The 72,089-nt window shown below is 33.0% G+C and overlaps 5 protein-coding genes and 1 long non-coding RNA gene across 14 annotated transcripts; 3 read left to right on the top strand and 3 right to left on the bottom strand.

Annotated features, from left to right (window-relative positions):
• Positions 1-7,170: 7,170 nt before the first annotated feature.
• LOC129310134 (pectinesterase inhibitor 3-like) lies at positions 7,171-7,992 on the top strand. Its single transcript, XM_054951999.1, has one exon. It carries the CDS (start codon positions 7,237-7,239, stop codon positions 7,825-7,827), a length of 591 nt encoding a protein of 196 aa, XP_054807974.1. The 5' UTR covers positions 7,171-7,236; the 3' UTR covers positions 7,828-7,992.
• A 6,484-nt stretch (positions 7,993-14,476) lies between these two features.
• Positions 14,477-21,973, bottom strand: LOC129308547 (3-oxoacyl-[acyl-carrier-protein] synthase II, chloroplastic). Of its 2 annotated transcripts, none has more exons than XM_054949715.1 (14): positions 21,269-21,973; positions 20,052-20,239; positions 19,768-19,971; positions 19,436-19,546; positions 19,242-19,337; positions 19,026-19,071; positions 18,849-18,928; positions 18,133-18,201; positions 17,732-17,816; positions 15,908-16,062; positions 15,678-15,758; positions 15,530-15,589; positions 15,269-15,426; positions 14,477-14,932 (listed from the first exon to the last, which is right to left on the bottom strand). In XM_054949715.1, the coding sequence occupies exons 1-13, from the start codon at positions 21,657-21,659 to the stop codon at positions 15,310-15,312; spliced, it is 1,683 nt and encodes a 560-aa protein (XP_054805690.1). In that variant the 5' UTR covers positions 21,660-21,973; the 3' UTR covers positions 14,477-14,932; positions 15,269-15,309. The 2 variants fall into 2 exon arrangements, with proteins under 2 accessions (XP_054805690.1, XP_054805689.1); XM_054949714.1 differs by having other exon boundaries at positions 20,052-20,251; positions 21,269-21,972.
• Positions 21,974-45,787: 23,814 nt separating this feature from the next.
• On the bottom strand, positions 45,788-48,241 carry LOC129309685 (uncharacterized). 5 transcript variants are annotated; one of them, XR_008592951.1, is made up of 2 exons: positions 48,111-48,241; positions 45,788-47,850 (listed from the first exon to the last, which is right to left on the bottom strand). It is a non-coding gene; the product is annotated as an uncharacterized LOC129309685 (long non-coding RNA). The 5 variants fall into 5 exon arrangements; XR_008592949.1 differs by having other exon boundaries at positions 48,099-48,200; XR_008592948.1 differs by having other exon boundaries at positions 45,788-47,880; positions 48,099-48,197.
• Positions 48,242-48,431: 190 nt separating this feature from the next.
• LOC129308658 (C-type lectin receptor-like tyrosine-protein kinase At1g52310) lies at positions 48,432-53,933 on the top strand. Of its 2 annotated transcripts, none has more exons than XM_054949940.1 (5): positions 48,432-48,832; positions 48,937-48,994; positions 49,676-49,990; positions 50,328-50,898; positions 52,998-53,933. In XM_054949940.1, exons 1-5 carry the CDS (start codon positions 48,752-48,754, stop codon positions 53,524-53,526), a joined length of 1,554 nt encoding a protein of 517 aa, XP_054805915.1. In that variant the 5' UTR covers positions 48,432-48,751; the 3' UTR covers positions 53,527-53,933. The 2 variants fall into 2 exon arrangements, with proteins under 2 accessions (XP_054805915.1, XP_054805914.1); XM_054949939.1 differs by having other exon boundaries at positions 48,433-48,832; positions 49,676-50,089.
• A 165-nt stretch (positions 53,934-54,098) lies between these two features.
• LOC129308659 (uncharacterized) lies at positions 54,099-56,988 on the bottom strand. Of its 3 annotated transcripts, none has more exons than XM_054949941.1 (8): positions 56,889-56,988; positions 56,330-56,661; positions 56,050-56,143; positions 55,817-55,935; positions 55,611-55,694; positions 55,113-55,205; positions 54,871-54,928; positions 54,099-54,392 (listed from the first exon to the last, which is right to left on the bottom strand). In XM_054949941.1, the coding sequence occupies exons 2-7, from the start codon at positions 56,633-56,635 to the stop codon at positions 54,872-54,874; spliced, it is 753 nt and encodes a 250-aa protein (XP_054805916.1). In that variant the 5' UTR covers positions 56,636-56,661; positions 56,889-56,988; the 3' UTR covers positions 54,099-54,392; position 54,871. The 3 variants fall into 3 exon arrangements, with proteins under 3 accessions (XP_054805916.1, XP_054805917.1, XP_054805918.1); XM_054949942.1 differs by having other exon boundaries at positions 56,330-56,716; positions 56,889-56,973; XM_054949943.1 differs by lacking the exon at positions 54,099-54,392 and adding an exon at positions 54,414-54,774.
• Positions 56,989-58,817: 1,829 nt separating this feature from the next.
• Positions 58,818-70,732, top strand: LOC129309915 (DEAD-box ATP-dependent RNA helicase 17). Its single transcript, XM_054951675.1, has 10 exons — positions 58,818-59,024; positions 59,251-59,323; positions 59,434-59,543; positions 60,046-60,189; positions 60,583-60,691; positions 60,818-61,182; positions 61,266-61,339; positions 61,691-61,992; positions 68,953-69,199; positions 70,003-70,732. The coding sequence occupies exons 1-10, from the start codon at positions 58,904-58,906 to the stop codon at positions 70,246-70,248; spliced, it is 1,791 nt and encodes a 596-aa protein (XP_054807650.1). The 5' UTR covers positions 58,818-58,903; the 3' UTR covers positions 70,249-70,732.
• Positions 70,733-72,089: the final 1,357 nt, after the last annotated feature.

Below are 72,089 nucleotides of genomic sequence, written 5' to 3'. Positions count from 1 at the left end.
AACTTGATATGTTGATGATTTGCTGGACCCACGTGAGCTCTAGTGTCTCTCCCTTTCTTTTTTCTCATTCTCTTAATTTTCACCATTAATTTTATTTTATTAAATAAATTTATTTTAATTATAAATTTGATGAATGGTGAGGATTACATATATGGGAGCCATTAGGATCAAGTGACCCAAAAGCCATATCGGTCTTCATGCTAGAGCACCACAATATTTTAAGGAATACTCCTCCTATTTTCTTTATAAATCAAACTGTAACTTATAAATAAAATATAATAAATTTTTTAAAACGTGTCTTATAAATGAGATAATTCACTTTGATTCAATATTCATATTTCTCTTGAATATTCTTTAACTTAAGAGATGTTGATTTGAATGCATATTATTGGAGGGATCAACATGATGGGGCTAAAATCTAGGGAGTATTTGAAATAAGTATTAGGAATATGACTTAATTATCAATGAATTAAAAACAATGTAAAATTTCAATTCAATTCAGGAGAATTGAAATGAAAATAATTTTAACAGTGAAAAGATCAAAATAGCTTTCACTTATTATGTAAAATAATTAGTTGTTAATTTTTTTACTTCACTTATTTATTTACCAAGATGAGTTGTAAATTACATGAATTGATATATCAATTATTATACAAGATTTGACATTAATTGTTCAATCACAATTAGCAACATTAATTGTTAAATTACTTATTTTACTTGTTAATTTACTAACATTAGTCATAAATTACTAACAGATATTGTGATTTACAACTAATGTTAATAAATTAATAAGTAAAATTATCAAGTTAACAATTGATATTGCTACTTGTCTGATAAACTGATATAATTTATAACTCATATAAGTAAATTAATAAGTAAAATAAAAAAATAAACATTAATAATTTTACATAATAAATGAAGAGTATTTTAATTTTTTACTATTAAAATTATTTTCACTTTCACTCAAAAAACTAAACTAAAATTTTAATTTTCTACAGACTCACTAATAATTAAATTATATCCCCTCAAATCTATTACTGCGCTTGTAAGAAGAGATTGACGCGCAATTCCACAAGTTGCAACAGTGTACATAATTGTTGCTTGTCACCATGTGTATGTACTACTTTTTTTCATTTTAAATTATAAAATATGTTTTAAAATTTTTTTTTAAAATACAAGACAAGTAGATTAAAATTTTATTAAATATATTAATTTTAATATTATTTTTTTATAATTAATTTTCATCCCTCCTCTTTTCAATATATTAAATTATGAGTATTTTTAAAAATTTATAGTTTTATTTTTAAAAAAATAAAATTATTAAATATATTTAATAAAAATTATTAATATATAAAATTTTATCTTTAAGTTTTTATAATTTAAAATCAAAGAGTAATTACTAATATAGTGGTAGAATCTGGAGGCTGTTCTGCCTTCAAGGCTGTGTTTTCAATCTATGGTTCACAAATCACAAGTGGTCCCAAAGCATGAACAAGACAAACATGAAATCTCAGCATCACATCCACTAATTAATTATTAATATAATTATCTATTATTCTAAATCTCGCTGGTTATATTAACTCAAAAAAATAGTATAAAAATTTGGGTTAACTTTTCTAATTATATCAGTAAATCATTAAACTAATATTTTAATCAGTTTGATAAAATATTTTATTTATAATTAATTTTTTAAAATATTTTATTATTGTTAATTGTAATTTGTAATTTGTTAGTCGTTACATCAAAAAATTATTCCATACTGGCGAGATCACACAAGCTAACCATCTAAGATGCATCCATAAAGCTGACTGATTATGGACTAACATAGTTTGGTATACACTGTCCCACGGCACTATATATTAAGAGGTCATGGGAATTATAAATATTTTTTATATAAATAGAAATAATATTTTATTCCAATTCTATTTATAAGATCTTAAACATTGCTTCTTAATTCAACACGTTTTACAAAAGTTAATGAAACATTTGTTACATGTTTTAAAAAATATGTATATCCTTGCCCCTGTGACTCTCCATTGAAACTATGTTTTTCCATCTCCTCTCTGTTTTCCCCCCGGAGAACGATACTAATCAAAGGATAATATCGAATGTTGAAAAAAGATTTGACATTTATCTAATTTCAACGAATTTCCATAATCTCACGAAAATAATTAATGAGGGCTCATAGAAGTCAGAACGGGTTGGATAGAATATTCAAGAAGAAATTACTATTCCTATGATGCCAAATTATATAATACTTTTAGAGAAGATTTATTGTCCTAAAATATAAGACGTTTTAAAAAAATCAAGATTTTATTAATTAAGCTTATTTTAATATTATTCTTTCTCTCTTAATTTAATGCTAATTAAGTGTAGTTTTGAAGTTATTAAATGAAGAATATTTTTTAAAGTTTATATTTTTATTTTAAAAAGTAAGATTGTTAAGGCGAAGGGAATATTATAAAAGATCATGTTAGCTGCCGTTCAAACTTGTCAAATATTTCTGGGGTTTGGCAATGGCGAGCCAGGCGAGCACAAGAAGGTAGCTGTCTTAGGCAATTTTTATACTTTCAAGTCTCAACGCACACACTTTCAGCAAATGCAGCTGGTATATGTTAGTTAATAGATTAATAGATATACATATACGCGGAACCATAGAATATGCCTTGGTTGGAGACAGTGATGTAATGTATATAAATGATTCTAAATACTTAATAATAGATTAAAATATATTTATAACCTTCTAAATTTATATAAGATTTTAATTTAATTTTTTAAATTTATGAAGTGTCTTTTTAATTTTTTTTAATCTTAATGTCGTTGGTTTCAAATGATCTTTTCTTATATCAGTCATCATTATTTTTAAAAAAAAAACTAAATTTAATATATCAATATTTGATAATATTTTGTTAATATTTAAAAGTTCAATGTAAATTTTTTTTATGATAAAACCAACAATATTAGGTTAAAGGACTGAAATTATGCTTTATAAAATTAATTAACTAAACTGAGACTTTTTTATAATACTAAATTTCGCCTAAATAATATTAGTTGTAATGCCCCCATAAAATTACATGTACACGCTCATTGTCCTTACATACTAAAATTTCTGGTCCCTCCTTGGTTGGTGAGACGCGTCCTTGTGGCAATGGCTGATGAGGTGTGAATGTGGACATTTAAAATTAAAACTAAAATGACTTTTTTTGGATGCCCACAAAAAAAATGTTGAGTATATGTAAGCATGGCTCATTATATATTATCCTCCCGGGCACATGGAAGGGATCAGTAAACATATTATATTGTATCTGCAAGTAAAAATAACCCAGTCTCTCTTAATATAAAAATATTAGAGTGGGAAGGGTAACCCCGTCTGGCCATCTGTTTCAAGCATGGAATGCAGACAAGTTGCAACGGGTTTTGAATTACAATTACAAAAAGTTTAGGTTATCCAAGTTTAAAATAGATTTGAAATTTTGAATTGAGATGTACGTGGTATATGTCTTTCTACAATTTTTGCACATTTAGTTTGTTCTCTTCTCTCTTATTTCAAGGTGGTCACCTTCAATTCCTAACAAATCTGATGGATAAAAATATTGTTTATTCAGTGAGATAAGAATGATAAGAAAATGGAAGAAAGCCAACAGGCACATCATCTATTTGTTTGGCGTCCTCCCTCTCCATCAAATGGAGCAGCGGGCTAATTTCACGTGTTCTATTTTCCCCCTCTTGGAAGGCTGAGCTTACACCCACCTCCACTTCTAGTTTCTGAAGGGAGTTTGTCAAATTGCTCACTGATAAGCACTGTTTTTGCAAACCATCTTACCTCATCTAGTTTCGGCCGGAAGTGTAGTTTTCATTTTTTTGGGGGGGATCGGGCCTGGTATTGGGTTTCTGCTGGGCTAGGAAACGGAGTTAATTGGATGGCTGGGAAAAATGGGAGGGCTTAAAGTAGCAGGAAAAAGAGCCCAGTAACAGAAAAAGCCCAAAGGCAAAGTGATTGGAGCCTTGGAGGTCGTTGGAGGAGAACAAGCCCCAAAATAAAAGAAGAAGAAGAAGGATGCATTGGATGGACGATGGGAGACAGGGAAGATAAGGAATTCCGGAGATTAAGGGATGGCTCTACCAGATGAAACCTTCCCATCCACAGGAACTGAACCAATCCATTATCATCATTTATTACCTCTACTCTGATTCCTCGACCCCACCCCAACCCACCTTCCTTGTTTACTCGTAATACTTTTTTTTTTTTTCTGTTTTGTTTTGCGTTTTTGTTTTTGCCGATGGGTACAGAGCCTTCGGGCATTCACGTGGCCACTGGGCCCCCAACTTATTGCCCCCGTTAGGATTAGCTTTCTTGCTTTTTCTACTGTACAACACGGTGCATGCCAGATGCTATGTCCTCTAAATATAGTAATTCATTCATGACAGGCTCCCTTTGACCATGCTCACTTTTACCTCTCGTTCTCACTTACTTACTAGCATCATTCCTCTGTCAATCTTCATGTCGCCCAGTCCCGTCCAGCACCATCCATTCATGACCATGCCTTTAGGGAGAATTTCAGTTACGACCCTAAAAACCAATACGTCTCCATGAAAGGCGCAAAGAAACATGAAATTCCTCGGCAGGGCCAAATATATTTCATGTAAATTAACTTAAGCACCATTTGGATAATTATCGTTTTACATTTTAAAAATAACTTTTTATTTTTGGAATGTAAAATATTGTTTGAAATAATTTTATGAAAGTAAATGTACTTTTTAAAATGATTTTTCAACCCAGCTGAAATATGAAATTTTGAAAGTTGCACTGAGTAGCTTTTAAAACGGAAACGTGGATATGAAGCATTAAAAACTGATACCTAATTTTACATTTGATTATAATACCTTCAAATATTTTTTTCATTTTTGTCGTGCAACCGCCTCTGTCTTCATTAATTCATTTCCATCTTCACTTGAGCTCCTAATTTTTTATCAGACTTGGGTTTTTTCAAAGGTTTGACTTTTTCACCTACACATCCAAAATATTAATCTTTGACGGAAGGTTTGAAAAAAAACACTGGGGAACAAATCAAAATGAAAAGGTTTCATAGATTGAAAATCAATAAATAAATAAATAAAATGCATAAATAGTAAATAATAAATAGTAAAATAAATAAAATACATAAATAGTAAATAATTACATAATTTATTCCAATATTAATTTTTATAATTTTTATCCTTGCATATTTTAACATTTTTAATATATTACATTGTACAATAAAAATTATTAATTATCATAAATTAATATCTTTTTTAGTCATTTTATATTCAAAAGTACATTTTAAAAGCCCAAATTTTTATTAATCCAAACAACTTTTAGTTTGCCAAACTTACTTTTAATAAAATATATTTAAACACGAATTTCATTATAACAACTGACTTTTTTTAAATTGACTTTTATTAAATAAATTTTCATCAAATTAACTTTTAATAAATTAAAAACTAAATACATACTTATTCACAGAAATTATGTGAATGTCCTTGTTTGTTTGTTCCTTTCTTTCTTTTTTTCAAACAAAAAGTGTCACTATCACCTACCACATCCAATCCTATCCAAGGAATTAAGAGAGGATTTGAGGTTTAGACCTCTTGATATTTCAAAAAAGGGATTTGCCACTAAACTATCAAAGTTGTTTAATAATGCAATACAAAATATTATGTGTTATAGCTTCTATTTTCAAGCCTTTATATAAGTTAGTATTAATCATGAATGTATTATTGTTTATATCTAAATAATTACTTGTAGATGTGTAAAGATGACTTGTTCTTGCATAAAAAAGTTATCTCTTCTTTTTTTTTTAAAATAACTTGCTTCTTCAACATTAATAGATTATTAATATTATGTTAAATAAAAAATATATTATAAGTTTATATTTTAAACATTTTCCTAGCTCTGATGGGTGATGTTGACACTTTTTTAAATTTAAAAAGAAGAAGAAGAAGAAGAAATAGAGACACTTGCGTTACTTCAGCAGATAATTTAATTACATGAAAGGCTTTTGAAGTTTGAATCTGGAATTTCAGAATCCTTTAAGTCTTTCATGTATATATTTTACTTCTAAGGCTCCAACTGAAATTCTATTCTACCATGCATGCTTTTATTTCCATCCCATACTTCAACTCTAAACTTTAATAACCTGCCTTCGGAAGCAAGGCCCCACTGCAAACAGTCTCATCCCTACTTCAACATCATTCCTCTTGTTTCTATCCATAATTTACTTACTCATTCATAGTCTCGCGCGTTTTGGTGCTCTCAACTCTCAAGTACAGATATTGCATTTCAAGATTCACTGTTTAATTTAAATAGACTGATTAAGAACTTGACTGTGTGTTGATTTATAACCACAGAATTCTTAAAATATAAATGCTATCAAATATAATTGAAACATGAGAAGGATTAGAACGCCAACAACTTTTGCAGAGTGAGGAACAAGTACCATCATAGCCGGGACAGAATCGTGCGCATTCTATCACGTGCCTTGTCCGTCACACAGTGCCTTCCAACGAAACATGCACGGCTGGATCCAACATTGTCGTAATCCCCAGTTTAAAAATAAAGTCCATTCCCATAACATTTTCTTAAACACTTAGTTGATAAGCTCACCTGCTTACTCATCACTGATTACTAGGCCTCCCAAAACAATATAACTTAGATATTATTTTTAATCATTTTGCTTCAAGAGTAGATTCATCATGAATTTTCGCATGGCCTTATTTTTCATATCTCCCTTGCATAGAAATTCCGTAACCTTATATTTCAACAAAAAACAAAGAAAGAAAATTCATAACTTATAAATCAATGTTCACCGTGAAACTTCTCAATTAATGCGGGACTCATAACACACATCCACTCCAATCGGTCCATAATGATGGTCTAAGATTGAAAAATAGAATAATGTAGTGGAACGTGAAGTCGTTAATTAACTTAGACTCATATTGACAAGAGAGGGATGAGAAACATCAGGCTTGAGGGATCAATTACAGTGGCACGTCCTCCCTTTTTTTTGGGTCGGGTTTGGGAGAAAGACGACAAGGTTGAAAGTGGTGAAATGAATGAATGAAAAGGAGTGGGCTACGTGGACACGAAAGGCACACTCCTTCCGAATTGAATGCTAACACCTGCGAACTGTCCCATTACCCCCTAACCTAACAATCTCCTTAACCCCTCACTCCACTCTCCCACACTCCACTTCCACTATGCATTTCCCTCTTTCCCTCCCCCTCCTCCTCCTCCTCCTCTCCGCAGCCGCAGCCACATCCCCTCCGCCGCCCTCCTCCGATCTCCTCCGCTCCTCATGCGTCCACGCCAGGTACCCACATCTCTGCCTCCGCACTCTCTCAGCATACGCCCACCCCGCCATCACCCCCAAGGGCCTCGCCCAGGCCGCCCTCTCCGTCAGCCTCGATCACGCTCGCCATCTCTCCCGCTTCCTTCACTCCCACACCTCCTCCCTGTCCAAGCGTTCCCGCCGCCGCCAATCCGCTCTCCGTGACTGCGCCGAGCAGATGTCTGACTCCGTCGACCAGCTCAGCAGGAGCCTCCACGAGCTCAAGCACCTCCGCGAGTCCACATTTCGCCTGCAGATGAGCAACGCCCAGACCTGGGTGAGCGCCGCCATGACCGACGACGACACCTGCCTCGACGGGTTGGGACCCGTCCACGACCGCGTCGTCGGCAAGATAAAGCGCAAGATCAACCGAGTGTCCAGGGTCACCAGCAACGCCCTCTATATGATCAACCGCCTCTGTGACGGCCGTCGAATGGATAAGTCCGAACCCTCCGTTTAACTCTTCCTGAGTGATGATGCCATTTTTTTACCTCTTGCTTATCTGATGATATCATCCTATATATATATATATAATATAATTTAATCGTTGCTGCTGCTGCTAGTTATGATATGGAAATAATGTACAATTGCTATGTTCTATTTATGTCTCAATCACGTATAGATAGCTACTCTCGAATCTCGATCGATCTACATGCGTCCGCTGATAATCTGCATCTTTCAACGTGAAATTATTGTTAAGTGAGAAATATGCATATAATCTATCTGCTTGTAATAAGTGATTTTGTTCATAAATCCAGTTTAATTTGGATGTATACGTATAAAAATAAATAAATGGAGGCTGGTTAGTACGTGTAAAAGGCGTTCATAATTGAAAGCTCCCTTTAACTACTTTGCACAGATGCTGGAGAAAAGTGCACGGGGATTTAAATTCAATAACTGTAATATAGGTACTGAATATCTGTATTTAAATTATTAAAATATAAATTAATAATTTAAATAAATTTACTCATTTATTAATCTTAAATAAAATATAAATTTATAATTATTAATTTAAATTTTAATAATTAAAATGATACAAACATTCAATATATATATATATATATATTAAATATCATCACCAAATTTAAATCCACTTGGTTGAAAAGTGAAAGCTGCGTACAGGCAGTGAATTATTAAGTTGTGGCCCATGGGAGAGACTAGTGACATCATGGTCTCAAAAAAACTTGGATCTGTGGCCACGCTTGAATCAATAGATCAATCATACACTTCTAGTTCATGCATAGGATCCACCACACTTACGTTATTGGACATCACGTACATTTTATATCTTCGTTCAACTTGTCTACCTTATTTAGTCATATTTATTTCAACTAACATGTGTTCGGCCCCAACAAACATTAGTTCTAAACTTGTAAAGGTAGCATAAATATAACCGCTTAAATACGAGATATTGAATCGCAGACAATTAATTATATAAAAAAATGTGTGTTCGTCTTGCTGTTTGTATTTTTTTTTTTTACTTCATATTTTAATTTTGTTTTATGTTTCTTTAGCAACAAAAATAAAATATGATATATTGTTTGGTCGCCTCACTCGTATAACCGACATTGGAAAGCACTGAAAGAGACGGAGAGAGTCTGTGTGTTTCGACTATGCATACCGGGAAAAGAAAGTGGTCCTGATCACTATATGCTACAAGACTACAAGTATTAGGGAAAAAAAATCAAATTAAAGTTAACATACGTAGTTATCATATTTTGTTTTCTTCGAGTGTCATATTCATAATTTAATGTCGATCGACCGCGACATATTCATTAGACCAATAATTATACCCGAACAACAAACACATAAATGGATGCACGATACCTTAGTAGTAGAAAAGAGAATAGAAATCATAATAAAATGCATTAATGAAAACAAGATAATACACCTACATGAGATTAGAATGATGCAAATGAGCAAATGACAATATTTAGCATTTACAGCACAATTTCAGCTGAAATGCGATCATCGTTGTATAGGTTAGAGTCCTTTATTTGGCCCAATGACTATTGGTCATGCGTGGTTTGCCTTTGTCCAATCCATTTACTTGGTGCCAAATTGCCAATCTTCCTGTGACTCCGAATTTCATGCTACCAAAAACGAGTGAGCTGAGGATGAGGAAAAGCCCAGCTTAGTCTCCAACGCTTAATTGGGCTGGGCCAAACCATTAGGGCCAACAAAAAATTCGTTGGTCTGTGTTATGATCACGTGATTTTTTTTTTTTTGTCATTCTACTCCCAAGAATTTATCCATTTGCATTTTGTGGACTATTCATTTTACTTCGATGGTTTTTTTCCCCCAATTAGAACTTATCATATGGCTGAGTTGATGAGTTGTATAACCGAATAAATACTCCAGTATAAAACTTGTGCAAAACTTTATTCTGCTTACAAATCAAGTATTTTATAATTTAGTTCCTAAAGTTATATGTTATTGGTAAATATATAAACATTACCGTGTTGTTGATGAGAATTTAATCTGTGTAGGAGTAAAGTGAAAAATATTCTATGAATGCACGATGAAATTCAAAATTAAGAGTGTTCAATTTGTACTTGTCCTGATTGATCCAATTTCATTCTGATCATATTGGGATAGACCTCATCTTGACCTCAAAATAATCGAGATAAAATTTTATGGGATGGGATGAGAAAGAGGTTCAAAATGGGAGAAGACACGAGATTGCTCTCGGGATGTCCTGTCTTGTCCCGAATGTTATATATATATAATTTTTTATTTTAAAAATATATATTAAATATATTAATTATATTAAATATAATTTATACTTATATTAATTATAATTTCAATACTTGCTGTTCTTATTTAAAACTAAAAGTTTTTTATATTGATAATTTTAATGATATAAAGTAAACAATACATGTTAATATCTTTCTTTACAATATATTAATTATATTAATATAATTTATTCTTATATTTACCTATTTAATAACTTTTATTTATATCGTATTTCTTACTTTATTTTAGAAAGAGTCACTAGCTTAACATATTTTAACTAAAGAAAAAGAATTATAACTTAATGTTGTGTTAGGCTTGTATGTTATTATTATTCTTATAGTCTAAAAATCACTTGTAATTACTATTATAATGGGTTGTGTCTCATGTATACTTGATTTTAAGTTGTACATTTATAATTGTGATTGATATAATTCAATAATTGTTTGATTTATATACTCATGTTGTTTTGTTTTAAACTTAATAAATTATGTGATTCAAGATTTTAATTAATGAATGTTATTATTTAAATTTTTCTCCCACATTATCAGCTTTATTGAGACAGCGAGATGTCTCGATTCCTAATAAAATGGAACGACTTTCAAAATGAGAAGGGACACAAGATAAAAATTTAGTCTCCATAATTTTTTGGGACTGAACAGGAGTGTTCTAATTTTATCTCATACTGTGATCGCCCCTATTCAGAATATAATTCTAGGAGGAGTCTAAGTTCAAAAAAAAAAAAAAACCACAACACACACACCAAATATGGTTTTCGCCAAGTATGGTATAAAGAGCAATGCCGAATGACTGATGATTGTATTATTTATGTTTGAATGCTAACTTGAACACAACGCTGGTCTTAGTTTTATGATAATCCTTTTTTTTTTTTAATGAAGATACATGACTATCATTAATCAAAACATATTTACATGGGAACTATAAAAAACAAGAAAGCCTATGTTAAAATATTTTCAAAATGAAGATATGTTTTTTTAAAAAATCATGTTCTTATAAATTAAGGAGTTTTGTCATTATAAATTAAAAAAAATTATAAATGATTATATATAGAGTTATAGCTATATATGTTATATTTCTTTAAATTTTGAAGACACATTTGGAAGGTTATAAAGCCAAAATGTGTCACTTGATGAAAAAAAAATATATTTCAAGAAAACTTTATACATTAAAATGATGTTTCTTTTCATAAAAATTATTATAAGTAACCCTTGGTTAATATTAATTATTAAACAATGTATGTTTAATAACCAACATATGGATGCTCATAAATTAACATAAAATTGTTCATAAACAATACAAGAGTTATAAAGCAACATTGGTTATAACTTTTAATGAGGATTTTATTACGTATCACTTCACAGCATTATTTCAACTTCTATAAATACCTCTCATCATCACTCATTTGGAAGATATTCAATATTAATATCCATCTATTAAAATTTATTGCCTTTATTCTTTAAGTGTATTGGAGATAAATTTAAATTATCATTTCATAAAAATCATTGTTGTTTTGGCTTGAGTCTTAGTAGTCAGACCATATTCAAGAGTCTTCATTATATGATTATATTTTGAAGGAAATTTACCATCAACCCAACTTACCTTCAAAAATTGGAATAGGTGGGAGTGAATTAAGCATAAGAAAAAGTGCTATCCACACTTTTAAGATGATTTTCACAACTTTCTTCTTCATCTCTACTTTTATTGATCTTCAAAGGGCTATCCCAAAATTTTTTTCTTCATCTCTGCTTTTATTGATCTTCATAAGGCCATCCCCGCTAACAGCATGTCTACCTTGTAATTTTATGGTGTTATTATTTTTCCATCAATGTTATTTGAATTGTGGGTAAATTATAAGAAAAATTTATTTACTGTTGCATTGCACAATTTAGGTAGGCATTGTTAAAATGTGATAGATTTCATTAAAGTTGTGGAAATGTTGGCAATATCAACTTCGTTTAGTGATGAAGGATAGAGTTAGTAATTCAGGCAAGTCAAGTTTAATTTAGGCTAGCTTAAATAAGCTTAAATTTGTTAAAAGTCTAAATAATCAAATACAGCTTGAACTAATCCAAATACTCAAATTATTAATTTTTTTAAAATAAATTTATGTATTATTACTTTAAAATTAATTATTTTTATTTTGTATGAAATATAAATTATATTTTTTGGGACACTTAAATGATGTAAAATATTCAAACTCTTTTTTAAAAATTGTGGGTATTAAAATTTAAAAATAAATATTAAAATATTATTATAAGATATTTTATAGATTAAACATAATAAAAAATGACAATATAAATATTTATTATTTTTTAAAAATATCTATAATAATGCACTCAAATATATGATATTTTAAATATAAAATAATCTAAAACTTAAAGAATTAATTAATGTTTAATACATTTTATATTTTTTTAAAAAAATATTTTTTTTATTCAAAGATTCGTGTCAACTTGAACCCAATTCAGTTTGGGCCAAATTTTTTCATGCATATCTGGGCCAAACTGAATATCAATTGAACTTAGCAACAATTACTAACTGTAATGGAGGGTTTCGTTCTAGCATGAGATTAGGTGGGTATAGGCAGGTTATTATGGTGGATAAACTATATCCTCACAGTCCTATCTAAAACCTCACAAAACTCAATCTCCTTTTTTGACTTTGATTATTAAAAATTCAATCTTCGTTTTAAAAGATTCTACAACCAAATTTATACTTACCTGTTTTATTTCCAAATCCAGAATTGACTTCTAATCAAGGACATGTATTTTAACCAAATCCACCTAAAATTATGATTTTTTGTTTAAAATTTCTAGCTATTTACTGGTATCATAAATTCATAATCATAATTTTAATAATCTTTAACAGGAAACAAAACATGCTTGCTCACTCTTTTTTGACTAAATAGTGCATTCATAAAATAAAGACGGTTACATCAAGATCAAGTCTCCAATCCTAACATTTTCATCATCCACTACTTCTTGAAAAAAAAAAATGGGAGTTGATTAAAAATACAAAAATTAACACCCAAAAGAACGGGACAATTTAACTAAATAATCAGCATACAAATTAAAATATCTATCAAAGTGATGGGTAACAAGACTCCAATTTCTATAGTATAAAAGTCTCACGTGGCCGATTAAATCCTTAAAAGGATGAGAGTCATCATGGTTAGTTGATTTATAGCCTCAGTGCATCACAAAAAATATCCATCCTACAAAAGCCTTTAAGCCCGATAGAGATTTAGGCCATGTATAACAGCAAGTAATTATGCAATTACAGTTGGGACGTTGATCACCTTAGAGTTGAATCCAATAATCCAATTACCCTCTCTATCCCAAATAGATCCACTGCAACCACTATTCCCACCAGGTAAGATCGACCCATCAATTTCGAGTTTAACAAAATCAATCCTAGATGTATTATTATTCCTCGACTGTTTGCTCTCGTAGGACAAGGAGGGGGATGATCTTAGGAGACTAGTATCTCAGCAAGCTCTAAAGAAACTGGAGAGAGCAGTTTTATGAACATGAATAGGTTTCTTATCAAAACACTTCACCTACATATCAACCCAGATATCCCAAAATAGATAGCCAAAGAGAGTTGCCCAAGTCACCTTGCTGGTGAAATTTTGGCCCCCTTCACGAGTAAAGATTCCACTTCACCCAATCCGCACCTGCCAGGTTAGTGAAGGTACTCCAGCATTCCTCTCTAACAAGAGGTTTGGTGTGATGTAGAAGCTAGCGTGGATCTATTCTCCAAATTGCAAAATCTTGTACTTTTCGATTCCATATCTTGATACTTGTCACACCTCGGAATAGAAGTCGGCAACGTAATATGTGTGTATACTGTATAGGTGGGAATGCCTAATGTGGATTGTGACATGCCACGTGTTTTTTTTTTTTTTGCCCTTTTGACATGACACTCAATTTCTTGATGCCCATACAAATTCCACATGCGCACATGGCCAACCGGCCGCCGCCACCTAGTTAGCATGAAAGATTTAGATTTTTAATCTCTGAAGTGAAGAAAATAAAAGGAAAAAAATTAATAGAAATGAAAAAAATAATAAATCTTGTATGTAATCTTTCCTCGTATTATAATTATTCTCTTCACATTCAAAAAAACAAAAATTATATACTACTTCACATGTTCCAAAGTACAAAACATCACTTATTAAACAGCAGTTAATACAATTTTTTTTTTTCAATGTTGCCCTCTTTTCACAATCTCCTATCCGAACATGCCTTTGACGAACCAAAGTCATCCCCAATCAGCTCTAAGAAAAATTGAAATTCTTTTTTCTTTCTTTTTGGATACAAGAAAATTGAAATTCTGAATAATAGCACCCACTGTGAAAGATTGAAAACACGAGGGATTTTTTTCGCCTTTCATTATTAGATTTTTTTTTTTGGGGTTATGGCTAAAAAGTACAGCCAAGATAATATCCTCATAAAATTGGAAATCACCTTAGTGAAATGTGTAACCTAATTTAGGAGGCATCTCAAAAAAAAAAAAAATTACGAATTGGCTGTGTTCATATCTAGTTGTACAAGGTGAATAAAACATAAGTTCATACCCCCACCAAATGAGGTTGTTTAAGAGTTACATCAAAGTGGGTCATCTCCTACACTAGCCATTCATGGTGGATAGGGTTCCAGTTGTGGATAGACTCTACTCCATCTCACCCAACAAGTCTTTGGACGTTCAGATTCTACTACCTAGGCACCGTCCCCTCAAATAATGCAATCCACACGACATACATTTCACCTGACCAAGGAGCAGACTAGGAACGTCCGGCTACTCAACATCTGCAACACAAAAGCATTGCCAAAAATGAACGAAATTAATGTAACTTTCTCAGTTGAAATTCTGAGGCTAAAATGCTCAGAACCCATGCCTTGATTTTGGCATATTACTACCCATTATTTAATTAGATGAATTTTCCATCCACCAGATTGCTTTATAGGCATAGTTATAACCTTTTGGATTGAATGTACGAAAAAACCAAGATCCAGAAGTTAATAATCCTTCCATCAATGCAATAGCTGATATCAGTCGGTGCACTTACGAATTCACCATGGTATTCTACTAGCCCTCAGGGCGTGTAAAAATTTTATTAACAAGAGAACAAGAAATTGTCATACCTTTTTCCTAATTACAGGACGGGAGGCCATGATAAGTGTTTTCACTTATAGGGGGCAAATATGATCGAAGAGTTGTGGCCTCCAAAACCAAATGAATTGGACAAGGCAGCCTTGACATCCAATCTCTCTTTCTTTGGGCCCACAAGAACTCTCGGGTCCTGATTTGTTTCCAAATAATCAAATTAGATAATTTTGTCTCCTATAAGCAATAATAGAACATATGCTCTCAGACAAAACGAGAATGATGCACAAGCAACATACCACTCCTGCATCTGGGTCATCAAGGTTAATATTTGGATGAACCCACCCACTTCGTATGGCCTACATAAGCAATAAAACGAAGTTCTAAACTTTTCAGATGTAACAAATATTTATTACAAATTTAATTAAGATGTATTTCATTGGGAACCTGTACTGTTGCCACAGCTTCCACACCTCCAGCTGCCCCTAGTAAGTGACCGATCATAGATTTTGTAGAATTCACCTTGAGCTGTACAAAGGGATCTTCGTTAGCATTTATAAAATATGGCAATTGGGAGCATTAATTAAAACAACCGAAAAAGAAAGAGAGAGGATAAAGTCAACTTGAATTTAGTAAGCAATAGAACAAGAGTCATAGCAACATGAAAGAAAACTCACCTCAGGATTTTGGCCAAAACAATGAACAAGAGCCTGGTACTCCTTAAGATCTCCAGCTGGCGTGGATGTGGCATGTGCGTTTATGTAGTTCACATCCTCCTTAGATACTCCAGACTGAGCTAATGCCTTTTCAATGCAGAGTATAACGCCAACTCCTGTTTGAGATAGAAAAATAGGACATGAAAGCTTAGGTCAGAGATAATCTGCAGGTTTAGGTGGTTACAGCATGCTGTCATATACTTCATTATCAGCCATCAACACTCACCATTAATTATTAATAATGCAATAAATAATCAAAGGCTATAGCAATATGACAAAAATTTTCATTAATAAGGGACGTGCCAGATTATAGAAGATTAATTCTACTTTTCTGTGATTGTTACCCTGATATGCAATCATTGACCATTTATGCCATAAGATGATTAGATGACATGGATTATGGAAGCTATTCATACTTTTATCTCAAGATGTGTCAGTTGAATTTTATGCATGACGGTCAATGTGCATCATAAAAACAGTATATGAAGAGACAAAGTAACAATAAGATAAAACAACACCCCAAAAAAAAAAATGAAGGCACAACAGGCAAAACTGTAATTTATATATCATCTGAAAATTAAGCTTAGATCCACTACAGTGGTGCTGTGATGCTGTAAGTGAGGGAATGACACTAAGAAATAGGGCTGCAAGGGAATCTAAATCTACATACACACATTCTAATTTTTTTTCCTCTCTCTCTCTCTTTCACAACGCTATATGCTGTAAACTATTTAATGCAGAGGATTTGAACTCTTGAAACTTGCACTGCTAGCTCCAAAAAAAATTTTGGGGAAAAAGGCAATGGTGCTGGCGTGAGTTTTCTTGCAATAAGTCAAGGTCCATAGATGAGGTGATAACCAAATTGTTAAATAAAGACCCATCATTGAAAGTCATGATGTTCACTTCGGCCAGAAGAATAGTATGGAATTCAAGACCAAAAAAAAAAAAAATGCCAGAATCAACAATAATGAACAAATACGAAGAATCATGAACTTGTGTCTGATATTCAATCAACATAGATAAGTCACTAATCCAGAATCCTTTGGCAAAACTTGAATAAATTTAAAGTTCCTTCCAGACTAGGGTTGGGAGAGAATGAGTTTTTCTCTTTTTCTTTTTACCAAGATTAAATCAAATAAGAGAAACTACGTTTTGAGTGTTTTAATTCGGCAAAATTCTTCAAGTGATCTAATGGCAGGTGCCATTTTCAATCAGCCATCTCATCAACTTCAATCACATACTTCAAAGACTAATTTTCTAATACATGTAAAATAATAGTAGCAGTAGAAGAAGAAGAAGAAGAAATGAAATCTTGGGTTGGAAAGCCTCCCCAACTTTGATAGGATGGGCCAAGAAAAACAAATATAAGCCCGGATAAAAAAAATGCCCAAAAATATGAGCTTGTTAAAAATAAAAACATAAAAAATGGTCAAGCTCAGGCTTTTTTTGGCCTAGTCTGAACAATTCTTTTTATCATTTCATTCTGATGCTTTAAAATTATGTCAGGATTTTTTAAAAATTTTCCTTCCACTTTATGCTTTCTCCACTAAGGAAATAGAGAATCAATTATTAATATAATTTGAAGAAAGAAGGCAATTTTCAGTGTTGGTATCAATATTATAATTAAATCTTGTGGCCATTGTAAGTTTTAATAGAAAGGGTTCCCTACAGGTCTAGAACTTTTGACAATACCCTTTTATCACGTCCTAACCAGCCAGAGGACCTTTTAAGCCCTGGTAATAGGAATAAAGATAATCTCATAAGGCAGTAGTAGCAATGTTTTACCATCGGGACGAGGCTCAGTCACATGATAAGCGTCACATGTGAAGCTTCCACCAAGAAACTCTGCATATATGTTTGCACCTCTTTTCTGCAATATCAGAAGTTGGATGACAACATACAATTGCTTGATTCATTTACGAAAATGATCTTATTCTTTGGTATTGTAACGTTATGAATTTGAAAATAATATACTGACGGAATGAGAAACAACAGGCATAGGCAATGGCAATGAGAAGTAACACAAAAGATAACCAGGGTCCTATAATGTGTTTTAGTACTCTTGTAACAGATTAATCAGAGAAAATCAATAGATTACGAAAATAAATGTTGGAGTAAGATACTTCATTATGATGCGTAACTCCTTAAGATGAGTTGAATCCTCAATTGCAGTCAAATAAAGGTACCTTGGCATGCTCCAGTTCTTCTAAAAGCAAAACACCTGCACCTTCCCCCATGACAAATCCATCACGATTCTGAAATGACAAAGGTAATCAGGTGGTTAGAATGTAAAACAAGTGCTGGACAAGGTTAAACCATCAAGGAAAGGAAGAGGATGATAGGGAAACTAAAATTTCTACAATTTTTTGAATCATTTTCAATAGTAAAACATGCATAAGTCTATTAAAATGTCAAAATTGTTCCGACCTGAAGCGTATTGTCACTGATACTGTAAACTTGGCTCATTTTTTAAGATAGAGAAAAATTTCTCATCACTCTTGTTCTGTTAAATTCATTCACAGTTTCTTTTTTACACTTTCCCTTCACTCCTAAAAGTGGGTATTATGAATGCCCAGCATTTCAGACTTAATCACATTTTTCACATCTTGGTGGTTTCTTTTGCATCCTATTCGCATCTGAATGACAACTTTTGGTGTTTTCTGACGGATTAATATTCGAGGTGGGGAAAGTCAGGATAAGCAGTCAAAGTTGAGTTGTAAGCCTTCCTGTCAGTAGAATGACTTATGAAAGTAAGATCCATTAACTATTACAGAATATGAAGATATATTCAATCATCCATGGGAGTTTCTATTTATAGTTCTCTGTAATTTAATGAAAGCTCAGAAATGAGAGTGGAGAAAATAAACAAGAAATAAATAGATCGTGGATTTCTTTGTATTACAGTATCCCAAGGCCGTGAAGCCTTGGCAGGATCACTATTCCTCTGTGAAAGTGCTCTGCATGCCACAAAGCCTCCCAAACCTGAACCGGCCAATTATTGTTGGATAATTATCAGAGTTATGCCAATATAATTTCCTACAAGCAAAAGGAATGAGCCACAAGAAAGAAACTTAAATACCAATAGGTATAATAGCAGCATCAGAACCACCACAAAGCATCACGTCCTGCAGATAAATTACATGATTAAGCAAAATTTTTTAATGAAAATATGATGCCCTCCACTAAAATAACCATATCATTAGGGTATTAAATACTCCTTATGTCAGAAAGAAACAGAAAAGTTGGGGGAAACCAGAAATAGCACAATCCATTGAACAAGAAGCAAAAGACTCACAGCTTCCCCTCTAATAATATGGTTTGCTGCATTCAATATGCAAAAGTTGCTTGTGGCACAAGCTGTAGAGATTGAATAATTGGGGCCCATCCATCCCTGGAATCATTAAACGAGTTATGACAAAAACTTGACAAAAACCAAGACACCCATTTATGGTGTCTAGATAATGCGCACCAAATTTAATTTAACCAGACCAGATCCATCGCAAGCATGGCGGAACCCATATTTGTAGTAGCAAAAGGTACACAAAAAGGATTCATCTTCTTATACGAGACTCGTAAAGCCTCAATAGCATCATTAAAGACCTGTTCCAAAAAGAATAAATCAATGCAAAGAACTAGCACAGTACGCATGGCTCCATCTTGGATTGCATTTAACAACAATAGCAAGTGAAAAGATCAGCAGATATTCCGTCTTCCTACACATGATATGATGCACCTTAAAAGAAAATCAAGAGCTTGATATGACAGCACTTTTTAATCTCTTTCAATTGTACAGTCTCAAATTGAATAAATGTTAAGATTACCTTCATGCCACCCATAGCTGAGCCAATCAAAACTCCACATTTTTCTTTATTTAACTCATCCATTACATCGTCAGTAATCCCACCATCAACCAGGGCCTTTTTTCCAGCTGTTAGTAAATAAAGCATAAATTTATCCATCCTCTTTGAAAGTTTAGGTGCTACCCAGCCTTCACTTGAGAAAGACTTTATCTCACCAGCAATCCTCTGAAGATAGTAAGCAATGAGGGAAAAAAAAGCAACAGCAGGCAACAACTCAAAATACAATTAAAAGAAATATAATATACCGTTGGATATTCAGCACAGTCAAAAGTCTCAATGTCACTTATGCCACTAACACCATCAAGTAAATTATTATAAAAGGTTTCAGGATCATGCCCAAGTGGCGTAACCACACCCATTCCAGTCACGACTACTCGTCTTTGCTTCATAGAACGTTTTTTCATTGTTGTAATCTCTTGGGCAGGTTGCACAGCTACAGCCATTGCTTTCCCCACAAATTTAAATTGCAAATCATATGTTAGCAAATATAAGATGAAATATGAATGATTAGCAACTAAACCAAGTTAAACAATCAACTTCCTTCTGTATCGCACAGCCTGACAAGTATTCTTTTCTATGGATGGGAAATTAAAGCAAAGGTGTAAATAAATGTTGAGCAGAGTACACAACCTTCCAAGTAAGATAACCTTAGTTTTAAGTAAAGAACTTCTACCCACTGATCTTGAATGGTAAAAATAAAGATCACCGTCCCGGGAATGACAATACAATAGAAACATCAACACATATGCAAGAGGTATAAGCACAGACAATGAAGAAGTCGCAATATTGAAGAACTAAGGGCAAAACCACTTTTCTGCCTTACAGGTTTGGCACTTTGGGTATGTTTTTATACGTCATGCGTCCTCCATATGCAATAATTATCCTCCCTTCACGAGTGTATTAACATACCGCCCAAATGGCAGGCGCAAGTAGTACTTCTAATAAAATTATAAAAAAGAAATGGACGACTAAGTGGAGCTATATTCCAACTCTAGAACAATACGAGCAGAAATATTATTTCCAAGAAAACAGCACACAAAATCTTTTTCCTATGCAACGTAACTTGCTCTAAAATTATGGACATCCTTCATGGTAACAAATTTTTATTTCTCCATTACCATGGATTTAATGCCTGGCTGTAACACTGCATGTAAACCGCTGTGAAGTCTAAATCGTTTTAGCACGCTCAGTAAAGCGAACTTGTGGCCCCTATAAACAATATAAATTCATCTAAAATGTGACCATAACAAATAAGAAGAAGATGCAAGCTAAAAAAAAATAGTCCAGCAGGATGCATCATATACAGAGGTGTGCCGATATCCATAGCCAAGAAGGGAGAAAGAAAAAGAATCAATGAAGGGTACAAAGTACAGTATGAGTAATCACCAGCAGGAGCTTAGGATTTAGTTTTTTTTATTCTTGGTCTTCAAGTTCTAATAAATTGTAAAATAAACAAAATTACCGGATTGGGCCGCTCGATTCACACGCCTCTGCCTGCGATTGACATAACAAGTCTTCGATCCGAACAGTAAGGAGAACCCATTGTCACCAAAGAACCCCAAAGAAGAAAGACTTTTGGAGCTGTTGTACTCATCGCAGGGTTCAAAGGCGAGACACGAGCTCATTAGACCTTGAATGCTGGATCCATAAAAAGACGAAATTGCGCCCCTGTTGAATTCGGACCTTCCACTGGCATATTTAGACACGAGTTTCCTCCGACGAGCGCAGCTGCTCATTTTCCTCGAACACTGGAGCGGATATGGGCTTCTGGAACGGTCACTCTCGCAGTCGAGCGACATGCAAGCAGCCACCAGCCAAGTGCAAAGAGGAGAAGCCATAGAAGACACAGCCATGGAAGAGCAAGAGGCTAAAATCAAAAACCCCAAGGGCAGAAAGCTAGTATGGGATACTAATCTAAGCAGGGAGAGAGAAGAAGACGAGGTTGAGAGAGTAAGTCAAAAAAGAAATGAACATAGGTAAAGGTGAAGGGGTTGATAGGGAAGAAAGTGAGATGCTGCAATGAAGGTGATGAGAGTAAGGAAGGGTCTGAAATGAAATCAGAGGCCGCATTCGATGTTTCTTAATATATTGAAGGCTTCTCAGATGCAGGTCTTGTGCAGTCTGAGCCTGAGTCCTCCCCTAGAACAGACGCTCTCTCGCTTCGTGTGGTTCAGCACTTAAGGACGAGACGACAGCGGAATAAAATAAAATGTGCGTCAGTAAAATAATTATAAAAATTGATAACCAGAATAAACAAAATTACAGAAGCAGAAATTATCAAAATAAACGAGTTCTATTACGAAATATAATTACGAGTACAAGGTTTTTAATGTTAGAATGTAAGACATTGTGAGTCCTCCAGCCTACCACTTGTTATAACCAGTACAAGGTTAGCATTTTAAGTTTTTAATGTTGGCCATCAATAATATAATTACGAAATATAAAATGGGTGATGTTTTATTTAAGTGATGATGAGGGTTGAAAAGGGATGGAGATTCTGGGGGGGAAAAACAAAGAAAGTTTTAAAATTTTATATATTTTTTATTTAAGTCACTGCATGAACTTTGATTTGATCCAATGCTAAAACTTATATCAATATTAATAATGTAGAAATGTTCTTATAATTTTAACTATTTAAAATTTTAGTCTCTATATTTTATAAAATAAAATTATGAAAATCAAAGTTATTTCTTAAATATTACTCTTAAATTATAATACAGTTCTGAAATAATTCTTAAATACAAAAGATAAGATAATTTAAAAAAATAATGTTTATTAATTATATCTTTTCAATATTATTCTTCATGTGGAGAAAGAATTAAAATAATAATAATAAAATAATGTTTTAGTACATTCTCTCCGTTTAAAAATATAAGACATTTTTAATCGAATTTCATCCCTCAATAAAATAATTACCTACTTTTCAACTAACCTTATTTTTTTATATTTATCCCTATTAAATACTTTATAATAAATATAAATTATTATTAAAATGGGCACTTAAAAAAAAAACAGTGATTACACCTCAAAAGACTAAAAATGCCTTACATTTTTTAACGGTAAAAATAATGACTTAGCGTATGCAAGAGAATTTTTAGAACTTTATAATTTTATTATGAACAAGTAAATTCATAAAGTGTCATTATTGTGTTTTATTAGTTTGCACAATTTTATCTCAAATTATCTTATAATTTAAAATAGAGAAAGTAATAATTAATATTTTAAATAGTTACAATTATAGAACTTACTTATAAATAATCAAAATTTAGGAAATAAAATTTAAATTACAAGATCTAAATTGTAGAGAATAAAAATATAAGGACTTTTTATTTGCCATGTTAAAAGAAATTTTTTTTTTGGTATAATATAAGAACTTGGTTTTAATTATTGTTACTGTAATTCGTATAACGCCAGGCCTTGGCACTTAGGCCTTACTGGATGAAGAGTGGAGACCAAATCTTTCTTTTATTTTATTTTCTTTTTTTAAGTGGAAAAGAATTTCATATATTAAAGGGAAAAAAAGGTAAAAATATTTTGAAACTTTTTTTTTAAAGCACTTGATATTTAAACTTTTTTTAAGTGCGATATCACCCCGAAAGTTTTAAAAATAATGCAATGTTATTCTGCTATTATGGTTAACTATTAATTGACTTGACTTATCGCATGGGAGCTATATGGCATTTCAAAAAAAAAAAAAAAAGCAAGTACAAGTAGCCTTTGTCTTCTTCAATCGTCCAAGCTCTTCATCTTCTTCAATTGTCCAGAATCAAACCTAAGAATGATGGTTTTCTCTCCACTTCAAATCAATCATCCAGAAGGTTGTCAATCATTTATTCATCTTCTTCAAACCCCTTCAATCTACCAAGAACTAAACCTAGGGGATTGCCTCTCCTTCTTCAAATCTATCAAGCCTCATATCCCTTTCATGGTGGCCAATAGTGCTCTTCTCTCCACCTTCAACACCCCTTCAATGTTCCCCTTGCTGGTTGAGGTTTCCATTAGATTTGGTTGGCACTCTTCAATCCTCACCTTTGCCCCTCCACTTCTCTCCTAACCTCAATCCTATTCGCCTTCCTCTTTTGACTTATTCTTCTTCCTCCTCCTCCTTCTCTTTCAAACCTATATCCCGTTCGCAAACCCTTATCCTCTTCTTCTTCAACCTCTTTTTCCTACCCTAATGACAATGGTTGACTCTCCTTTCACTTTTACTCTCCAAGCCTATCAAGATCTTATTTGCAAAGATGGTAAGGAAGGAACCAAGAATGTTGTGCAAAGCATGGCGATGAAAGGCAAAGCAATCATGTCAATGAAGATGACGATTGAAGGTTGCGTGTCACTCGACACCTTTGATTCTAGGTTGTGATGGAGAAATGTCCGTGAGCATGATTTGGGTGAGGATTGATTGAGTTTAATTAGCTTCAAATTAGAGAAATGTAAAGGATGCCGATAGATTTTGAGTGAATTTAATTTTAGGTGAGAATCTATTAATGATTTGAAGATTGTATTTGCTTACACAGGTCACAAAATTAGTGGGAAAGAACTCGTGTTTGAGTTAGCCATGCTCTAACTTTGCTTTCTTGCTTGTTTGATTCGGGCTCTTCTTCTTTTTTTTTTCTTGTGAAAGAATTTAGATTTAGGTTCACAATTTACATGCTTGCTTGTTAGATTTGAGTTCACAATTCTGCCTACTAGCTTTTCTTTTTGAAGCAATTTCTTTCCACCTAGTTGGCTAGTTTTGAAGTGAGTTCCTTCAATCTGGCTTGTAAATTTTGTTGTTGTCTTAGACACAATGGATCTATTTTTTTATTTTTAAAAATGCCACTTTGGCAATCAAAGTTAAACTAATGGTCAACTACTAGTTAACATTGATGGTAAGACATTGCATTTAAAAAAAAAAGTTTAGGATGATATTCTTAGAGAAAAAGTTTTAAGATAATTTTGTCCTTTTATCCTAGATTAAACTATGCAATATGCAGAGGGAGAGCAAAAAGCAATTAGATCAGCGGAGACCAAATCTTTATTGTTGGGTATAATGTTGAGCGTTTGGTCTTTCTTGGATTTACATTTTTGCCGCTTTTTGAATCAATTGATATCTGCTCGAATAGGATCTTCAATAAATCTACTTAAAAATGCATATAATTAATTTAAAATTAAACATGCATATAAAAAATAAGATGTAAATTTTGCATATACTTGTCTTCGTCGTTTTATAAATGTATAAGCGATGATTTGATGTTCAGTGAGTTAACATAACTTAGTTTTTCTTTTTATTTCATAAGTAACACATTTTTATTCATATTAAATTCAATAAATAAAAAACTTTACATCTACATCAAACAAATAAATTCTGCGTATATCCCCCATATTAAATATTTTAACTGTCTAGATCAAGCTATGTCTCTTTCGCTGGTTCAATGACCAATGACCAAATGATGCTGACGCGGCGGTGGTTTAGAAAAACAAAAACAGAATATTATATCAAATGCACACGCTACTAGCGCACAACCTCCCAACGCTATTGTTTCAAACTTGTCCTTAAAGCTTGGAAATTCATATACTATCAAATGAAATATACTGTATCAGATACGTATAAATATAACTTGCTTTAACCCTTGTTAATATTAGAGAGAGAAAATACTTAATTGAAGTGAAATTATATTTCAAAAATAATAACACATAAATTTTTACTGAACAAGTACAGTTTTATTGAACAGTATAAATGAGGTAATACTCCTGTAGCTCATGCAAGAATTCCTACTACTTACATTTTACTACACCCTTGTTATTTGAATTAGCCCCATGTAAGAATTCTTTATTAATTTTTGTGTGCTTTTAAACTAACACGTGCATATATATAATAATTCTTCCAGTTTTATTTTAATTTTATTTTTTTACTAGATTATATATTTTAGTGAAGATATTCTAGCAGAGCTTACTCTTTATTATGCTTATAAAAAAATAATTAGAAAAGTGAAATCAAAAAAGCAAAAGTTAATATTGAGACAACGCTAGAGCTTGCACCATGAATAAATCATTTTTTCCACATAAAAAAGAGTAAAAATTTAAAAAATTTCCCATCCCTTTCTCTCCCGTGACCACTGACCAGGCCAATATACATTATAGACAAATGAAACCCTATGTTGCCTGCCCGTCGCTGCTAATGCATCTATGCGCTTCCTTTCTTTTTTTTCCTCTCGAAAGTCTCTTGATTTTTATTTTATACAAGCCAACTACATTAATTAATGATTATTTACTTCGTAATAAGCAAGTGCATGAATATCTTGATCCGATCCTTCGCGTATCATGTTTCGTTATGCACGTGTGCCTCGATAGTGTCTTCGAAAATATAAGCCTAATTTATTAAAAACGACCAAAAAAAATAGCAAATATTATTTTTGCGAGTTCCGCAGTGTGAATCGTTTGAAGAGAAAATAAATTTGTTTTGCGCGTCCACAACATAATGTGAATCTTAAAAGGGAAAAAGGACATTGTTTGATTTATTATGTGTCGGGGTTCTCCTTCAACTTGGAATGTTGTTTCGCGAAGGGAGGGTGGAGGAAATGAAGGAGGAAGTCTCAACAGAAAGGAAGCTCATGAATCCAAGAAAAGAGGTACGAGAATCTGTCACGAAAACAACCCACAACTAACAACCCCACGAATTTCCCAAATCTCTATCCCTTTTCAACACAAGTTGTTACACTCTTGTGCAACTGCAACCATCCCACGCCACTTCTCACCATCTCTCACGCTTCTTAAGTCCCTCCCTTCACCCACCAACTTTAGTATTTATCATGCATACAGCTACTTTTATAGTATATTCACTCACCAAATTGTTATTTTGTTTTTTTTTAAATTCGTCATGGAACTAGTCATATCCATTCACACTACATAATTTTGTTATGTTAAATAGTTAGGCCCTGGGTTCCACGTGATTCACATCAAGTGAGTTCATGTTATTTATAATTTATAGATGTCTTCGTGGTGCTCGCAAGCCAGGACAAGCCATACTGTGCCCCCCTTGACGGCTGGCTCAATGAACCAGGTAAAAAAAAAAAAAAATCAAGACGGGCTCGGTCTTGGCCCAGTATGAAAGCTTGATGAAAATGGCTCTTGCATGGTAATGTTTTCAAGAATTAGGAATACTTGATAATTATACATTATTTCATAGTTGATATCGTTGGTACGAAATTTAACATGTGCTGGGCATGTTAAAGAACATGTAAACCTGACTTCTTAATCAAACAACAGAGGCCCTTGGAGTTTCTTACCATAGTTTCTTATGAAACTAAGAGACGCATTAACATTAAATGAAATGAAAATATATTGAATAACAATGGATCACAGGACTAGTGCTAGTGTGCAATGGAATTTCTTTCCTTGAAATAGGCTGGTAAGTGACATGTAACTTGTGGAATGTAAATGGATAATGAGAGTAAAAGTAAATATGTATGAGAAGTATAAAAGGCATGATAATGAATGCAATCTTTCTAAATGAGAAGGATAAGTGATTGAGTTTGTCATTTTGAGCAATAATTTTTTTTTTATCCGTTTGACATCACCTCTTTCATTTCTATCTACAAGCAACGGCAAATGTCTGTCGCATTGCGCAGATTAATAGAAAATCAATGACAATTTATCATATCACTCCCCCCTTGGCCACTCATCCACTTTAGCTGATTGAGTTGGCATGGAGCCCATCGTTCTCCATGGGCAGACTCTTCCTCCTTTGTAGGTAGTGTCTTTCAGCATCTTTCATTGAGCTGCTTTTGGGACTCCACTCCAAACAAATATCAAGTTACAAATTATTTTAAAATTTTAAATTAACAAGCCACAATGATAATCATAAATAATATATTGCCTAATACATATCCAAACACACACACACACATATTATTGCTTGTAAATATCATCTCGGGCAATCCTAAACGTGGACATTTTTTCTAGCATAAATTTAAATCTTTGTTCATCATGATGTGGTAGATCAGTCCTTTTCACTAGACACAATCTCATTAATTCAAGAATATATATATTGACATTGAAATATATCAAGTCAGGCTAGAGTACGGAGGACATGTTTCTCGTGCATATACCAGTTCGGCTCGTTGTGATAGGGATGTTAGGTAAGATTGAATATATATATTTTTTTAAAAAAACGGTGATCGCTGTTGCACTAAAATTATAAAATAAGAGAAAAATAGAAATAAAATTTAAATAGCAGAGAACAGAAGAAGAGGAAGAAGGGCGTTGACAACGAAGGGTGGGAGGCCAAAACTAACCTAAGTTGACCGTATAGCTCAGAGTCACTGATTCACTCATTAATCATTATACAGTATTCACTATTTTCTTTCTTTTTTATTTTTTTGGGGGGGGGGGGTGTTTGGTAATTGGCACCCACGTGGCATTGAAGTCTGCCAACACTTAAGAATTGGGTGGGTCTCGTACTCAACAACTTTGCCAGACGCATGTCCAGATACTCCACCATTTCTGGGTCATTCTTCTTCAATGCTCACATCTTGCTTCTCTTCGTTTAAAAAATAAAAAATAAAACACTGAAGCTACTATAATGCTACTCCTTCTGGACACAATATAGAGAATTGGCAATTAATTCATGGTTTTAAAAAATATATTAGGTGAAACATAAATTTTTTTAAAAAAATTATATCTTTTCAATTATACACTCATTTAAATAATTTATATAGGTATCTTGATAATAACAATTAAAATTCTAATGCATTATTTAAAAAAATAATAATAAATATAGTAGAAGTATAGTTAGAAAAGTAATTATAAAAATTATTTAATATTTTATATTTTAAACCAAAAAATGCTTTTATAAAATACTCCCTCCGGTCCCATTTATAAGTCCAATTTTAGAAGGTGTATTTGGTCCCATTTATAAGTCACGGTGCGTCTTTTTAGATAATATTTGAGAGGTATTTTCAAAATTACCTTTCATGAGAGAGAAAAAGTAACAGGACATTACTTTTTAGATTTGTTATATAGGGGCATGTTTGAAATTTTACTTACTTTTATTCCTTGTACTTTTATTGTATTGATATTAATGAGATTGGTAGAAATGACTTATAAATAGAACCGGAGGGAGCACCATATTATAGTCTGGATGAAGTATTGGGCATGTGAACCTCGTCGTCTTAATTATAGTTGTTGGTTTCATGCATGTAGCCGTGCTGGTTTCAGGAAGTACCCCGGTGTCGTATGTACATTTATTGTCAAGACAATACACTCCCTTACCTAATTCATTCATGTATGGCTGCCCCACATTAATTTCACTCATCCTCCTTATCTTTTGGATGTAACCACACATGCACAACTACATACATCTCCATTAGAAAGGAGAGACTCATCTGTGCACATGTCGTTATTTTGTCAAGGAGCGTTTTTCTAGGCTAGCGCTTGTTGCAGCAGCTAGTCCACATGCAAATGAATGTATCTGGGTTTTTTTTTTTTTTTGGGAAATTGCACTATGTTCATGAGGCTCTACTGTTCATTTGAAAGATGGTACACAATGTTATTCGTACACGTGAAATTTTAAATACCACCGCTTGAGCTGTTCTTAACTTTGTGTTTTGGTTGTATCATTTCTTCTCTGAGTATCTGCTCATTAAAGCCATTTGATTTGATTCTCTGTCAATCAAATCTACATACACTTTAGAGACCGGTCTCTCTCAATGAATTTGGGTAATTTTAAAGGTTTTGTATCAAAACCAGAAAATAGAATTGTTAGAAAGTATTTTCCTCTTACCTTATAGAATGTGACAATTCAAGAATCTTATCATTCATCGGAGAAGGAAAGGATTAGTTGAATCTTTCATTCAAGATTTCAAGTAAGATATTTTCTTCATTAGATTAGTTTGTAATTGGAAACATACTAACAGATGAGACATTTTAAGGCATCATACTCAGAATGCTGGGCATGCAAATAATAGAGGGATACAATCTTCATTGCATCAATTGCCATATTGGAAAATTCATATACGCAAGTTCAAGAATATGAAGAAACTTTTTTATTCAGCAAACATTTTCTTATATGGTACAGAGCAGTGGCAGAGGGAAGGGGGGACTAGCAGGGGTCATAACCTCCCAATTTTTTTAAATTATCTCTATATTATATAGGCATTACATGCTTTCGGTCCTTTTAAAATTTATGAAAATCTTATAATATATATGTTTTTTAATCTCAACTCCTTTATTTTTAAATCCTAACTTCGCTTCTAGTGGAGAGCTTCAGCAACTCGTCCTTTATGATTTAGACTTGATAGTACCAAACATCTTCTTAGCAATCTGTCTTTGCAGCTTACTCATTTAGATCCATAGCTTCTAGCGAAATCATAGGGCTCATCTGATTACCTTGGAGACTCGGTGCTGAAGCTCATAAAAAAATTATTTCCTTCTTTAGGACAAAGTATAGTATATCAAAATATAAAGCAGATACTCTAGCTGTTTTCACATGTGACCTTCTTGAAGTGTATTTTTAATTATATATACGAATAACAAATTGTCTTTTTCTGCTTTTGTTTTTTCTTTTAAATTTTGAACCATTGACTTTGTTATTACGTTTTATTGTATCAATATAGTTGATCTTCTCTTTTTTAAAAAAAAAACTATGCATATCTACGTGAATGTTTGATTTCGGCACACTTTTACGTGTATTTATAAATATTTCTGTTCACCTAGCGCACTGCAAAACCATCCTTCTCAATCTCATAGCTTGGTCCTAACCCCAAGTAGCTCATTTAATTAAAAAAAAAAAAAAGCAATATCAACAGGGGTTGATCACAATGAAAGAGACCATGGCTGCATAAACATTATATCTAGAGTTTGAATTTATATGAATATAAAAAATATTTTAAAAAAATTACTCTTAATTGATCTCAACAATGCTCAAATTTAATTTAATCAAATAGTCATATTAAAAAAAATACTCGTGTCTTTTTGAGGTATTCCCACCCTTTTTAATGGTGGCTGAATTGTCTTTGATGCCATAACAAAGAAATTAAAGAAAATCAAAGCTTCTTATGAAAATAAAGAACAAAACAAATGGGATTGAGAAAAAGCTAATATTTCATAACGTGATGAATTAAAGTTCGAATGTTTACTTAAAAAGATACGTGTATTTAGTTTTTTTTATCTTACCTCAAATAATATTGTTTTTAATAAGAGAATATATGTGAACAATAAAAAATAGGGAACAAATGCAATTCATAATCATAGCAGATATATTATAATTGACGAATAAAAAATACGATCATAATCATATTTTAAATTTTAGACATTATATATATGTTTGTTATTGACTGGTATTTTGACATATTCACTTCTTTTAACATTTTCAGTTTTTTTTAAAATATTGTGGCTAAATTCAACTGTAAACTATGAAAATAGAATATGTATGTATGCGTGTTTTAAGAGATGAGATTTTTTTAGGTGCGGGCCAGTAAATGATGTCTTGAGCAAAGCTAAACCAATTACCTAATTTTGAGATCTAGTCTATCGAGGCCCAACTACATTACCTAAGGAATACTCCTCTCACTACCTAACATTATTTTAGAGGAAAATAATTACTTAACGATTAACAACAGTTTTTATTCGGTAACAACTGTGGAGATTAACTATTTTTTTATTATCTATTAAGGAGGGCTGGGTTTAACTGGAGGGATCCTAATTTCTTATAATATAATAAATCAATGTTTGAATTTTTATTAAAAAATGTGTTCATATTTAGTATTTGATTGTGTTTTGAATAGGATTATTTTTAATATGAGGATATCTATAAAAAATTTAAAAAAATATTTTATATTATGTGATTTACATGTATCTTTAGACTAAAGCAAACCTAGGGAGTTCCGAAATGGAGTGACGTTGTAGAATAATTTTCCCAACAGAAAGAGGCTGAACGAGAAAATGTGGGAGGGCAAGTGGGGTGGACTTTTACAAAATAACATTAATTACTATTGAATAGATTGGCCATCTACTGCACAATTTTTAAAAATAATTCCACCGTGTAGTTTTTTTTTTATCAATACACGCAGGTTTATATCGATATAAGGATTAGTAACTTTAAAAATATCAATGATATATATCGTTATTAGAAGATGGTTATTAAGAAGTTTGCAAATTTATTTTAAAATATTCATTTCTGGCCAAATGGAAGTTTCGACTTATATCATAGCGGCTACATATGAACGGTAAATTAGTTTTTTGTTTACTCTTTCACATTTTTATATTAATATATGATATATGACGATGAGATATTTTGCATTTTTCAAATAGGTGAGGATGTGGAGATTTAAAGTTTTATACTGAATGATGAACTTGTGACCTAATGGTATATAAGCTTTTCTATAAATGAGAAATCACGCTCAATAATTGTTTATAGTCTCATGACATTAATTAGTCACTATCCATTTAATTCAAAAGAATTTTATATTGTAATTTAGAAAATATTTTGATGAAATGTACCTGGACGAGGCTCAAAAGAATGTTTGGCGATATATAACTTGCATGCACATGGAATGGCCAGTTCAAAGATGATGATCAATGCTCGTTCAAAAATATCTCAATGGTAATAATGGCAAGATGGACCAGAATTCTCACTCTAGCCCACTTAATTATGAGTGTATCAAAATTTTATTTGAACCGAATTTTTTTTATTATACAGCTTAGGTGAATTGAATTTTGAAAAGAGTCATTGGGATTAATATATGCCGTTAAACTCAAATAGCACTTATAAAAATAATTATAGGTTCCTCATCAACAAAATAAAAATTTCACCTCACAAACTTATAGATTATATAAGTCAAATTGTTACAAATTAAACCAAACTTTTTTCCATACATGTATTGAATTTGTAACCGATGCATGCATCTTCAATTCATTAAAACAAAGTTGAAATTTAGTATTGTCACACCATAGCAAAATTGTCAAATGATATTTATGGCCATAACAGCCATTTCGTGTATAAAAATGATCATGATGAAAATGACGTTTTAGAGAAGTTTTTTTTTTTTTTTGGAAAACTGACATAAAATCCCTCCTAAAAGAAAATTGTTTTGAGAGATCAAGATCAATTTAAAAATTAAATGCACACCAGACCCATTACTTTATACACCAAGCTTATCACCCCAAATATTTGAGTATTTGATTGTAATATTTTGTAAATAAATTTCTTTAAACTAATATTTTTCTCAACAGCTCATAATCCCTTGAAGCATAGTAGTCATTGATGGCATTTACTTTTAAAAAGAACAATCTTCTTGAAACGGGGGAAGTATTAATTTTTTGTATCATGAATTTTATTTGCTATAATCTTTAAGATTATAGGAAGAGAATCTCGTAATGCCAGCAAAGCATTTTGAACAATGGTATTTTGAACCATTGGCTCAGCTAGGGCTATGATATTTATCAAATGATTAATGTGCCAAACAAAAATGCCACAACATTTATATAATTCACTGAGACCATAAAATGATCTCTCTCTTAATGACGTGACTTCAGGCCATCTAATCAAGCAATCAAAATAACATGGCTACTGACTATATAAATGGAACAAGTAATACTTTTTTAAATAAATTGTATATTCTAAACTCGTCTCACCCAGCTTAGATTAGATAGAAGATAAATAACTTAATACAGAAAATAGACCAAACTATTGGATTTGGGTATCAACGTTCGATATCATTTTATAGAAGAAAAAGAAATATAATTCATAATCGGTAAACATCCTAATCATAAGAACAAAAAAAATCAATCAATAAAATCTCAATATTCAATTTTTCTCAATTTAATTGAAAAATTTTGATTTTTCTCATTTAGAAAGAAGAAAAAAAATTATACTCCCTCCGTTCAACAATGTAAGATATTTTTGAGGAGTTGGATATTCAAAAGTGTAAGGCATTTTTAGTTTTTCGAGGTGTAATTATTGCTTTTTTTTCAAAAGTATCCCAATTGATAATGACTTTATATTTATTATAGGGTGTTTGATGAGAGTTAATATAAAAAGATAGGATTAGTTTGAAAGTAGATAATTATTTTATTGAAGGGTAAGATAAGGTTAAAAGTACCTTATATTTTTAAACAGAAAGAGTATATAATATGTGCATTTTCATATCAATATGGACAATCACATGTCAACAATATATATATATATATATATATATTACAATTTATTAAAGTATGCCCAGCTATATCATCGGACATAAATTGTTAAACCTCCTTTTTTTTTAATTTCAAAAATCAAGTATAATGGACAAACAAATGGCAGAGGAAAAAAGCAAAATGATAATCCACAACACAAATACATATTATTCATAACAAGATGAAATATAATTTTTCTAAAAATATCCACATCTTTGCATTTATTTATACCATTGAGTTTTTCAAATAACAAGTGTATAGTCTTTAAATATGGAATATTTAAAGACAACGAATTAAAAAAAAAAAGCAAGGGTATAAATGGTGAAAAAGTATAAAATTTATCCAATACCCCATATTTCAATTCAAGGGATGCTTCTAAAAATTAACTTATACTGTAGTTTGAAAAGAGCAACTGATTAAATATGTCTTAAAATAAAAAAAAATTAACTTTAATTTATCCCTATATTAAAAATAGAAAGACTGAGATACATGGATACAGTATATAATGAATCATACAATTAAAAATTACAATAGGGTTTAAATCTAATGAAAAGAGTTAGCCTCTCATAATATGATAAACTAAATTTTGAATCCTTGTCGACAGAAATGCCCACATTTGGTGCCCATCCGTGTCTTGAACATGACTGCCTCAAATAGGAAAATACCTGTAAATAATCAAAAGAAATTATAATAGGATAAAATTTAAAAATGATAATAAATAACCTTTCATATATCTTACCAATTTTTTTTTTCATTTACTGTTACAATTTATACAGCAATCGTGAATGACTGAATGATAAATAACAGTATAACTTTACTTGAATTTTTATATAAAAACGAAAATGTACTTTGTCCTGATTTATCATTTGTAAATTAAATAAATATGATATAATGCAGTTTAACTATTTTAGCTGAATATCAATGAGGTTGGATTTAGCGAAAAAAATTAGTCCTTTACAATATAATAAATTAATATTTAAATTTTTATTGAGAGATGTATTCATATTTAGTGTCTAATTATATTTTGAATAGAATTGTCTCTAAGAGAAAAATAACTATGAACAATCAAAAAAAAAAAAAGACAAAGAACTTGCCATGACTATAATTTATCCCTCAATTCTAAATTATATGACATTTTTACCCACTAGTTTGAGTCCAAGATGTAAGACACTTTACAAAAAAATTAATAACATTAAAGTTTTCTTTTCTTCTAATGTTTTTATTAATTGTATTATATATAAATAGTAATATAACAAATAATTAAGTAATATTGATTTTAATTGAAGGACAATGTTCGAAAATATTGATAGTTTTTAACCATTTCAATTATACAAGTTAGTTGTGCCTACTTTTCTGAATTGTCTTGAAGTAATTAAAAGTGTCATGTTGAAGACGAGAGAGGGTACTCAGTAGAGCTTAGTTTGATGATTATAATGATTCATGGGAGGGTGAATTTTAATGACCTGGATAAAATTTTGATATGGTTTTGGAGACAAACTTCATATTACCGTTTATTGCCATAAAAATCATGTGTTTTCTGGCGTAAACTTTAAGGAGCAACAACAAAAATGAAAGCTTCAAATGGCCGTAAGTTCTCGAGCGGTGACCCTGCACACGGACTATGGTCAGGCCGAGAAGCCACCATTATTAGAGACTTAGAGTCCACCGAGATAAGAATATGTATGCCCGGACACAGACGGTTCCACATTTCATTATGGTGTTGCTGCATGTGGGAGAACTGTTAGGAAGTAGGAACACACGCGGTGAATGGCTTTCTGGATTGAGATTTAAATTGGGATCTTTCCTTCCTGTTTTACATGGTTTGAAAGATGTAGAGGTATATACTGTGATAATGGGAAAGCCATCAACCCTCTTTTTATGATTTCAGATTATCAACTACTCCTATAAGGACGTTATTTAGAGCACCATTAATAATATGTTAAGTAGGGATTGAAATGTTTCAATTAATTTCATGTATTGAGAAACTAATTTCTATGCTGATAGTTTAGTTAGATATGATTATAGTCTAGTGGATGATTTTTTATTTTTGATCACATACCATCTTTCATTGAAGATGGAGTATGATGGAAGAGATCCTACCTTGCTTATGTTTTTCTTCTTCCTTTTTCGTCTATTAGGTGAGTTGGGTCCTAAAAATTCACATGGTTAGGGCATGCTCACATGTTCAAATAGTGTTTATTGAGGGACTTATAGATTATCCACCAATAAAATTCTCACAATAACAACGGAATTTGATCCCATGATCTTGAGAGTCGTGGGCCAAATTCTTATTAATCAACTTGTATCTTTTTGATTGAATTATGAATAGAATTTTTTCCATTTTTGTTAAAAAAACATGAAATTTTTAGTCATGATCTCTTGACCTAGCTTAATTTCAATCAAATCTCCTAAAATTTTGAAATTGCATTGCACATGTGGAGGACTAAAATGAAATTAAAGAGCTGACTGAAATGACACTATTATCCCTAGTGAATGAACAACTGATATATGAAAAATGACTAAGTGATGCATGAAAAATGACCATATGTAGGGAAAATTCACAACCTTCGTTAATAGCATGACACTATTATAAATAAGTGAAACTAGGTGTATGAACAATTCATATAGAGAAATAAGCAATCAATGTATAAAAAATGAACAATTGACGTAAGTAAAATTTGCAACTATCATTAGTAGCATAACACTACTATAAATATAAATAAATGAAGCTAGGTACACAAACAAATCATATAGAGAAAATGAACAATTGTTATATGGAAAATAAATAGCTGACATAGGGAATTGGGGTTATCTATGTCATTTCTCTTGAAAACTTAATTTTAATTTTGCTTGAATGGGATCTACATGAACTGAATTGATGTTTCAGAATTTTAAAGGGCTGACTGTAAATAAATTTAGTCATGGGTTTAATGAAATTTTCCCTTAAGAAAAAAAGGACTATGCTACTTAAGTTGGCCGTGTAACATGCCAATAGGCTTGTCATGCCTGGTTATGTTGGGTTGCGTCAAAGCTGAATCTCACCTCATGTTTGGTTAGGAATGGATGGAGATTATAATGAATTCAATTCTTAAGAAACGTACAAGTCATGCCAACAAATTTTTAAAAGAAAAAAATTATATATAGGTTCCATAAAGTAGATTTATTTATAAATAAATCCCACTAAAGTTGAATACCACAGCCAAATCCTTTGAGACTTGAGTGTAATTTAAAATTAGCTTGTAAAAATAATAATATCCCTATTAAACTTACATTACATTAATTAAATAATTAATTTATAACTATTTTATTGACAATTTATAATTATAATTATAATTTTTTTAAACTGTAACTTCACATATTCAATAGTCAAACAATCATGTATTACTAATAAAATTTAACATTAATTATTTACAATTATTTTATTGTTAATTTACAAATATAATTTTAAATTTTTACAAATATAACTTTACATATCCATCAATTAAACTAATCAGTATAACTATTGAATATGTGAAATTATATTTATAAAAGTTAAAATTATAGTTATAAATTATTAATAAAATAGTTATAAATTATTTAATTGATGTAATGTATATATGTTTAATAAGGGCATTGTTGTCTTTTTATCCTAATTTCAAATTACACTCAAGTCTTAAGGGACTTAGTTATTGTTTTTGAATCTTACATGATTTATTTATAAATAAATTTACTTTATGAGATTTATATGTAATTTTTCCTTTTTAAAATTGAGCTTATTATAATCTCTCCACTTCTTCCCTTCAAACTACTCATAGAAATAAGGAAAACAGAGCCAGTTAAAAGATAAAAAAAAATTATATCAAAAAAGAAGAAAAAAATTATCTATTGAATCAATCTTTCCTCTCACATGCTTGAGTGCTGGGATGCTTGATGGCAACATCATTGTCATGCATAGCATGCCCACTTATAATAAAATTACCATACTACTTCTTAGTTCAAAGCAGAATTTGATTAATGACTTGTTTAGATAACTCTTAAAAGTATATTTAAATCACATTTAAAATGTACTTTTGTCATTGTTAAATGTAAATTTAAAATTAAACACATACTAATTTCTTTTACCCTTGCATCTCAGTGTGACGAATCCATTTATTTGACATAATCTATGTATGATGTGTGCTAAACCCTGACTAGGACTCGTGCAGGGAAAAAGTAGAAGCTTTTTCCGTTTATGTCTAGTGTCATTTTTTTGGTTACCTATAAATATTTTTTATTGAATATAATGTTGTTTAAGACATTGTTATATAGTAAATGCGATTACCTCTTCCAATGAGAATGCAAATCCTAGTTCACCATGCTCTTTTTGGGTAGATCAAATCTTTATTTTTTGTCTAACACCATTTTTATTTGGATAAAGAGACAAAAATACTCCCAAAATAGTTAGTCAAGGGCACCCATTATTTTAAATTGATAAAATATTCATAACATTACATGAGTAGGTGTAAAAGTGATCAAATCATTAACTTTAACCTCATACCTTTAACTTTGATTGTTAATGCTGACTGTACATACCACATGTCAGTCTTTACTGACGTGAATTAATAAAGGGATAAAAATACCCATGAAGTCGTGTCTTAAGAATAAAAATACCTATAATATTATCAGAGTTGGTTTAGAAGTAATCAATATATGAAATTCCTTACAAGTTGATTGTTTAGCTAACATCTAAAGCAAAAGTTGACCATTTTTTTACTAACATGGACAAAAATATTCTCAAATGAAATTCATGTGAAAAAATATTATTTTTATCGAATATCAAATTAAATTGCTTATTTATTTGCAGTAGTAATGAAAACCATTTGAAATTTTTGAATCCATCATGAATGAAATTGCTTAAGGTTGTAAAAATGTTCTTAAGGTAAGGTGGTGGAGGAGGTGTGCTTAGTCTCCATCTTCGATTGTATACAACCTATTTTATTATGTTGAATTTCAAGTTTTGTAGACAAAAAAATGAGTAAAGAGGGAAGCATAGGGTAAGATATGTGGCGATGGAAAGAAACCATGTGACATGAGTTTTGACGGATTGTTACTATTGCACCTATTACAGTAACATAATGAGTACTCATACGATAATTAATTAACCTTCATAAAAATTAATCTGAGAATATTTTTTGTCTATATTAATGAAAAAATAGTCAACTTCTATTTAGGTATCAGCTAAACGATTAACATTTAAGGAATTTGATGAATTGGTCACTTTCATACTAACTCTGACCGATGATTTCGTAGGTATTTTTACCCCTTTATTAGTCCACATCAATAAAGACTGACATGTGTCATCCATTGTCGCACCCAAAAAATGTGATGCGGATAGCGTGTGAGCAGAGGTCCCGGCTTTCACGGCAAGAATCGGATCGAACGAAGAGTCGCCACCAAGATTTTGAGAAAAATCTCAGAAAATCGATTAATGGAGGATAAGGATGCTCTGCGAAATTAGAGAATAGGTTCGAGAGTCGGTTGAGCGTGGGGAAGGTGTTAGGCACCCCACAACACCCGTTCGTTAAAACGGTTACCTGAAGTTTGTTGTGCTCTATTAATATGGTTTTATAATTATTTTAATTATTCCTTTTATATTCATGTGTTTGATATAAAAATGATAGGAATTAGGTGAGAAATGTTTATTTATTTACAAAGGAGGACGAACTTGACTCAGAATCTGATTTGAGGCCTACGCACCCTGTAATGGGATCAAAGTTCACGTAGTTCGGGCTTAAAAATTTTTTGGTGAAAATATTTTTTTGAATAGAAATTAATTAGAAATAATTCACCATTTTGTAAATAAAACAATTTCTAAAATTTTGATATGTGTGTTTTAAATTGCAAAAGGTAATTTAATTTTAATTATTTTCTCCATTTTTGAAATAAAGAAAGAAAAGGGTTTAAAATTATTATTATTTTTTATGTTTTATGATTGAGAATTTTAACTGCTATACCTGTAGAGCCTTATTGGTTCATATGGTAATGCAATTATTCTAAGTATCTGCGGAGATTTGAAACCTCACACGATAAAAGAATTTAGCAATTTAATTTATTTACTTTTAAGTGTTAATAATAGTTTGCTTAAGTATGTATATATGTTTTTAAAGAATTTTAATCATTATATCCGTATAGCCTTATTAGCTTATACGGTAATATGATTTATCCTAAATATCTGTAGAGATTTTAAAATCTCACACAATAAATGAATTAAGCAATTTAATTTATTTATTTTTAAGTGCTAATAATTTTTGTTTAAGTATGTATGTATCTTTTTAAAGAATTTTAATCATCATACCTGCAAAGCCTTATTGACTTATACGGTAATATGATTATCCTAAATATCTGTGAAGATTCTAAAATCTCATACGATAAAGGAATTAAATTTATTTAAATACATTTTAATGTAATTAATTTAATATATAATTTGTGTGTGTGTGTGTGTGTGTGTGTGTGTGTATATTAAAAACTTAATTGTTATATCTGCATAGTCTTATTGACTCATACGATAATACGATTATCTTAAAAGTCTACAAGATTCAAAAATTTCACATGACCAAAAGATATAGTTGGTAAATATAATTATAATTTAAATTCATTAATTTGATTAATTAATTTTCTAAATTATTTATTATATGATTATTTACAAAAATCATTTATTTATTATAAAAATTGAGAATCACTATATCCGCAAGGACTTATTATCCCACACGATAATGTGATTAATTTAAGTCCTACGAAGATTCTTGAAATTCACATGAAACTTAAATGGATTATTTAGATTATAAAAAGATAGCTAGTTTTAATAGTTGATCATTAAAACCATTGATTATACATATAAATTGAATCTCTATACCTATAAAATTCTTATTGATTTACATGGTATGAGATGCTTTAAATGTTTGCAAAAATTCTTAAAATCTCACACGACAAGTAAATGATTAGAGATAAATTTCTCTTATTCATTTCATTCATTTTTCTTTCAATTGGGTAAGAATCGAATTCTCTCCCCCTGCCTTTTATAAAATAGGCTTGTCATAATAAATAAAATCGTACATGTAATCATGATGGAGAGTGCCATACGATATGAGTGTAGCAATATTATTGACAAGTAAAGGACCTTAGGACTAATGGAGATGAAAAAAAAATCATGCCCATACATATTAATGTACCCTTTCATGCTAAAAATACATTCAAAGACCTTGCTGAATAATTACACAATTCTTTATTTGAAATGAGGTTATGCCTAAAATCAAATTAAGCTTAGTTATGATAGCAAGCAAAAATTATTATTTACAATTTCTTTATCCTTCTTTTTCACACTCTCTCTTTTTTGATTAAAAAAATGATAATTACATTGATTTTCATTTGGGAACTAAAAATATGGGACAGATATCTAAACATGAAATTTATTTTTGGAATAATAAACAGAAATTAAACACATGCATTTCAAATATAGAAGCAAGAACTTGTGTGTAGCACGTCCCAGATCTGTCTCACTACTTCTGTCCAGCAAACTCCTCCTCTCTGATCTCGGTCTCTTCGGGCTTATGGCTCTCTGTTTTTTTTTCGTCTGCGTCCAGTTTTTTTTTGCTCCTTCTTCATGCTCTGTTTTTTCATTTTATCATCCCCGCTCCCTTCTCTTCTTCATTTCTGTTTAGGCTTCTGTTCCTCCTGTCTTCTCTTTTTTTAGTTTCTCTTTCCTCTCTTTTCTGTGCTTTGTTCTCCTCTCTTCCCATGCTCTGTTTTCCATTCTCGGTCTCCTTCTTTCTCTTCGTCCTCTGTCTCTGCTTTCTGCTTCGTTTTCATGTGTCTCTCTCCTCCAGTTTTCGTTCTCTACTATCTATTTTTTGCTGCGTGCATGCAGTCTGTGTTCTCTCCTTTCTTCCAGTTTTTTCTTCTTCCTCTGGTTTTTTTGCGTCTGCCGTAACGTCTTGGTGCCCTTTCCTTTTCCTCCTCTCTCAGACTCGCTCTGTTTATCGCTTTGGCTCTCTCTTTTTATTCTTTTCTTGCTCTTTCTCTCAGCCTCTTCTCCTTCCTGCGTCTTTGACTCTCTTCCTCTTAGTTTTTCGTCCCCTCTTGGACTCTCTCTTCTTCCTTTGCTGTTTTTTTTCTTCTTCCAGTTTTTCCTCTCTTCCTTTGGTTCTTTCTTATTTGTTTTTTCGTTCTCTTTTATGCTCTCTCGGACTCGCTCCTCTCTGCTCTATTTTTTCTTTTTTTGCAGTCTGTAACGTGCATCTCTTCTCTGCAAAGTGAAGCTTTTCACGTGTTTTCGTCTGCTGCATGCATGCATGTGTCTCGATTCTGTCTCTTTTCTTCTGCCGGTCGAAAGCGTGTGTACGTGTTCTTTCACTTTTCTCTTCTGTCGTGCACGTCTCTGCTTCTTCTGTTTTTGTTTTCTTTTTGGTTTTTGCTTCTGCATTTGGTCTGAGTCTGTTCTCTCCGCATCTGGTTTCTTTTTCTGCTCTGCTGTCTGCTTTCCTCTGTATCTTCTCTTCATGCATGCGTTCTATGCATGGCTCCATTTGCTTTCTGCTTTCTGAGGGTGCGTGTGTTCTATGTCTTCTTTTCTCTTCTGCCTTCTTATACGTGTATGTCCTACATTACTTTAACCATTTTTTAATTCTTTTTTATTAATTAGATTAAGGAAGAGAAAGAAAAATTTAATTTAAAATATATATATATATATATATATTCAAATGGAAAACAAAAAGATTAAAGAGAGAAATTTAAAAATAATTGAGTCTCAAAAAATTGATTCCCAATATCTTTGAATGGTTGGGATAATTTGATAAAGATTTTTTTTAAAATTTAAGCAAGATTTTTTTTGAAAATATAATCTTAAAAAAGGATTAAATTTTATTTTTATATTTTTTATATTTTTTGATTATTTATTATTAAATTTAAAAAATGTCCAGACAAAATACGGTGTTCACATCCATAATCAGCATTTAACGGTTAAAGTTAACAGCATTAAGTCAAAGTTAACTATTTGATCACTTTTGTACCCACTTATATAATGTTATGAGTATTTATATCTTTTTTTTAGTTTAAAATATTGGGTATTCTTGAGTATTTATTTTATAAATATTTTTATCCCTTTATCCTCTTTGCTTTGATAGGACCGTGCTATAACCAATCTCAATCTTACTTTAGCCCATGTTGTGATGACATCAGGACAACACGATACAATATTGGCTATGGACCCAAAATGCCAACCCCGCAGCCCGCACCTCACCTTTCTTGGATGGTCCTTTCCAGCTTTTGTAGAGTTGCTCTGTTTGAAGATTACCTTGTACTATTTTTTTATAAATAAGAATTCCACTCATTTCTTTTGTTTATTATACAAAACTTCAACAAATGGATTTAAAAATATTAGGATATATTATTTATGAAGATTTTTTTTAAGAAATTACAATAAAAATGTTAATGTTGAAGGTAGAAAACATTGTAACACGAATCACCCGAGATATAATAAAGTGTTATTTTTGCTTCACATGTGAGTTGATAATGGAATTAGTAATTAGTGTCTGTAAGATTGTAACTATTGCTAACGGACACATTCTGGCCTAAAACCAAAAAATGAATTCTCGATGATAGCATGAGCAGTGAACAATTATGAGGAGGAAATTGATAATGACGATTTCTTCTGTTAGGGGGCTATGCCAAACCAAGCCTTCATCATGTCATATGTGGTGAAACTAACTGCTGCTAACGGAACAATCCTAATGTAGTTCATGCTTAAGCCTGCAAAAAATTGCCTCCATCCTTGATTAGCAACAATAATCCAAAGTCCCTCAAACGCGTTCTTATATTTGACATCACCATGAACCGAATTCTGTAGGTTGCCAACCTACATCTATCTTTTAACAACATCTAAAGGGTATGTTAACTTCTATCCAAACAAGTCAGCAAGAGCTCCATAAGCAAGGCGCATCAAAATGGACTTTTTATGTTCCTCAGGAACATGCATCTTCAATTTGAAGAATTTCAACGAGGGATGGTTCTACACCTCTATAATATTCATGGCACTATTGTCAAATAACATTAAAATTAATAAAAATTAAATTTTGCAGCAAAACACAATCTATATTGTCTCTCTAAGAGTTAATGGAGGGTTTCAATTTATAAAAAATGAAGATTATAAAAAGCTAAAAAAATGCGAGGTTTTAATTTATAAAAAAATTAAAAATTAAAAATTAAATAATTAAAGTAAGTTCAACTGAAAAAATTACTAAGCATAAAAAGCACAATTAATCATAATCCAATCACCTAAACTTAACATTTCTTATCCACAAAATAAATTAATGTTATTTAACTTTATTATTCTAGTTTTATTATATGTTTTCCAAATAATCATTTAAGAATTAAATAATAAATTAAATTATATATTAATTGAAATCTCACTTAATCCTTAACCTATAACCTAACAATTGTTCTAAATTAATCACACCAAAAATAAAGTATGAGTAATCACTTAAGTTAAGCCAAATGTTATATCAATTGATTACAGAAAGCAAAATCTTAGATAAAATTTATAACTAAAAAATTATACAATAAAGCTATTTTAATCAATAATAACAATTAAAGCATAAAATTTAGAGATAAAAAGAAGAAGAGTAAATTGAAATAAAGTTAAAATAAAATCTTTTTTAAATATTAAATTCTATGACTAAAATTTAAAATCATGATTTACAATAGATCATGTTAAAAAATTAACCCTCTATAAAATTAAAAATCAAATAATATAAGATGAAAGTGAGAGCAAGAGCCATCGTCTCAAGAAATTGAAGGACACGATGGGGAATGATCTGCTCCTCCCCTCTTGTTTACGCCGCCAATTCTGTTCCCCTTTTCAATTCTAAAGTCAGGCCAGTGTCTTCCCAATTCCTCCCTGTTTATTAAAATTTAAAAGTCGCGCGTCCCTTCTCCACTCAAATCCGAGTGTGTGGCTTAATTTATAAAACCTAAAAAATCATAAAATTATTTTAAATAACTCTAATTAAAAATTACATTAAAAACTCAAAATAAATATAAATAATTAACATAAGTTTTTTTAATTTGATTATTAGTTTGATCTTTAAATATATCCTCACTCCTCGATGAAAATCATCTTTATTAATATCTTCTAACTTAGACTCAAAAAATTAATATAAATAAAATAAAATAAAAAAAATAACAAATGTGTAAAAATATCAAAAATGTCATCTATATTTTAAAATTAAAGATTTTAGTCAGTTAAAATTCAAAATTTAAAAATTGACTAATAAAATTAAATAATATTCAGCAATGATTAGAGCCTTTATTTCTTAAATTTATAATTTATTTTCAAATTCTCTAGCATACATTTACTTTATTTTGTATGCTCTCTCCATTACTAAAGTCAGTGAAGATAGAGATATAATTTTAAAAAACAATAAATATTACTATTTTGGAACTTCAAAATGACATAGATGGAAATATTGTTTAAATGGTAAAATTAGAAAAAAAAATGGAAGGATAAATGAATTTTAAATATTGACCGGTATCAATTTATGTCAATTAACTATCTTGAAATTGTCTCTATCTTGAAATGGTCTTCAAAAGACATAAAAATAAACTATATATACAATTGTTAAGTATGTACCTTACCATATAAAAAGGTTACATACACATGAATAATAAGATTTGAATGTAGTGATTGCAGGCATTATATTCCTGTAACATTTGAGTCGTTAAAGTTCATATTAATTGTTTAGATAAATTCATTCATTTATTATTTTTAAGTGGAGTATGAATTTAAAATCATTAATTTAAATTTCAACAATTTAAATGATACAAACTCTCAATGCTTATATTAAGTATAGTAACCGAAATCCATGAATACTATGACCATGAAAAAAAAAAGAACTCGTTGCACTACTTCTCTTGGCTATTGCCTATAGTTCCACATAACAGTGGAATAACTTTTGTACTAGCCACAAAGGCACTTTTCTTTTTTGACAGACAAGAAAGGCATCAAATTTTTTAGCCAGCCTTTATCGTTTTGTTTGTTAGCTAGCGATGGTGATTTTGTCTGTAGGTTGATATGGTGTTGTTCTAATGTTTTCTTTTTTCCCTCCTCCTACGTGAAATGAATATGTTTTTTTTTTTTCGGTAAAGGAGAGGGCAATGCCCAGATTACATTAGAAAATTAAACATTAACAGGGCATTGAAATCCCAGACTCTCTTTCCGTACTAAATCTATAAAAAATGGGGGCACCAAGTCATATAGACTTGAAGAAGAGATTCCCTCTTTGGCCAGCATATCTGCCGCTTTGTTCTTCTCCCTTGACACATGCTAAACTTCAACTTCCAAATTAGAGTTAAAGTTACAAATTTCCAGTAGGACCAAACTACCTTTGATTGGGCTTTGATGCTACCCATTAATTAGCTTTACCAGCGTCTTAGAATCAGCCTCTACTATGACATTCTTGAAGCCTATATCCCATACTAGTCTATTGCTTCTTAAGACAGTCCGTTCTTCAGCTTCAAAGGGGTTGCAACAGCCAAGATTGTGGGAGAAACCAACTATCCATGAGCCATCATGATCTCTCAAAACTCCCCCACACCTTGCCTTGTTCATGGAAGAAGAGATTGCTCCATCAGTTTTTATTTTAACCCTGTCCAGAGGAGGAGGTTGCCAAGTTTATACGCAAGTATTACTTGAAGCACCTTTAATTAACTCAGTATCATCCTTAAAAACATAAAACTTCCATCATTTCCATACCAATCCCCAAATCAGATACCGGTTAGACGAGTGTCTAGAATGCCAATTTGATTCTAGATTCCAAGCGACCCAGATACTTAGTGAAGCAGAAAAGAAATGAGAATAGTACTTACTTGGTACAAGCTTATACCAAAATAATCGTGCTTAACTGCAATCCCGGAGAATATTTAGTACATCCTCCACTTCAGTATCACACCAAAGCAAAAAGAAGAACAATTAGCCCACGAGCTTCTCTGTGCATTAGTGGGTAATCCTTTTTATTTGGGAGTCTTAAATACACCCCAAATTCTGAGCTTCATGTTACTCCCCCTAAGAGACATGTTAGATCCGGAGAATCCCAATTCAATTGAATGGAATGACAGTCTATTGTGAACTGTAAGCCAAATGAAGAAATGAATTCATTCAACCCCTTTCCATTTCTGGATTTTCTTAAATAAAGGACTATACAGATCTAGTGATGGGTCTTCTATCATAAAGTAAGCACTTTTTTAACTTTTTTTAAGGTAAACATACCTAGCAGAAGGAGAAGGGGGCATGACAGAGATAAGTTTAGGGAGGACCTCATATGAAACAATAAAAGAAAGTCTGACAAAGTCCCATGAACCAAAACGAGTCCATTCAGCTACTTTTGAGCTTCCTTCCTCATCTTTTAGAGGTCTTAAAACCATATCCTTGATCTTTTTATCAGAAAATAGACAAAAATCATCAAAGAAATTTACCGACTCACCATTTATTACTTGCCATCTCGTGCCCTCCTTCACAAGATCTTTTTGTTGGACGATAAATTTCCAAAGCTGCGAATTGCCTTTCTTAATATTCAGTAGATCATCTTCTAATCTATACACATATTTTTGCTGCAGTAGATCAGCCCACAACCCTTTGCTGCCTGAGCCAAGTCCCCAAGCAAGCTTTGTATTGCCTTGTTTACTGATGAGTCCTCCATAAGCCTTGGGTAAAATGGTTTTGTTTCAGCTAAGAGGTTGGATTCCTCTTGAGTTGGTATTTCCCCAAATAAAGTTCCTTTATAGCTTCTCAATTTCATTACAAAATTGTGGTTGGAACCCTTGAGACTTGCATTGGATACAAGGGGATGGCATTTAACACCGACTTGGCAAGGATAGCTCTTCCTGCAGTAGATAAGCAATTAGATTTCCATCCTGCCAATTTAGTTCTAACCTCGTCAACAATATCAGCAGAGATTTGCATTCCAACAATTCATTTAATTTTCCCTAAAAGTTATGGCCTTACATTTATGCAGAACAAGAAGGAAGATTTATTCTTATTGACACTCACCCCTGAAGCGGAACAAAATTCCTTGAGACACTTCATCATTACAACTCATAGTTAAATGAATAAATTCAAAACTCAAACCAACCTCCGCACGTACGTGGCGCAAAAACTCCCACTTGATGCAATGATAGGCTTTTTTGAGGTTGATCTTCATAGCAAAGAAGCATCAGAACTCTTGTCCTTCTTTACTGGCCTCAAAAAGAGACGAACGGCACATCTTACCATGAGTTTTGTCCCATGTTTTTTGGGCCGTTGCACATCAGGGTGGAATTTAACAAACAAACAATTGGGCCCACTATGCGGCCTATCTCCTGTTCATGGGCCGACATCCCGGCTGGAATCAGCCCAAGTCCATCAAGCTGATTGATCTTCCCTCTTAAATGCTCCACCAACCCACCCACCCATCAAATTTCTTTATTAAGAAAAAAAGAAAAAGCAAGGAAGCGGAAGAAGAAGAAGCAGCTGAAGAAGTCGAGAAGTCGTCTGCGGGGGAGTATTTGCGCTCTTTCGTTCATTTCCAGCCTCGAGGCTCAGTGCCTCCTTCTGACCCTACGTATTATCCTTTTTAAGTTGAAGCCGCACCTGTTTTTCAGTACTGCAGCTTCATATTCTTCTTCCGTTTTTACCCTTCTCATGGTTGCTGACTGCAAGGGTCCTCATCCCTCCCAACATGCCACGGTTCTTTTTTGTTAATTAGTATCTGAATGTTCCCATTTCGGGGCTGTTTATATCAGTGGGATGGAGCTCAGGTTGATAGCTCTGCAATTTTTTCTGCTTTTGGCGGCTCTTATTGGTTTCAATGCAGGGGCCTCCAATGTGGTAAGAAAATAATATCATGTTATTTTGACTTGCTGGATTAAGCTTTACAAGTTTAATTGAGCTGCATTGTGAACCCCTGTACTGAGACTTCTTTTCGTTTTTAGACAGTAAATGAGACCTCTTGTGGCTCCGTAAACGATCCTCAGAATAGAGAAATCGGAGGTTTGCTTTCTACTTCCTTTAAATTTCTTTCCCATGTTCATCTAATTTCTTGTATTCACATCTATTTTCTCAGAGTGTGGACGTCGTCGTCAATAGAATAGTCTCAGAATTAAATTTGGTGTGCATGTAGTGCGACAATAGGAAAATTTGAGATGAAAAGTGAACAGACTTGGGAGATCAACTTACGATATTCACACACACTATGTCATTCACTGATCCTCCGTCAGGATGTATCGAGTGGATTGATTTGGTCAAACAGAGTTCTTATCTTCTTTATTTGTATGGGTTTCCTCCTCATTCAGGGTGGAAAATAAAAAAAGAGGGAGATGGACACGTTATCCCAGTGCACTACCTTGTTCATACTCAAAATAGTTTCTATATGAATTATATTGGAGCTTAATTGCAGGCATAACAGCTAAACTATCCAATATTGGTTAAGAAATCTAGAGAATGGCGCTTTAGATTACACTGTAGGGCACCTTTAATTTTATCACGATCCATCTGTTTGATAACATGTAATCCTTAGTATCCATTTCATCCGAAGGTGAATTAATTCACATTTTCATAACTCTATTTTCACTATGTTGAAATTGACTCGGTAAACACCATGATGTCTTGGTGGTATCCGGTTACTCATGTTTCAGTATTTAAATGCCCTTTCTTTTTCCCACCCCTGGACAGATCCATGCCCAGCTGGTTGGGTTGTTGGCCCTGATAAAGCCAGGTGCTTTTACCATGTTGGGAGGCCTCAATCGTGGAATGACTCGGAAAGCCATTGTAATAAATGTGGTGGACATTTAGCTTCTCTGATATCTCTTCCAGAGCTACACTTTGCTCAGAGTCTATGTGGTGACAGTTGCTGGGTTGGAGGAAGAAGAATTAACTCTACAGCTGGTTATGAGTGGGTGTGGTCTGACAAATCTCAGTGGAACAAGTCCATGTTTCCTTTGTCGCTTGATCCCTCTAGTTGTACTGGATTACCCTGCAACACTAAAGGTGCAGTCAATATATGTGCAATAATGACTAATCATTCAGATTCTCTTATGAGTGATAGATGTGACAAACTGAATGCTTCAGTGTGTGTACTTGATATAGGTATGTCATTGCAGTGTATATAACTCCTAGTTCTCTTTTATTGCGTCCATTTAGAATTCTGTGTTATGATTCCCCAACTATTTCATTTGCTCCCAAGAAGTTTGTTTTTTCCTCTTTGTTGAGAAATATGTTGCTTGTGCTACTTTTGTTATTCTTCTATCTTGCTTAAATTTGTTCTTATCTTTTTATCAGTCTTGCTGACTATTGACTATATTTTTTTCCTTTTATTTGATCTCAGATAAAAAATGTTACCACATGCGCTGTCACAGGGAATATCTTATCATCCTTGCGGGGGTTAGTGCATTGATCCTCTGCACAACATCTGCTGTTGTGGTGTGGCTTCTTGCACATAAACGGAGCAAGAAGAGAAAACGATCTAGAAAAATATCAAATCCAGCTGCTTCTCAGTTGGTTCCTCCTTCATGGAAAGTTTTTACCAAAGAGGAATTAAGGTCGATTACAAAGAACTTCAGTGAAGGTAACCGCCTTGTTGGGGATGCCAAGACTGGTGGTACATATATTGCGGTCCTACCTGATGGTTCAAAGGTTGCAGTCAAGAGATTGAAGAAGTCAACTTTTCAGAGGAAAAAGGAGTTCTATTCTGAAATGGGTAGGGTTGCAAGACTTCGCCATCCTAATTTGGTGGCTGTGAAGGGATGCTGCTATGATCATGGTGACCGCTACATTGTTTATGAGTTTGTAGTTAATGGCCCCTTAGACAAATGGCTGCATCATATACCAAGGGGAGGTCGCAGCTTAGATTGGACTATGAGAATGAAAATTGCCACAACACTTGCTCAAGGAATTGCGTATGTTCCCAAAACTCTTATTTTTGGCCTAATCTTGTCATTCATGTTGTCAATTTAGAATATATTTTATCATTTCTAAGACATATTTCAGTTTTTTATTTGGTCAATGACATGCATTCTAGGTGGAAAAACCGAAATCTTGTAGCAATACCAGTTGTGCATTTTGGGCTGTAACTAACCCTCTGCTTGGATGGGAGGAAAGTTGGGAGGAAAGAAAACTAGGAAAAAAATAGGAGAGAGAGAAAAATGGGGGAGAAAAACATGTGGGACTTGCTAGTTTTCTCTGCAAGAGTGGAGAGACTTTGGAGAAAAAATCTTTGTTCCAAAGTTGCCCTCCTTCTGATTGTATCCTGCAAGCACCAAATGCCTTTCTGCTGAGTTCCTTTTTTCTTTTCTTTTCTTTTTTTGTCAGTGTTGAGTTCGTTTTCTTCCTCTTCTCTCTGCCACAGTTCTGCGTTGTCTCTTCACCTTTGGGACCTCTTCTCTTCCTCTTCTCCAAATGTGCGTTATACACATGATGTGACAAGGAGGGAGGATTGATATATGTGTGTGCACACGCACTCACTTACGTGCTTTTATTATCAGATGATGTAGGTGGGTTGATTAGGGAACCAATAAATTAGATTTTGACTTGATTACAAATCTCTCAAAGACCAAAATTAACTAAAACTCAAAATGTAGTAAAATTAATCGAGTGTTGATAAAAGTGGGTCAAAAACTTATTAAAAATGCAACACCCATAAAAAATTTTGTTTTATTTATTATTTATATAATCTTACATGAACATTTTGATTTTAAAATAGGAAATTAGAATAATTTTATTTTAATTTGACTTTAATTTTACATTTTTATGGTGTAATTTTAATTTAATTTTCAATTTATTGCCAGATAAAATTGAACAAGAGTTCCATAAGGATAATATTGTTGTCTTTTGTTGATCCAAATGTAAGAAGAGATAGCATTTTCTTTCCACTTTTCTCTTCCCTTCATTTTCTCTCCCATTTTCTGTCCTTCCAACTTTTCTCTTCATTCTAACAAAGCAAAACTGTAGGCATCAAGTCTCTGTGATATAGCCCCTTGTATGCATCCATTATAATTCATTCTGCATTCCTATTTAATGGTCTTTCTTTTGCTATTTTTGCACGCAGGCTGCAATTTTCGGTTATCCGTAGGGGTGTAATTTTCATTTCGGAACATTTAATGCTTGGTTATGCTCTAATTCTTGTGATTTTTGGTGGTTTCTTATTTTTATTTTTTATAGTATCACTGCTGTGATGGGTTATGAAATCTAGGTAAAGAACAAGTTCTGTAGAAAGTGTAATGTAATCTCAGATTTAATAGGCCATTACATATTTGAATGCATGATGTGATATTTTTAACTTGCGGTAAATAATAATAATAATAATAATAATAATAATCTGGGTAAAGAACCACCTTGCTTTTGACTTCAGTTTGCTGAAAAATGAAGCCACTGGGTACTCACTTTTTCATCGTTACATTTTCAAGGCAGTAAGCACCATCATTCAGACGCCAATTTTGGATATTTCATATAACCAAGTTCAAATTGTAGGCGAAGTAGCTGGTTTAAATCTGTCCATGTGATTTGCTGCTGACATTGAGTATGAAATTTTAATGTTAATTAGAATTTTAGGGTGGTTGCGCGGAAAAGTCCATTTGTTGAAGGGACATAGTTGAATGCTTGTGAATACTGATATTCAATAGTTCCATCTAGAGATATGAATTTCTTTTTCATCTTTGTTGGGATAAAATTGATTTATTTTCTCATTTCAATCTATCATCACATATCATTTTCGTTTAGTAATATGAAAGATATGGAGATTATTTATGCATCTAGCCCTGAGATCATTTCATTTAGTTAATATTTCATTCCATTAGCACCATCCCTTCATGGAATTTCTTCTGGAGGGTTAGATAAATTTACAATGTACTTTGTTCAAGCTCAATTGTCCCGGGTAATGGATAGCATCTGGTTCTTGATTGTATACCCCTATGACTTACAAAATGATTAGTGAAGGAATGGTACCAGCTTTTAGGGTTCTGTCTTCTTATGATACTTGTTTTTCCTTTCTTTTCAATAGTTTTCTGCATGACAAGGTGAAGCCACATGTTGTTCATCGGGATATACGAGCCAGTAATGTGCTGCTGGATGAGGAGTTTGGAGCTCACCTTATGGGAGTCGGTCTATCCAAATTCGTGCCATATGAAGCCATGCATGAGAGGACTGTGATGGCAGGTGGAACTTATGGATATCTTGCTCCAGAGTTTGTGTATAGGAATGAGCTCACAACAAAGAGTGACGTTTACAGTTTTGGTGTCTTGTTACTTGAGATAGTGAGTGGACGTAGACCTGCACAGGCAGTGGATTCAGTGGGTTGGCAGAGCATATTTGAATGGGCGACACCATTAGTGCAATCACATCGCTATCCAGAACTGTTGGATCCTCATATATCATCATCCTCCTCCACATCTGCTATTCCTGAGGCTAGTACAATCCAGAAGGTGGTTGACCTTGTCTATTCTTGCACACAGCATGTCCCATCGATGCGTCCTAGAATGTCTCATGTTGTCCATCAGCTACAACAGTTGGCTAACCCACCAGCCAAGTGAAGCCAGCATAATAATACAAGCTTGAGCTCGAGTTGTTCCATGTATCATATGCCCGTTTAATTTAGGGGCCCGGATTATTAGCTTTTGTGAAATGACAAAACAATAGTTACAGCTGGTATAGTTAGGTTTTCCAGGACCGGCTGCTATTCGGTCATACATGTCATGTGATTAAGAAATGCTCTCTTGAAGCAGTGTTGTACCCCCAATATTTTATCTCTAAGAGACAGCGTCGAAGAAACAAAAAACCGAGGGCAACACTAGTTCACATAAACATTAGATGTAGCCTATCACCATCAGAAGATAGATGAGGAGTACGCATCTCATGGTCTCTGCTTGCTCCATTGATGGTGTTTTAAATTCTGTTGTTTTCTTGGGTCCTAATGGAGTTTGAACTGATTTCAAGGGAAGGGGAAAGGAAATTGCTAATTCTTTTAAAAAATGCAATTTAATGCTCATAAAACTTGTGCCGCCGGAAGGTCGTGGCTGGTTATCCGGAAGAATGTCTTCATTTTTCTTCTTCCGATTGAAGCAAAGAACGAAAAAATGGGAGGTGGGGGTAGTTTTGCAACATATAAGATACAATGAACAATTTTAGCAGGATATGTTCTTTCAATGAACACGCGATTCTTTTTTTCCCGTTGTTTTTTTTTTTTTTGTGGGTGGGGGGCTGGGAATCAAGATATACATTTTTTTTTCCTGAATTTAACCCAAAAAAAAAAAAAAACAGTTCAGAGCTATACGCTAAACCAAAGAATAGCCATCTTCGCATAGGGTGCTTCCAGGAGATGCTAGGAAAGTATCACTGATATTGATGATGATCCTGAACAGTTCTGGAAGAAGTCATGAATAGAGAATAATCTCAATTCCTGCACCAAAATAAAATAAAATGAAGACCCTGTCTTTTTTAAATTTCAATCTCGAGACTTTTCTATCTTAGAAAGCTTTAAGATCGCTGTACATATGAATACAAGAGAGGTTTCATAAAAACAAAACCAAATATTCTGGAGCATTCATGACATAATTAAGTTCCAAATGCAACTGCTACATGATGTAACGACAGTGTTTGTGAGCAAACCCTATTCCATGTAAATTCTTATAGGTTAAACATAAGCTAAAACTATATATAGCCATCAAAGAATCGGGGAAATGAAAGACAAAGATGCTTTGTAGAAGGCCGCCAATAATGTTTTCTAACTGCAGACGAGTCCATGTGGAGCAGGAGAGCATGCATGTTTACTGAAATATTTCCTGTCTAGCAATATTTGTGTCAAGATGAATCTATACTCCAGCATAATGCTACAATCACCATAAAAAATAAGGATTATTAACAACTAGCCAGCTGACCTCAATCAATAGATTCTGTTGTTTGAGATTGTTGCTCCTCGATTAATGTCTGTATTCTCTGTAGTAAACATCAAAACCTAGCGCTTAGGCAAAGAAATAAGTTGACCCTGGAATTATACAAGTAACTAAATCTTTTTGCTTTCCTCCTCTAAAATTTATAATCTGTCATAGGCTAGTTAAACCTGATTTTTTTCATCCACACGTTAATATAATATCATTAGTCCTTGGCAAATAAAACTTGCCTTGACCGAGCTTCCAATTTCCTCTAGTTTTTGCAATAGTAGTAGATCCCCTGAAGGAGTGGAATCTTGTCTAAGTGACTTCGATGGAGACATCTACAAGGACAAAGGAAACACTAAGTCACCAACACAATCACTCACAGTTTTAATCCATTGTCATAATTAATATATTAATAAGTTTTTGAGGGTGTGATGAATCCTACATTTATCATATATATTAATAAGTTTTATCATGTTTACCATGAAAATAAGGGTGATTTAGTTTATTTTTGTCTTTATTTTTTCAATTCATTCCATTCCATTTCATTCTAGTAACCAAATATGACCTGATTCACCAACACAATCACTCGCAGTTTTAATCCATTGTCATAATTAATACCCTCAGGGTGTTTTTCATGGCAACCACTATTATTTGTCATTCAGAATAAAAAAAAAATACAAAAATTAAAGCATTTGCCATGTAGACTAGTGATAATACTGCAAGTCTGGTGAATAACCTACCATCAGGTATGGAATATCTTCTATTGTAGAAGCCTGTCTTGATGCGATTTCGTTTCTCATATTTGATACACGCATCATAACAGCCTGAAATGTATCAAAGGGATGAAAAAGGAAGTGTCATTCAGATAATCCGTCTTGGAATCTAAAAGTGGCAGCTAAAAAGAAGAAAAACAACTGATTAGGGTGGGTCACACATTGAAGAATACCTTCCTGAAAGCATTTGGATTTGCAATACCATGAATTTTAACATCATCACTGGGTGGTCTTCTTACACCAACGTTTTCAATTCTAAGAGAATAGACACCAAACAGGGATTGCAAATATCCTAAAAGTAAGTGTAGTCATGTCTCAGAATTTAGAAGAAATAAATCCTGCCAAAAAGATTGAGAAACAGAAATAGAATAGGCCAAATTCAGAATAATGCATAAAAACACTGCACCTTGTTCAACCACAATATCTGCCACAGAACGCAAGAGAACATGCTTCTCTTTCTTTAGTACCCCAAAACATGGAAATGGCACAGGCCTGGTGACCTGCAGTAAATAAAACGATAAGAATTCATGAGATCCATACATGCATTCTTACGCAGTAACAAATGATCAGGAGAAATTACACCCAAAAATAAATACATAATATTCCACCTATTTTATAGGAATAAACATGTCACATTGCAAATATATTCGGATATGGTTAAAGGCAATTGAAGATTGCTGTTTTACCTTGTATACAATAGCATTTGGAGTGAGAAAGAGCTTTCTCGAGCGAATATCCTTCCTAAGTATATACCTCCGGACTGGCAGATACAGCAGCATGAGCAGCCCAATGCCCCATGCTAAGATCAATAACAGTGAGTAAAGAACCCATTGTGCTGTTTGATGCTTCACAAAATTTTCTTCCATCTCTTCAAAAGATGCAGTGTACAAAATTGTTTCATCATCTTTAGCCTCGCTCTCTTCATGGGCGCCAGTCTCCAACAGACTTTTCTCCAAGTGACCTACATCCACGACCTCCTCTCTCGTCGTCATATTGTGTCTCAAGGATCCACGGATAGCTTTATCGCAGAAAATTAAACCAAGTCACTGAAGAGTCAGTTGCTTCGCAAAACCCTAGGCCGGAAATGTTGTATGCATCTTTATTAATTTACTAATTTTAGGCAAATATTAACTTTGATGCAAAATCCTAGACCCGAAAAGGAATTCATTGTTTTTTCGAATGAAAACTGAAACCTATACATTCCACGTAAGGGAAGGTCGAGGAATTCATTTCTATCGAGCTTACAGAGTTTGAAGCTTTCGTCTCCTTCCCGAGCCAAGATATCAAAGTTCCGTCATCCAGGGCAACTGGTTCTGGAAGCAACCAAAAGAAATTTAATGTCAAACTAATGTTATTTCCATAAAATATTACTGTCAAATTATAAAATATTTTTTTAAATTTTTTTTACTTTAAAATATAAAATATTTTAAAAAAATTAAAATTTTATTAAATACCTTAATTTTTATATTATTTTTATATTTAATTTTAATTTTTTTATGCTTTAATATATTAAATGATAGATATTTTTAAAAAATTTATATTTTTATTTTAAAAAATAAAATTATAAAATATATTTAATAAATTTTATTTATATGTAAGATTTTATTTTTAAAAATATTATATAATTTAAAATAAAAGAAGTATTAATTTGCATAATTTGTTAAAAAAAATAATTTGTGCTGATTAATACTACTAATGTGCCCCAATCCGAGTTCTTTGCTGAAAACGAGCTGATAATTTCTGGGATCTTAACCCTCAAAAAAAAAAAAAAAAAAATTGCACTACCGGCTGAGGATCCAAATTCCAAATCACCCCAACAACATTGACCGGCCGATGGGGAAACGATTTTTAATCTCGACAGCCTACCTAAATACTGGAACGTCCCAAGCCGCACCATTTATTTCAGGCCACGTGAAACTTTGAGATTAATTTTTATTTTTATTAATCAGTAAAAAGATAAAAATTTAAAATCATGTTTATAGACGTTTAATTTTTTTAAAGTATAAATTTAATTTCAACGTTCAAATTTGCAGTAAAGAGAAAGGCTAGTAGAGAGAAACCCACCCTAGCACAAACATACTGGGAATTGGAATGCTTGAGAAATTAGGTCTGTTTGACTAACAGTTTAAATTTGCTATCATGTTTGAATTTTTATTTGTAATCAATTCTGAAATCAAAATCATAGTTTTTCAAAAACTTATATAAACATTCAGATTTTTGCAAAATTTTATTTAATTTATGAAATTTCATTTTGAAAAAGCTTTTTTTTTTCCTCCATTTGAGAATCAATTTATAATATTTGAGCATTTCACATTTTTTTATTTATATAATTGATTCTGGAAAATTATTCAAATATTATTAAGGTTAATTTAAAAAAAAATGTGATCCAAACATCTTCATATTTTATTAATCATTTTTTTTATAATCAATTGCTATCAATTGAAATCCACATACACCCATCTCTTCTTGCATTCTAATTCATGATTAAAAATTCACACTGCCAAATGAATTCAGTTTTTTCTTAAACGTACTAATTCTTTTTTCTCACGAGTTTAATTGGCTTCATAAAGAATTAACAACACGTACAGTATGGTTGGAAAATCACGGTTAAGTTGGGCAAAAAAAAAAAAACAAGGAACAAGAAAATCAACATTGAGAACTTAAATAAAATATATTTCTAATAGAATATAATTTTTAATTTCTAAACTTTTTTTAATTATCGATTTAGTTTTAAAATTTTGAATCTAAAAATTTAATCCTTATAATGCTTGACTCGAAACAATTTCTTCTTACAATTTTCTGAGTCAATACAACATAATGTAGTTTGTTAACTCAATAAATTATAAGTCTTAAGTTGTATTAAATCAAGTTTAAGGATTAAATTAATGCCTGATATAAAATTCAAAGACTTATCCTCATGTCTTTTGCATGTTGTATCATTAAATTGGGCCAGGACATAAACACAAAATTATTGCTAACGGGACATGATGAATGGGTCCAGATATGCAGTGCGAAGGGACCTAGTAGGGCTTTCAGTGTGGTTTTCGTGAATATTGATCCGGCCCAATAAGAAGCTCGGTCACAATAATCCAGGAAATTGGAGCCCCGCAGAAAGAAGAACAAAGGAGGAGGAGGAGGAAAGTGAAAGGAGGAGGAGGAGTTATTTTTGAGTTGAGTTGAGTTTATTAAATAACAAAAGAGGCATTGAGTTGCTCGACCACAAGTGAAAGAACAAAAACGCAAATTCAAGTGAAGCAGTTATGGAAAAGAAGGTTAAGAAGAAGGAGGCTGTGAACAATGAAATCAAAGACGGCAATATTTTTGCCTCTTGCTCTTTCTCAAGCCTGGGACTTCATCCTACCTTATGCGACGAGCTCCGGGGTATTCCTCTTTGTCTCTCACGTGCTTGAATTTTTCTGCCACTGCCCAGGAGAATTCTGGATGGAAAGCTTTAAATTTGTATGAAAATTAACCCAAAATTTGGTTTTAGAAGTTGCCATGCTTTTCATATTTTCCTTGATATATTGGATTTGTTTCCTATTTTAACTGCCTTTTAAAACTTGGATTAGCTTCGAGAGTGAAAACTTTGCTTGAATTCTGTTTACAGGAAGAATGGGCTTTGAAGTCCCAACCTCAATACAAGCCCAAGCCATTCCTTTTATTCTCTCAGGGCGTCATGTGTATCCTTCCCTTTAAATTTTATTCTCTCTCTTTTATACTAGATTACTAGGATGTTTTCTTCCCTTTGCATTTTACTAGTGTGAATTTGTTTTCTTTAAGAAGAAATCAGTCTCGTTAATGCTGCCACGGGCACCGGGAAGACTGTTGCATACTTGGCTCCAATTATTCATCATTTGCAGAATTATGATAATAGAATCCAACGGTCTGATGGAACATATGGTGGGTATTTATTTTTAATAGAAAATTAGAAGATATCTATATTTTGCAAGGTATCTACATATTGCAAGTGCAGCGTTTCCTCCCTGTTTAAAGCTACTGTTCAGCATTGCGCTTTTGACGCTTGTATATTTAAAATCTGCGAGCGTTCTTCTCTTGTGCGGGCCAATATCTCTCAATCATGTCATGTTACCTCAGATATAGGAATTAATTGAGAATAACACTTGTTCATGTTAAGTATTTGTTATCAAGGACATTTGTTGGGCTTTTTAGAGAAAAAGGTTGTTAGACTTTTTGATAGTTTGTCATAAAGAAAAAAAGTTTTGAACACCGTTTTGTTTCATAGACGTTGTCACTGAACATAACTCTTTACTGGCCTGCATTTTCCCCCACAAAGAACTTTACATCGTTTTGTGGTGCTAAGAAGCATAACATGTCTTTCTAGTTATCATAAGTTCAAACTGTATGAACTACACTAAAGAATTGATTGATTTATTGGCAATAGCGTTGGTTCTTGTACCAACGCGGGAGCTATGTTTGCAGGTTTATGAAGTTCTTCAAAAGTTATTGCATCGATTTCACTGGATTGTACCTGGGTACATAATGGGTGGTGAAAATAGATCAAAAGAAAAGGCCAGGTTGCGCAAAGGTAAAGATCATGTGCATTCATCACCAACCCCTTGTTGCACTTCATCTATAAATTCTTTCCTTCTAGCTTATAACATTTTCATGGGTAACATGTTCTTGTCATGATGTATTACCAATCTAGTCTGAGTAGGTAACAGAGTATGCAATCAATAATCAAATGCCGCCCCCCAAAAGGTGGGTGGAAAGGGGAGAGAGGGTTGTATTAAAATATATGAATTGGGCAAATAAACCAAGAAAAATGTTAAATGCCATGGTGAATTTGTGGAATGAAATTTCAACCATGTTGACTGTTGGAAAAAGGCACAACAACGTATGAGGAGTCCTTTGTTTCTAATAAAGCTCGGAGCTTGAGTACCATAATTAAGTGTATTTATAACCTTTGTTCCTATTTTAGGCATATCGATTCTTGTAGCAACTCCTGGGCGCCTTTTAGATCACTTGAAGAACACATCATCATTCTTGTACACAAATTTGCGCTGGATAATCTTTGATGAAGCTGATCGGTATGGTTTTCAATCTATGACTGCAATAATAGACACCATATGTTGTCATAAGAAAGCTGATACTGTTTGTAAAATCTTTTCTATGTTTGTCATACTTTAGTTAGCTTACTGCATACTTTTTGACAGGATTTTGGAATTAGGATTTGGAAAGGAAATTAAGGAAATACTAGGTCATTTAGATACCAAAACAGGTGGTGCTAACCGAGAGAATGCATTTTCAAGGAACTCTGAAGCTCTGAGACAGAATTTGCTCTTATCAGCTACTTTAAATGAAAAAGTGAATCATCTTGCTAAAATTAGTCTAGAGAATCCTGTGATGATTGGTCTTGATGGCAAAAGGACAGAACCAAGTTCAACGATTGAGAGCTGTAGTTCTTCAGAATCTGATGAGGAGAGTGAAGACAATGAAGGGAAGTATCCCAGCAACATGCTGCTCACACCTGCTGATGATTATAACGTTCCCTCACAATTGATTCAGAGATATGTTAAAGGTATGTTGTAATTAAAGGTTTGTGACAATGAATTTCCTTAAGTTATTGTAGTATGTTAAGTTCCTTATTGAATTATTTTGCAGTACCTTGCGGCACACGTCTTGCTGTTCTTCTTTCAATTTTGAAGTATCTTTCTGAAAGGGAAGCTTCACAAAAGGTTCCACTTAATCTCCTTCCCTCTTGTTCTGCCACACTTCCTCTATATCATTTTTATCACATCCTTGGTTTGGAATTTGGATCTCTAAGATTCATCTTGATGCATGATGTTGGCTATAACTTTAACTTAAGATAGGTTATCCATGAGATAAACCAGTGTTAATATTGTCTAGATAAAGACAGAAACTCTTGTAGAGCTGGTGTTTCAATTCTTTGTAAACAAAATATATATTATATTGGTTGTTTGAAGTAATGTTTAGCATAATGAATTATAGCTTTTCACTTTTGGATGCTTTATTAAAGTTTTTGCTTTTGCTTCTCGGGCCACATCATTAACTTACTTATTTCACAGATTGTGGTATTCTTTTCGACGTGCGATGCAGTGGACTTTCACTTTTCACTGTTAAGAGAATTCGAGTTTTCTTATCCACAATCAGAAGCAGATGCGAGACAGATGTTTCAGGGGAGCAAAGTGTTTCGTTTGCATGGGAACATGGATCAGGAGGACCGGAGGAAAACTTTTCAGTCGTTTAAAACAGGGAAATCAGCTCTGCTGTTTTCCACTGATGTAGCTGCTAGAGGGCTGGATTTTCCAAAAGTCAGATGCATTATACAATACGATTCTCCAGGGGAAGCCACTGAATATGTGCATAGGTATCTAGTTATCATTCCAGTTCAGCTTCTTTTTTGTTATCCCCACCTGTCCTTCTTAAGATTTTGGGGGGTGCCAGTGTTCTTTTCAGTAGTTGTTAATTGCTATGTCAATTTTGGGACATGCTTGACCGTGTCTATTTTTGTTTTCCTTCATCAAAATTTTACTCCCTCCGTCCCAAATTATAAAACAATTTAATATAAGATTACGCATACCAATAAAGCTCAATAACGACACTTTAGCAACTTACTTTTTCAATATAAGAGTATAAACTGTCAAAAATATTCTTCATGTAATATAACTTTAAATCTACAATCATTTTAATTCTCTTTCTACTTTAAGGGTAATATTAGAAAAACATCTGATGTGTAGAATAGGAAAGAATAGAGAAGAATGGGAGAGAGACGAGAGATTGAGGGAAAGAGAGAGAATTTCTTAATACTACTCAGAAATATTATTTCACACACTAGAAACAAATACACAGATGACCCTTATATAGGTTTCCCTAGGATTAACTATCTAACAGTAACTAACCATAGCCTAATTATCCCCTAATCATCTCGTTTACACATCAATACCCCCCCTCAAGAACCCTTGACCTCAAGGGTTAGAAATGACAAAAGTAGGGTGGTGTTTCTGCAACTGAAACAAAGAAATCCAGCTAGCCTCTTCATGTGGAAGGCTGTTCCATTGCACAAGAACTTCCATAATGATCCTGAAGGAGATTCTGGCCAATCAATAGGGGGATGCCGCTGCTTTACTGAAGGATTAGGACATAATTTGAGCAAAGAGACATGAAAAGTGGAGTGAACCCTTGATTCTGGAGGTAATTCCAGCTTACATGCCACTGCACCTATCTTCTTACAGATTCTATAAAGCCCAAAATATCTTGAAGCTAATTTCTGAGAGCTTCTTGAGGCTGTAGAAATCTGACGATAAGGCTGTAATTTGAGAAATACCCATTTTCCTACCTCAAACTCTATCACTTCTGTGCAAATCCGCTTTCTGCTTCATTCTATACACAGCCCTATTGAGATGGTATTTCACCATTGCTAAAGTCTCTTCTCTTACTGAAAAAGTTCTGTCAACAGCTTCCACTATCATATCTCTAGGCAAATATGGAACATGCATAGCAGGAACCTGTCCATACAATTCATAAGGAGTATATTTGTAGAAGTGTGATTGGAAAAACCACTCCGCCAAAGAAAGCCATTTGTGCCACTCCTTAGGTTTTTCCCAACACATACACCTCAAATAATTTTCCAAACGGCGATTAAGCACTTTCGATTGCCCATCCGTTTGTGGGTTATAAGAGGAGGTAAGCTTCTGTTCGGCCCCCAAAACCTTCAAAAATTACTGATAAAGAGGGGATCTTTATCACTGATTATCTCAACCGGTGCTTCATGTAATTTGTACACATGGTCCAAAAATTGTTATGCTGAGGTAGATGCTGTAAAAGGATGAGATAAAGACAAAAAGTGTGCATATTTACTAAAACGATCAATGATCACCCAAATAGTGTATTTCCCATTTGACTTGGGCAACCCTTCTATAAAATTCATAGTTACACTCTCCCAAACTCTACTTGGAATAGGTAGAGGTTGTAGCAACCCTTGATAAGCCACTGATTCAGACTTACATCTTGCACAAGTATCACAATGCTTCACAAATTCCTTGATATTTTCAAATAATTTTTGCCACCAAAACAACTTTTTAACTCTTTGATAAGTAGCTTAAACCCTTGAATGTCCTCCCTGTGGACTTGCATGAAGCCATTCCAGTATTTTCTGCCTTACACTAGGAATATTTCCACCACTAATCTGCCATTCTTTCTTAAATACTGACCATCGCAAGAATATTTACCTTCTACACCACCATGCTGTTGCAAATGAGCTTTTAAAGCCCGTAAATGAACATCATCATCCCAACTCTTTTGAATTTCCAAAAAAAGGAAATCTGAACAGATATGAAGAGACACTTGAAAAACCTCACTTTTAGGCATTCTTGAAAGAGCATCAGCTGCATTATTGTCATTGCCCCTTCTATAATGTATTTCATAATCATACCCCATAAGTTTGGTCACCCAATACATTTGAAATGCTGTTTTAAGCTTCTGATCTAACAAATATTTAAGACTTTGCTGATCAGTTTTAATGATAAACCTCCTTCCTTCAAGGTATTGATGCCAATGCTCCACAGTTTGTACTACCCCCAGCAATTCCTTCTCATAGATAGAGAGATTCAGATGCCTAGGAGCAAAAGCCTTGCTGAAAAAGGCAATAGGTTGACCCCTTTGCATCAGGACAGCACCAATGCCAGAGCTACAAGCATCAGTTTCAACCACAAACACTTGAGAAAAATCTGGAAGAGCAAGAACAAGGAATGCCACCAACATTTCTTTCAACTTTTTGAATGTAACAGCAGCCAATTCTGACCAATGAAAATTATTCTTCTTTAGTAGTTCAGTTAGGGGCCTAGTTAATGAACCATAACCCTTAATAAATCTCCTATAATAGCCCGCAAGTCCCAAGACTGATCTTAGTTGCTTCACTGTAGTTGGCTCGGGCCAATCCATGACTGCTTTGATCTTCTTTGGATTGGTTGAGACAACTCAACTTATAATGTGTCCCAAATATTCTATTTGTGTTGCAAAAAAGGTACACTTGCTTTCCTTCACAAAAAAACAATTTTTCTGTAGAATTTCCAGAACCAAACACAAGTGTCGCGTGTGAGATTCTAAATAAAGACTATAAATCAAAATATCATTAAAGAAAACTAAAACAAATATGTGGAAATACTCCCTGAATTTACCATTCATGGCACCCTGAAACGTTGCAGGTGCATTAGTGAGTCCAAAAGGCATCATTAACCACTTATAGTAGCCTGAATGAGTGCGAAAAGCTGTTTTATAGATATCTGCAAGCTTCATTTGAATCTAATGATAACAAACCCTTAGATCCAGCTTAGTGAACCATTTAGGATCCTTTAAGTCATCCAAAAGCTCTTCCACAAGTGGAATAGGGTATTTTTTCTTGATTGTCCTCTTGTTAAGTTCTCTATAATCAATGCACATGTGTCATGATCCATCTTTCTTTTTCACCAACACAATTGGTGAAGAAAATTGCGAACTACTTTCTTGAATGACTTGTAATTGTAACAACTCTTTTACTATGTCTTCAATAGCATTCTTTTGAGCGGCTGGGTATTGATACGGCCTTAAATTGACTGTATTAGAACCTTCTTGTAGAATAATAGGATGGTTGTGACCCTCTCTCAAAGGGGGAAGAGATTTAGGCTCCTTAAATACATCTGAAAACTCAAGCAACAGTCCTTGAACAGCTTTTACAGAACCATTCTCCCCCTGTAACTGAAAAAAACGCAGCCCTTCATCCTCATTTTCCACTAATTGCAGCATAAACATCTGTCCTCCAGCTTCTAAATCATTTTCAATCTTCTTAAAGTCAACAATTTTACCCCCTATTAATTCTTGAGACTGCAATTTACATATTTTTCCATTATACCAGAAGGTCATAGACAATTTATCATAATCCAAATGAGCCTGATGGATGGTTTTAAGCCAAGATAAACCTAAAACCATGTCATAGGTCTTGACTTCCATTATCTAAAAATCTCCTTTGAACTCCTCCGCCTACATCTTCCACTTTACTCCTTTTAAAATCCCATAAACTTTTAATTTTCCACCCCTTACCACTTCTACTTCTGCCATAGGTTGGAAATCCCCTTTCCAACCAAGCTTCCTAGCCAAGTCACAGTCCATGTAGGCATGAGAAGTTCCATTGTCAACGAGAATTTGTACCTACCTTCGACCCATGTACCCTAGAATTCTCATAGCAGAGGGCCATATACTCCCTTGTATTTTAGAGCGGGTAATTTGGGCCAAGCTCGATGAGCCAACCCAAACCCGCTCGAAAAATTTAGGTCCAAACCTGAAAAATGATAATTTTTTAATGTTCTGGCCTATTCGGGCCACTCGAATAGGCTGAGAAAATTCGGGCCAAGCCTGATAAAGTTCGGGCTTGGCTCGAATACCCTAATAGAAAAATAAGTTTAAAAAATATATATATATAATATAATAAATATTAATTAATTGTTTAAATTTTATATCATTTTATTCTAAAATATCATATATTTGAGTGCATTATTATAATTTTTTTTAAAAAGTAAAAGTATTTTTATTTTCATATTTTTATTATTTTTAATCAAAAGAAATATCTCAAAATAATATTTAAAATATATTTTAATATTGATTTTTATATTTTAAGACTCAATTTTTTTCAAAAAAAAGTTGAGTCGTATACATCATTTGCTTGTCCAAAAAATTATATTTATATTTTTTTATAAAATAAAATAATTAATTTTAAATTAAAAATAATTTAAAATAAAATTTGGGCATGTACGAATTTCTGACTCTATTACTAGAAAAACATAATAAATAAAACAATATTCTTGCATAATTATTTTATTATCATCCACACTAAAGTTAGTTAAAAATTAAGAATAAAATAAAGTAAATACCCTTTGTAATTGTATGTAGGGGTTAAATAATATAAAAAGTTAAAGAAAAAAATTAAAAAATAGTATTTTACTCATAATTAAATGATTTTGTTTTATATAATATAATGATGGCTATTTTTCTCATATTCTTAAAAACAAAAAATACAATTTATCCAATAGTTATTAAAAACTTTGAACTAATTAGGGTAATGATTTTAAGTTAGTGGTCTATACATGATTGAATTAAGATTAACTTGATCATAATTAAGATAATATAATCTAATTAAAATATATAAATATTTTTATATAACCAAGATAAGAGCAATATCTAAACAAATAAAACATTAATTTACAAGTAAAGGAAACATTTACGAATAAGTTGTACATAATACAACAAAACAGTAACAGAGCTATTTAATTACAAAGTTAATAAGTTATTATTTTTTATTTTATTCTTTTAAAGTTAAAATAATATTTTATACTTAACAAAATTATTTTAAAATTAAATTTGATTAAAAATAAAGAAAAAAATATTTTTAAAAAGTTTCGAATATTCGAGCTGGCTCGAATAAGCCTGAAACCTGAAGATGGTAGGGTTGGGCTTGGTTATATGGGCTTTTTAGAGAGGATAGGATTCTTTAAGCCTGGCCCAAATTGAGCCTGTTCTGAATAAGTCCGGCCTACTTGAATTACTGGCTCTACTTCTATTACATGTAGGGAGATTTGCGAACATTTAGATTGGTCCAGTACATATTCGAATTTTTCTAGAACTTCAACTTCTTGACTTGTGTCATCTTCAGCTTCCTTGAACCCCTCATCTTCCAGCTCAATGAGTTGCAACTGCATCCTTTATGTTTGAGGGCATATATGATCTTTGGAAAAAGGTTGCCGACAATAGAAACATAGATTTGTGGCTCTTAATTCCTTTACTTCTTCGGGGGTTAGCGTTCGCGGATTGCTGGAGTTGGTGCTTGAGAAGAAAAAGAGGCAAAAGAAGCTGTCTTGGGTGCAAAAGAAAGAGTATTTGGAGATTGGACCATTTTACCCTTATTAAAAGAAGACCCAACACTGCTAGATGAAGTTTTTGCATCCCTCTCTGCTCACTTGGATAAACATCAAAGACATCCCCTTGCGTTCTCGACTCTGAGTTTCAAACCCACTAAAACGGTTGCTGCCTAGAATTCATGCCATGCATCTTCAACTGTGCTTTTTGGCGATTCACTTCGTGCAATATTTCTTGCCTTGAATAACATTATTGGTTTAAACATCCGAACATGAGCTGCAAATTCTTCCTCAAGGCCCACTGTATACGTTTGAACGAGGTATTCTTTCGAAGCTTGATCTTGCAAGCGATGGTATCAAACTCATCGTCAAATTCTTCAAGAGAACCTATTTGATGAGGCTTCAAGAGATCCTCCATAGGAGCCTCATAGGTGAATCAATGCTTTAATTCTTCCACATGTTCCTCCCAAGTCCATCGGCCACCTTCATCTAATGCGGTGAGGCCTTGATGCCACGCATTTTCATCAAGGTGCAAGCTTGCCATAAGCACCTTCCACTCTTCAGGCACACTTCAAGATCCATCCCAAGATATTACTTCTTTGGAATCTGGGAAACTCCATTTTTGTAAAACGCATGTGGGGTTGATACTCATGGTTTTCTGGTCTTGGACGTCCTTTGTGATGGTTGTGGCTTGCACGCCCTTCGTCAGAAGTATCATTACAATCATGTACTATCTGAGCCACCTGATTGGTGAGAGCTTGCACGTCACTAGGAAGATTAGCCAGCTTCGAGAAGGCATCTTCCAATGCACGAATTTGGTCTTCATTATTATCTGTCATGGTACGTTGCAGTTTGTGATCTCGTTTAAGGCATATAGGCTGAGCACGGCCAACTCTGATGTCACTAATGTGTAGAATAGGAAAGAATAGAGAAGAATAGGAGAGAGACGAGAGATTGAGGGAAAGAGAGAGAATTTCTGAATACTACTCGTAAATATTATTTCACACACTAGAAACAAATACATAGATGACCCTTACATAGGTTCCCCTAGGATGAACCATCTAACGGTAACTAACCATAGTCTAATTATCCCCTAATCATCTTGTTTACACATCAACATCATTAATCAAACTTTATTTTTTGTCAAATTGTCTTATATTTTGGAACGACAAAATATCTCCAATGTTATCTTATAATTTGGGACGGAGGGAGTATATAAAAAAGGAAATACCCAATTTAGATTGTTTTGTTGTAAGTACGGCGTTTGAGTGCAACTAAAACATCTTATTGAATTGATTTGGAATCTGCTTTTAATTAAATCTTCACGGTTGGATAATTATAATGTTCCACTAGAATAACTAGAGAACTTGGACCTAGCCAATAAAGAGTCAAAATGACTTCAAGTGGCTTAACACCGTCTAATGTTTGGATATTTTATCATGCAGGGTTGGTAGAACTGCTCGGCTGGGTGAAAGAGGAGAGTCATTGTTATTTCTGCAGCCAGTTGAAATAGATTATCTACGGGACTTGGAAAAACATGGTGTATCACTAACTGAGTATCCTCTCCTCAAAGTGTTAGATAGTTTCCCACCGTATGGGCAAAAGAAGCACACCAAGAATTTTGTTGTCATTGAGTCACATCCCTGGATCATTTGTCTCCAGAAGGCACTTGAATCCTTCGTCACGTCTAAGGTAATCACTATCAGTTTTCTTACATAATTTTATTCCCTTGCTCTACTTATCTAATAATCCTTTGAAAGTTGACTCTTAACTTATTTCTTATTTTGAATATGAAACCTTGTAATCTAAGTTTTTACTCCAGATCATTGTTGCTGGATTTGGTTTGTGTTTATGAAATATCACAGCTTTTGTGCGGTGTACATAATTACACAAGCATTTATAATTTTCTCATTGGAGAGCCGGCTTTTTCTCACCCGAATGTACGGGACTTGGAGTTTTCTCAATATGTTTCTGGCACAGATTACTGATAACAGCATATTATTAATCTTGACGGGTATAGTTGAAAGAAAACTGTAGTGAGGAAGCCTGTTTTAAGTTGGCAGTCTTGTTCAGTGACATATTACTACATGCGATGGTCGTCATAACTACTGATTTTGTATTCCTGATGATAGATCATTCATCCTTTGATTAAAGCCAATATTTAGGCTTCATGAGTTTTTGTCCTAGAACTTCAAGTGTGACATGGTTGAAATTTGCAAATGTTGAATGGTGTTAGCGTTGGCCAATGATTTTTTTTTTTTTTTTTAAGGTGAGACAATCATGATCGATTGATAAATCTTGCATCTTTTTGCTTATCTAACAAAGTGAATGAATGACCACGGGATCTGTGCATTTGATCTTTTTACCTCTAAATGTGATTTTTTTTTTGGGAATAAGAGTGGCTGGTAATTTTTTCCTCATTTTTATAGTAATATATTGCTGCTGTTTTGATTTGCATTTGTACCTTAAACTAAAAGCTACCTTGTCATGCTCAGCCCAACATTGATAAACTTGCCAAGAGGGGATTTTGCTCTTGGGTCCGTGCCTACACAGCCCATCGTGGTGAGCTGAAAAAGTTGTTTATGATCAAGAAACTCCACTTGGGGCATGTAGCAAAAAGCTTTGCACTTGTACAACAACCTTCCTTAGTTGCAAAATCATACCAGAAGCAAGCCAAGAGGAAGAGGTTTCAGAGGCAAAGCGGGCTAGCTAAAAAGAGAAAGATGACCGGTGTGACATAAGACAGACCCTGGAAGTGGCTAATTATACGACCTGAAGATAACGGTTGCTGAATCTTGTTCATTCAAGTGACTGATGATGAAAAAATGGTGATTGCGGGTGTATCTTGAGAGGCCAGAATTTTGACCCCATTTGATTGGAGTTGGCCTTTTGAAGTTTCAGAGAAATTTACACCGTCAAATTTGGTGAAAGTATTCATTTTAGGTTGCATCATCGATGGATCTCACTTAGTTTCTGATTGAGGTTCTGAATCATCATCTTTTGTCAATCTCCTCATTTGTCACGCGTGCATGGCGATGAGGCCTTCATGATGTCAGTGCTGTGTGAGTGACGCTTGTATCTATACTTCAATATGCAGGGTGATTACTCTAAGCTGATATGCATGTTTATGCATGTTTAAAGTTCAAATCGTACCTATCAATGTAAAAGTAAAATCCAGGTCATTGTTACTGTGCTATATGCACTAGCTTTTGTGCTTTTTTTCTTGGTTTTTTTTTTTTAATTTCTCTGTTATACCCACACAAAAAAAAAAAAAAGGTCCAGTGCCCCTTTCTGAGGGTGACGCTATTATGAGGGTGACGCTATTCTTCTCTTTTCGTTGTTTATATTTTTTAGGGGTATGATGAGAGCCAAACTGGGAATGGATTTTCGAACTCATGATTTTAGTTCCCATGTTGATTTAATCTCAAAGGCCAAGCCGTGACTTTGATCACTGACAATTTTTGAAGAGCCAAAATCCAAAGTTCATGTGATTTCTAGGTGGATTCCCGTTTTATTCTGTCTCTTCGAATTCATTGCCAGAGTTCAGAGTTAATCCTCCAGCCTGGGGTTTTCTTTTGCCATGAAATAAAATTAAAGCCTTAAATAAAACACAAACCAGGAGCCTTTTTTAATTTGGACCATAGCCTGAGCGTCAATCCAAAAGGCAATGGCTTTGCAACTCCATATTTTTAAGCCATCTGGGTTTCTTATTTTTGGGAAGCATTTAAAATCTTCCACGAGCATAATGAACGTGAGAATATACAATTTGAAATCGTCAGCAAAAGTTTTAGTTTCCTACTGATGACAGCAACTCCATTTTCTTTCTAAAAGAAAACGTGAAAATTTCAGGTACGGTGACGCGAAAACGGGTCCAAATGACAGGACAATTACATCATCGTATTGAGTGAAAACAAGATTGACTGTCTGCCTTAGAGGCGTGCAAGGAAGATTGAGGCGGGTATGACGATTTCTTGTATCCTACGAAAGAGGTGCAATGAAGAATGAGGAAACCCGAACCACCATATTATTGAAGCTATTCTATTATTCATTTCCTTCAGCTCTGAATCGCCGGCATTATAGTACTATCTTTTAGATCCACCTAATTCATTGTCTCCCTGTAGCACATGGCTTCCCTCTCTGATTCTGTTGGCCATTATTGAACATGTTCCTTCACCTCCCAATTTATTTATAATTATTCACGAACCATCCAGATTCCTCTTCTTTTTTCTAAACAAAAAAAAAAAATTCCAAATTTCCGTTTTCTGGCTTTGAATTAATGTTCGCCTCCATCTTCTATTCTAGACCTGATCAAACATGACCCCACTCATTAGGCATAGTGTTTCTCTTTCCCGCTGATGATTCATTGATGCTAATCCTGTTTGGCTTCATCACGCCGCAAATATCATTTTGGCAGAAACTTTCACTATGTTTCAAGACATCCTTAACCTCCTCTTGTGCTTAATACATTCTCTCTTTAGTATTTTCTACTATAACATCCAAATTATTCTGGGGAAAAAAGGAGAGAAATTGAATTAGAGAAGTATGTGGAGGGTCAAATCAGAATCATAGTCGTAACGCGTTG

Source organism: Prosopis cineraria, unplaced genomic scaffold (assembly GCF_029017545.1).
Source record: "Prosopis cineraria cultivar Desert tree isolate PC_DT_omini unplaced genomic scaffold, ASM2901754v1 PC4, whole genome shotgun sequence".
NCBI lineage: Eukaryota > Viridiplantae > Streptophyta > Magnoliopsida > Fabales > Fabaceae > Prosopis > Prosopis cineraria.
This window is presented reverse-complemented; position numbering and strand designations above follow the sequence as displayed.

Coding starts and splice junctions, on each gene's coding strand:
- LOC129308659 (XM_054949941.1), bottom strand. CDS start 56,635: ATGACGACGAGAGAGGAGGTCGTGGATGTAGGTCACTTGGAGAAAAGT. Junction 55,206..55,610: donor AAGATATTCCATACCTGATG/GTAGGTTATTCA, acceptor TTGTCCTTGTAG/ATGTCTCCATCGAAGTCACT. Junction 54,929..55,112: donor AAATTGGAAGCTCGGTCAAG/GCAAGTTTTATT, acceptor TGTTTACTACAG/AGAATACAGACATTAATCGA.
- LOC129308547 (XM_054949714.1), bottom strand. CDS start 21,659: ATGGCTGTGTCTTCTATGGCTTCTCCTCTTTGCACTTGGCTGGTGGCT. Junction 19,972..20,051: donor ACTGTGCTGAATATCCAACG/GTATATTATATT, acceptor TACTATCTTCAG/AGGATTGCTGGTGAGATAAA. Junction 18,202..18,848: donor CTTCACGGCCTTGGGATACT/GTAATACAAAGA, acceptor TTGTCATTTCAG/AATCGTGATGGATTTGTCAT.
- LOC129310134 (XM_054951999.1), top strand. CDS start 7,237: ATGCATTTCCCTCTTTCCCTCCCCCTCCTCCTCCTCCTCCTCTCCGCA.
- LOC129308658 (XM_054949939.1), top strand. CDS start 48,752: ATGGAGCTCAGGTTGATAGCTCTGCAATTTTTTCTGCTTTTGGCGGCT. Junction 48,833..48,936: donor ATGCAGGGGCCTCCAATGTG/GTAAGAAAATAA, acceptor TTTCGTTTTTAG/ACAGTAAATGAGACCTCTTG. Junction 48,995..49,675: donor TCAGAATAGAGAAATCGGAG/GTTTGCTTTCTA, acceptor ACCCCTGGACAG/ATCCATGCCCAGCTGGTTGG.
- LOC129309915 (XM_054951675.1), top strand. CDS start 58,904: ATGGAAAAGAAGGTTAAGAAGAAGGAGGCTGTGAACAATGAAATCAAA. Junction 59,544..60,045: donor ACGGTCTGATGGAACATATG/GTGGGTATTTAT, acceptor TATTGGCAATAG/CGTTGGTTCTTGTACCAACG. Junction 60,692..60,817: donor ATCTTTGATGAAGCTGATCG/GTATGGTTTTCA, acceptor ACTTTTTGACAG/GATTTTGGAATTAGGATTTG.